Here is a 72,089-nt window from a genome sequence, read left to right as displayed (position 1 = left end):
AGAGACAGAGAGAGCGGGCGGCTAGAGGAAGAAAAGTATGTAAAAAAACAAATATGAGAGAGAGAGTATCAATTAATTATCTTAATTATACAGCCCTTGATAGAGAGAGAGATTTCATAATATATTATCCCATGCTGTCTTTCCCGGTACAAGACTTTGAGAGTGGACACATATTTGCAGGTTGGTGTAGCAGTGCTGGGAGGTGCCATAACACAGGGCACTCCTCACCTCAACAACAGTCTCTTCACCGACAAGTAATTCTTCACCAACAAGCTTTTCAGCAGCCTGGAGAAATAGGTAAGCTTTCTCTACTCATTTCCTGCCCTGCCTTCATTACCCCCGCCAGAAGCCCCCAAAGGGTGAACCCGTTATATTGAGCTGTAAAATGTTCAGCTCACTTAGTAACCCATTGTGTTGTAAAATGTTCACTACCTCCCCTTGCTTAGAGGGAAAGGCCTTTTAACCCAGTGGTGGTGGTAGCAGCGGGGATCATGTTTCCTAACCCGGTAGCAGCAGGGATCATGTTTCTTAATGGTCCCCCCAAGCGAGAAAAATGAGAAAAAATCACCCCTCACACAAACCATTTCATAATACATATCAAAGCATTTGTGATCAGTTTACACATCATCTATTTTGGGGGGTTTAAATCATGGCACAAATTTGGCCCGTTGCTGCTACACGGTAAAGCCACAAATTTGGCCCGTTGCTGCTACACGGTAAAGCCACAAATTTGGCCTGTCGCTGCTACACGGTAAAGCCACAAATTTGTCCCATTGCTGCTACACGGTAAAGCCACAAATTTGTTCCATTGCTGCTACACGGTAAAGCCACAAATTTGGCCCGTCGCTGCTACCGGGTAAGAAACATGATCCCCGCAGGGTTAAGCATAGGGTGCATGATATATGTTTGCCAAAGTGCTTACTACACACTGGATACATATTATGCATGCAAAATTGGTTTTGCTTTATAATATAGTTAGATTAATTTGATTTATTTATTCAGCCCTTGACAGAGAGGAAAGTAATATTTCTTATTGTACAAGGGATTTACCACAGACATGTCGCCAACCTGATTTTGTATAAGTTTAAACCCAGGAATATGTCACCTCAATCCTGGCATCAAAGTTCCTTAAGCCCCTAACTCACTCACCGGTGCTAATGCAGGAGTCAAGTCATCATTATACAGTAAATATTGGTGTGAAAAACACTCCTAATATTGGCCACATCATGTGTGGAAATACATATTAAAAGGAAGCCTAGCCAGCAGGGAGGGAGGAGGAGGCTCACTACATGGTTTGGTCTCAAAAGCTAACAGGCTATTTTTTCACCTTCAAGGGTAGATATATATTTTTCTACTTACTTTTTGCCTAATTTTACAGCCTTTGACAGAGAGGAAAGTAACATACATAAACTGATCACAAATGCTTTGATATATAATATGAAATGGTTTGTGTGAGGGGTGATTTTTTCTCATTTTTCTTGCTTGGAGGGACCATTAAGAAACATGACCCCTGCCACCACCGGGTTAAGTTAAAGTTTTCTAACGAAAGAATTGCTACATTACATTTGTAAGTCACTGACACAACAAAAACACTCACCACCATCACTTTGTTGATGCGTCATGGACAGCGATATTAGGTAGGGTTAGATACACGGGAGCCAAGGTTCAGAGGAGCTGCCTCGTGCAGACTCCTATGTTCTTATGTCACTGGACGAGGTGGAAGGATGCTTGGGTGCCATAGTAGGGGTCAAAATGCAGTGTGTGTATTCCAGAGAAACGTTCCACTCACAGTGCTGGCTAGCTTCAGACTGAGGAGAAAGACAGCGTCTCCGCCATAGCAGGGCACGATAACAGAAAACCTTATTCCCGATAACCGATAACTGATAATGAAAAACCTTAACAACACCCTGCGCCGTATCCGAGATCGCAGCGCGTGCCAAATTTCAAATGTCGCTATTGAATATAACAAGCTTTCAGCCATAAACTCAACATAATCATCATGTATTATATGAAAACATGCAGAATTAAATGGTGCACATAAAGAAACTCACTACGGCCAGGCCAAAACAACACCCCGCACCGTATCCGAGATCGCCACGCGCGCTAAATTTCAAATGTCGCTATTGAATATAACAAGCTTTCAGCCATAAACTCAACATAATCATCATGTATTATATATGAAAACATGCAGAATTACATGGTGCACATAAAGAAACTCACTACGGCCGGGCCAAAACAGCGCCCTCTGCTGTGTCCGAGATCGCCGCGCGCACTAAATTTCAAATGTCGCTATTGAATATAACAAGCTTTCAGCCATAAACTCAACATAATCATCATGTATTATATATGAAAACATGCAGAATTACATGGTGCACATAAAGAAACTCACTACGGCCGGGCCAAAACAACGCCCCGCACCGTATCCGAGATCGCCAATCGCGCTAAATTTCAAATGTCGCTATTGAATATAACAAGCTTTCAGCCATAAACTCAACATAATCATCATGTATTATATATGAAAACATGCAGAATTAAATGGTGCACATAAAGAAACTCACTACGGCCGGGCCAAAACAGCGCCCTGCGCCGTATCTGAGATCGCCACGCGCGCCAAATTTCAAATGTCGCTATTGAATATAACAAGCTTTCAGCCATAAACTCAGCATAATCATCATGTATTATATATGAAAACATGCAGAATTAAATGGTACACATAAAGAAACTCACTACGGCCGGGCCAAAACAACACCCCGCACCGTATCCGAGATCGCCATTCGCGCTAAATTTCAAATGTCGCTATTGAATATAACAAGGTTTCAGCCATAAACTCAACATAATCATCATGTATTATATGTGAAAACATGCAGAATTACATGGTGCACATAAAGAAATTCACTACGGCCGGGCCAAAAGAACACCTCGCACCGTATCCGAGATCGCCGCGCGCTCTAAATTTCAAATGTCGCTATTGAATATAACAAGCTTTCAGCCATAAACTCAGCATAATCATCATTTTTATATATGAAAACATGCAGAATTAAATGGTGCACATAAAGAAACTCACTACGGCCAGGCCAAAACAACACCCCGCACCGTATCCGAGATCGCCGCGTGTGCCAAATTTCAAATGTCGCTATTGAATATAACAAGCTTTCAGCCATAAACTCAACATAATCATCATGTATTATATATGAAAACATGCAGAATTAAATGGTGCACATAAAGAAACTCATTACGGCCGGGCCAAAACAGCGCCCCGCACCGTAGCCGGGATCGCAGCGCGCGCCAAATTTCAAATGTCGCTATTGAATATAACAAGTTTTCAGCCATAAACTCAACATAATCATCATGTATTATATATGAAAACATGCAGAATTACATGGTGCACATAAAGAAGTATAAAATAATTGATAATTTTGAGATGTAAGCATAAATATAGAGATAAAATAACTCGTATATTGGCTAAAGCAAGCCAGTATGCGCGTCCTGGGATATGGTACGGGGCACACAAGGACACAGTATACTCGTGTTGAAGGGGTTAAACCCATTACTACGTGTCCTTCCCGGTTCTCTTACCAACAAAACCCTATGAATATCCCCCTTATTACAGGCCCTTCCTTCCCTCTAAGTGTGAAATATGAGAAAAAAAATCATCACTCCCACAAACCATTTCATGATATATATATATATATATATATATATATATATATATATATATATATATATATATATATATATATATATATATATATATATATATATATATATATATATATATATATATATATATATATATATATATATATATATATATATATATATACACATCATCTCATTTGTCATCACATTATGCAGCATATATTTTGTGTGTGTGTGTGTGAGAGAGAGAGAGAGAGAGAGAGAGAGAGAGAGAGAGAGAGAGAGAGAGTTATGCTTTCACAGTTATTGAGAAAATTTCTAAAGCTGAGAAAGTAAAGAGATTATTTTTTAAGATGAAAGAAAAAGTGAGCAAGTATGGCACCAGAATTAAAGCTCTCTCTCTCTCTCTCTCTCTCTCTCTCTCTCTCTCTCTCTCTCTCTCTCTCTCTCTCTCTCTCTCTCTCTCTCTCTACCAATATCTATCTATATATTTTTTTACCTTGAAAATAATTTATTATCTCAAAAAATCCCAATTATTTTACAGCTGACTTATTTCCTTACCCTGTTTACAGAGGAAGAAGAGGAGGAAGAAGAAGAGAAGATGAAGAGGAAGAAGAGGAGGAGGAGGATAAGGACTTGGTGAGTGTTCAAATCAATTCTCTTTCCATTGCAAACTTCTTCCTTCCTTCCTTCCTTCCTTCCCTCTTGGCTCTTAGACCACTGAATAAAGAAAGGAGAGACAGAAGAGATGGTTAGATTATGATAATGCATTGCAACACCCAAACTCACATGTAATATTTAAGTCTTTTGTTGAGGTTTGGGGCATTTCCAGGGGTAGTTTTATGAGGCTGGTGGTGGTGTGACCCTTCCTCTGTGCTATGAAGCTAAAAAACACACATTTGACATGTTTTTTGTAGGAGTTTAGGGCATTTCCAGGGGTAGTTTTATGAGGCTGGTGGTGGTGTGACCCTTCCTCTGTGCTATGAAGCTAAAAAACACACATTTGACATTAGAGGGTAGCAGGACGCCTATCAGGTCAGGGCAAGAACAAACACATGTTATCTAATAGGAGTGGCCATACAGGACGCGGGTAGCAGGTAAGCTTGGAGGGAACCCGCTACCTGCGTCCTGTATGGCCACTCCTATTAGATAACGTGTTTGTTCTTGCCTCTGACCCACTAGGCGTCCCGCTACCCTCTACTGGGAACTCGCAGGGAGGGTTTAGCACCAGCGGCAAGTTACGCTAGTCCTCCCTGCAAGTATTTAGCAACCAAAGGGTTAATTTACAGTCCTTGATAGAGAGAGACTATAGAATATCTTATCCAGTGCTGTCTTTCCCAATACAAGACTTTGACAGTGGACACATATTTGCAGGGGGGCTTTGTGGTGCAGTGGTTAGCACACTCGGGTCACAACCGAGAGAGCCCGGGTTCGATTCCCAGGCGGAGTGGAAAAATTTGGGCGGCTTTTCCGATACCCTACATAGCCCCTGTCCACCCAGCAGTGTACCAGGTATTAATCAGGGGTTGTGTCCCGTCTCCTGGGGTCTGTTCCCTTCTATAATTCCTTCCCCCTCCTGTCTCTCTCCGGCATATGACCACAGATGTTGTGCTGCCCACAAAACCAAACTTTCCAAACTTAATAATTTGTGGGTTGTGTCATAACCTTGAAATAGTCATAGGTGGAGGGCATCATAGCTGAGGATCCCCTGTACAGTGCCTTGAATATGTAGCTTTCTGGATAATAGCAAAATTTGTCACTAAAGAAATAATCGCCTAAGCAGGGTTGGCAATGATTAAATCAAATTGATTTAATCAGATGATTAAATCTTTGATTTCTTTACTAAAAAATCATGATTGTTATTACCAAACAAAATCATGATTTTTTTTTTTTATTTGATTTTTTTTAGTAAAAGTATTCCATGAGTTAAATGGTGTGCTCCAAAGATGGTAAAGGAAAACAACGTATTCATTTGCAATGATTCATTTATTCTCTTCAAGGTATATACCACAAAACAACAAGAAGAATCCTACATTATTATAAATTTATAAGTAGGCTTTGACAATTGATATGAATTAATCCTTGAACTCACTATTTAAAGTTTTGAACTCTCGATATAAAGTTATTGTACTTGCTAAAGTCCTGCTCTTGCCTTTCCTCCAACACTGAGGGAATTTTAAAAAGATAGGTTAGTAAGCTTTGGTCTGCCAGCTGATCAGCTGCAGGAAAACCCTTTTTCAGGTTAACCCTTTGAATCTCACTTTGTATGTCTCTGGTAAAGCAAAGAAAGCAACAGGACTTAACAAGCATACACGTAGATGCCACTGAGCTGGTAATCTCACAAAGCAAACTGCCGAGGCACTGACTGTGACTGACCAACTGGTGGAAAATACATGTACTGAGTTTAGTGAGTTCTCTTGTGCTAATGTTGCCAACTGTTTCAGATATCAATATTCAACAGAAAGGACATATTTTATGAAATTAATGGAATATTGAGTTCCATATAGTTTTTTTGGGGGGGTGGCTTCGTGGTGCAGTGGTTGGCACTGCCTCAAAGTATAGGCCTGGCTGTATGTATAGAGTTATGAGGGGAGAGAGAGAGAGAGAGAGGGAGGGTAGAGGAAGAAAAGTATGTAAAAAAACAAATATGAGAGAGAGAGTATCAATTAATTATCTTAATTATACAGCCCTTGATAGAGAGAGAGATTTCATAATATATTATCCCATGCTGTCTTTCCCGGTACAAGACTTTGAGAGTGGACACATATTTGCAGGTTGGTGTAGCAGTGCTGGGAGGTGCCATAACACAGGGCACTCCTCACCTCAACAACAGTCTCTTCACCGACAAGTAATTCTTCACCAACAAGCTTTTCAGCAGCTTGGAGAAATAGGTAAGCTTTCTCTACTCACTTCCTGCCCTGCCTTCATTACCCCCGCCAGAAGCCCCCAAAGGGTGAACCCGTTATATTGAGCTGTAAAATGTTCAGCAGCTCACTTAGTAACCCAGTGTGTTGTAAAATGTTCACTACCTCCCCTTGCTTAGAGGGAAAGGCCTTTTAACCCAGTGGTGGTGGTGGTAGCAGCGGGGATCATGTTTCTTAACCCGGTAGCAGCAGGAATCATGTTTCAATGGTCCCCCCAAGCGAGAAAAATGAGAAAAAAATCATCCCTCACACAAACCATTTCATAATACATATCAAAGCATTTGTGATCAGTTTACACATCATCTATTTTGGGGGGTTTAAATCATGGCACAAATTTGGCCCGTTGCTGCTACACGGTAAAGCCACAAATTTGGCCCGTTGCTGCTACACGGTAAAGCCACAAATTTGTCCCGTTGCTGCTACACGGCAAAGCCACAAATTTGGCCCGTTGCTGCTACACGGTAAAGCCACAAATTTGGCCCGTCTCTGCTACCGGGTAAGAAACATGATCCCCGCAGGGTTAAGCATAGGGTGCATGATATATGTTTCCCAAAGTGCTTACTACACACTGGATACATATTATGCATGCAAGATTGGTTTTGCTTTATAATATAGTTAGATTAATTTGATTTATTTATTCAGCCCTTGACAGAGAGGAAAGTAATATTTCTTATTGTACAAGGGACTTACCACAGACATGTCGCCAACCTGATTTTGTATAAGTTTAAACCCAGGAATAAGTCACCTCCAATCCTGGCATCAAAGTTCCTTAAGCCCCTAACTCACTCACCTGTGCTAATGCAGGAGTCAAGTCATCATTATACAGTAAATATTGGTGTGAAAAAGACTCCTAATATTGGCCGCATCATGTGTGGAAATACATATTAAAAGGAAGCCTAGCCAGCAGGGAGGGAGGAGGAGCCTCACTACATGGTTTGGTCTCAAAAGCTAACAGGCTATATTTTCACCTGCAAGGGTAGATATATATTTTTCTGCTTACTTTTTGCCTTATTTTACAGCCTTTGACAGAGAGGAAAGTAACACACACAAACTGATCACAAATGCTTTGATATATAATATGAAATGGTTTGTGTGAGGGGTGATTTTTTCTCATTTTTCTTGCTGGGAGGGACCATTAAGAAACATGATCCCTGCCACCACCGGGTTAAGTTAAAGTTTTCTAAAGAAAGAATTGCTACATTACATTTGTAAGTCACTGACACAACAAAAACACTCACCACCATCACTTTGTTGATGCGTCATGGACAGCGATATTAGGTAGGGTTAGATACATGGGAGCCAAGGTTCAGAGGAGCTGCCTCGTGCAGACTCCTATGTTCTTATGTCACTGGACGAGGTGGAAGGATGCTTGGGTGCCATAGTAGGGGTCAAAATGCAGTGTGTGTATTCCAGAGAAACGTTCCACTCACAGTGCTGGCTAGCTTCAGACTGAGGAGAAAGACAGCGTCTCCGCCATAGCAGGGCACGATAACAGAAAACCTTATTCCCGATAACCGATAACTGATAATGAAAACCTTAACAACACCCTGCGCCGTATCCGAGATCGCCACGCGTGCTAAATTTCAAATGTCGCTATTGAATATAACAAGCTTTCAGCCATAAACTCAACATAATCATCATGTATTATATATGAAAACATGCAGAATTAAATGGTGCACATAAAGTAATTCACTACGGCCGGGCCAAAACAGTGCCCTGCGCCGTATCCGAGATCGCCACGCTCGCCAAATTTCAAATGTCGCTATTGAATATAACAAGCTTTCAGCCATAAACTCAGCATAATCATCATTTTTATATATGAAAACATGCAGAATTAAATGGTGCACATAAAGAAACTCACTACGGCCAGGCCAAAAGAACACCTCGCACCGTATCCGAGATCGCCGCGTGTGCCAAATTTCAAATGTCGCTATTGAATATAACAAACTTTCAGCCATAAACTCAACATAATCATCATGTATTATATATGAAAACATGCAGAATTACATGGTGCACATAAAGTAATTCACTACGGCCGGGCCAAAACAGCGCCCTCTGCTGTGTCCGAGATCGCCGCGCGCGATAAATTTCAAATGTCGCTATTGAATATAACAAGCTTTCAGCCATAAACTCAACATAATCATCATGTATTATATATGAAAACATGCAGAATTAAATGGTGCACATAAAGAAACTCACTCCGGCCGGGCCAAAACACCCCCCAGCCCCGTATCCGAGATCGCCCCGCTCGACAAATTTCAAATGTCGCTATTGAATATAACAAGCTTTCAGCCATAAACTCAGCATAATCATCATGTATTATATATGAAAACATGCAGAATTAAATGGTACACATAAAGAAACTCACTGCGGCCGGGCCAAAACAACGCCACGCACCGTATCCGAGATCGCCAATCGAGCTAAATTTCAAATGTCGCTATTGAATATAACAAGGTTTCAGCCATAAACTCAACATAATCATCATGTATTATATATGAAAACATGCAGAATTACATGGTGCACATAAAGTAATTCACTACGGCCGGGCCAAAACAGTGCCCTGCGCCGTATCCGAGATCGCCACGCCGCCAAATTTCAAATGTCGCTATTGAATATAACAAGCTTTCAGCCATAAACTCAGCATAATTATCATTTTTATATATGAAAACATGCAGAATTAAATGGTGCACATAAAGAAACTCACTACGGCCAGGCCAAAACAACACCTCGCACCGTATCCGAGATCGCCGCGTGTGCCAAATTTCAAATGTCGCTATTGAATATAACAAGGTTTCAGCCATAAACTCAACATAATCATCATGTATTATATATGAAAACATGCAGAATTACATGGTGCACATAAAGAAACTCACTACGGCCGGGCCAAAACAGCGCCCTCTGCTGTGTCCGAGATCGCGCGCCCTAAATTTCAAATGTCGCTATTGAATATAACAAGCTTTCAGCCATAAACTCAACATAATCATCATGTATTATATATGAAAACATGCAGAATTAAATGGTGCACATAAAGAAACTCACTACGGCCAGGCCAAAACAGCGCCCTGCGCCGTATCCGAGATCGCCACGCGCGCCAAATTTCAAATGTTGCTATTGAATATAACAAGCTTTCAGCCATAAACTCAGCATAATCATCATGTATTATATATGAAAACATGCAGAATTAAATGGTACACATAAAGAAACTCACTACGGCCGGGCCAAAACAACACCCCGCACCGTATCCGAGATCGCCATTTGCGCTAAATTTCAAATGTCGCTATTGAATATAACAAGGTTTCAGCCATAAACTCAACATAATCATCATGTATTATATATGAAAACATGCAGAATTACATGGTGCACATAAAGAAATTCACTACGGCCGGGCCAAAACAGTGCCCTGCGCCGTATCCGAGATCGCCACGCCGCCAAATTTCAAATGTCGCTATTGAATATAACAAGCTTTCAGCCATAAACTCAGCATAATCATCATTTTTATATATGAAAACATGCAGAATTAAATGGTGCACATAAAGAAACTCACTACGGGCCAAAACAACACCTCGCACCGTATCCGGGATCGCCACGCGTGCAAAATTTCAAATGTCGCTATCGAATATAACAAGCTTTCAGCCATAAACTCAACATAATCATCATGTATTATATATGAAAACATGCAGAATTACATGGTGCACATAAAGAAACTCACTACGGCCGGGCCAAAACAGCGCCCTCTGCTGTGTCCGAGATCGCCATTCGCTAAATTTCAAATGTCGCTATTGAATATAACAAGCTTTCAGCCATAAACTCAGCATAATCATCATTTTTATATATGAAAACATGCAGAATTAAATGGTGCACATAAAGAAACTCACTACGGCCAGGCCAAAACAACACCGCGCCGTATCCGTGATCGCCTCGTGTGCCAAATTTCAAATGTCGCTATCGAATATAACAAGCTTTCAGCCATAAACTCAACATAATCATCATGTATTATATATGAAAACATGCAGAATTACATGGTGCACATAAAGAAACTCACTACGGGGCCAAAACAGCGCCCTCTGCTGTGTCCGAGATCGCCGCTGGTGCTAAATTTCAAATGTCGCTATTGAATATAACAAGCTTTCAGCCATAAACTCAACATAATCATCATGTATTATATATGAAAACATGCAGAATTAAATGGTGCACATAAAGAAACTCACTACGGCCGGGCCAAAACAGCGCCCTCTGCTGTGTCCGAGATCGCAGCTCCACCTAAATTTCAAATGTCGCTATTGAATATAACAAGCTTTCAGCCATAAACTCAACATAATCATCATGTATTATATATGAAAACATGCAGAATTAAATGGTGCACATAAAGAAACTCACTACGGCCGGGCCAAAACAGCGCCCTGCGCCGTATCCGAGATCGCCACGCGCCAAATTTCAAATGTTGCTATTGAATATAACAAGCTTTCAGCCATAAACTCAGCATAATCATCATGTATTATATATGAAAACATGCAGAATTAAATGGTACACATAAAGAAACTCACTACGGCCGGGCCAAAACAACACCACGCACCGTATCCGAGATCGCCATTCGCGCTAAATTTCAAATGTCGCTATTGAATATAACAAGGTTTCAGCCATAAACTCAACATAATCATCATGTATTATATATGAAAACATGCAGAATTACATGGTGCACATAAAGAAATTCACTACCGGGCCAAAACAGTCCCCTGCGCCGTATCCGCGATAGAAACGCACTCCAAATTTCAAATGTCGCTATTGAATATAACAAGCTTTCAGCCATAAACTCAGCATAATCATCATTTTTATATATGAAAACATGCAGAATTAAATGGTGCACATAAAGAAACTCACTACGGCCAGGCCAAAACAACACCTCGCACCGTATCTGAGATCGCCGCGTGTGCCAAATTTCAAATGTCGCTATCGAATATAACAAGCTTTCAGCCATAAACTCAACATAATCATCATGTATTATATATGAAAACATGCAGAATTACATGGTGCACATAAAGAAACTCACTACGGCCGTGCCAAAACAGCGCCCTCTGCTGTGTCCGAGATTGCCGCGCTAAATTTCAAATGTCGCTATTGAATATAACAAGCTTTCAGCCATAAACTCAACATAATCATCATGTAAGTCTAGGTGAGTAGGGTAGTAGTAGCCTAGTATAGTAAAATCACTGAGAGCTGATGCCTACATATATATATATATATATATATATATATATATTTATATATGTAGTGGGTATTGGGTATATCACACACACACACACACACACACACACACACGTCAATATGGTCACTGGGCACAGCATGGTGAGCTCTCTTCCTCTCCTTGCCAGCCTCACTGGTTATTTGTTTTCCTGAGACAGATTTATTTACGATAATGACCATTTTTTAGTAAGTATTAAACTGTTTGCATGGAGAAAATAAGGAGAAAGAAAAGGTGTGAAATATGCACTTTAAATTTGGTATTGGCCAGCAGCCTCATCAGTGGCTGTCAGCCAGTGAGGAACAGGGAAAACTGACACGCTCTCCCTGTGGAAGGTGCTTCTCCTCAGCCAATCCATTTTAGTAGTACTGGGAATGAGGAGGCGCAACAGAGGTGAGCGGGGGAGGACAGGTCGACTGGTGTTCAGTAAAATTGTAAGATACGAATACCCTACGACGTGACGTGTTATATTAAGTGTTAGCAGTACTACATTGTAATTGCAGGAAGGTGGGTGGTGAGTTATGCGCATAGCTGGGCGTTATCGCGATACTTTATCGCTGATAACAAAATCGGGTTGTCGGCCATCCGCTGCTTATTTAAATATATATCGGTATCTTCGTTATTTTTGTAACCAAACTAGTGATAATCGCTACTTTTTTTCCGCCTCAGAAAAAGAAAAAAACGTTGTCTCCTCCCTACTCGCATGCGTGGCCCGGGTGCCCGGTATTTTATGAAAAAACTTGGGGGTATGAATTATCTTTGGCGAAGAGATTTCGTACTTAGATCATCAACATTAAAATACTAGGTTGTTTTTTTATGTTAGACTCAAAAATCAATACATCAAAGAGAAAAATCATTTAGCTTTGCCCCAAAATGATTATTCACTGCCTCAAATTTGATATTCCATATTCGTTTGTGAGCATGCCATGGTATTGAAGGCACCCGGTGTTGTGTTATTTGGTGTCCCATCGTCAAAAGCTGGCGCTTGTGTTAACAAACACTGGTCTCTCGTGAAGTGCGCATGTTCAGACCAGTAAGCATAGACCTGTACAGTATCACAAAGCTTTTTAACACATTAAGACCAGTTGCTGGAAGGCTGAATCAGACATACAGTACCACCATCCTCGCTGTTTCTAGAACGACACTCTGTACATATAAATACAACTCGTACAGAGTGTCGATCTAGAAACATCGGGGATGGTGGTAGTGGTACTATATGTCTGATTCAGCCTTCCAGCAACTCTAAATTACGGTTAAAAAGCTTTGTGAGACTGTTCAGGTCTACGCTTGCTGGTCTGAGCATGTGCAGTTCACGAGAGACCAGTGTTTGTCGGTGGGGACGCCAAATAACACAACACCGGTTCAGGCGTTTCTAGTATTACCGTCCATATGTACGTGTCAACGTGTGGTTTTCAGATTTTGTAAGTTTTTAAAAATACAGATAATGAAAATATGAATTCATCTATGTTTTTTATTTGAAATATCAATATAGTATCGTTTTCGCCTATCGGACTTATCACTAGCTAGTATCGGAATTGTGGATTAATATCGGGTATCGGTTATCGCCTGTATTTGTGTTTCCAGTTAACGAATATCGGTTATCACCGATAAGGTTTTCCATTATCAGTTATCGGTTATCGGGAATAAGGTTTTCTGTTATCGTGCCCTGCTATGGTAATGCGAGCCAGGGTGGGCACCTGCTGGAGGCTAGGTGGGCGCGGGGTGGATAGGTTTAGTAGGGTTGAGTAAACGTGAGAATTACAATAACATTAATCCTCATGATTCCCTGGTAGCACGTATATAATTTGTTTAATATTATTAGGTAGTATTAATGGTTTATATGGATCATGTGTCCCTCGTTCAGTAAAAATAGTAGTAGTTGCTAATAGGCGCACCTAACACAACCAAAATATGGGCTACACACTTGGCGCAGGGACTGTTTTGGGGCGTCATTGAAGGTAACGGGCTCAAGAGTGGCCTGTCCAGATATTTTGTTTTTTATTTATTGATGATCCACGAGACATCCTAGAGTTAAATCAAAGTATGTGGTTATCTTTGTATTCATTCCTACACACTCTGGTAATATCTCTGTGGGGTCTGATTCACTTATTAGAGTGAAATTCTATTGTGGAAAACAGCCACAAATTCGTGTCACTGGTGAAAATGAAACTGATAATTTAAATTTTGCCGCCATGAAATATATACAAATAGATAAATATGAGTGACTTCACCTGCTTGATGTTTACACAGTTAATTGACACCAAACTTGATTTGCAGACACCACCAAACGAAGAAGAGGAGGAGGAGGAGGAAGAAGAAGACGAGGAACACAGGAGGAGCCCATTGGTGAGTGTTAATTTATTTTTTTCTAAAATGGTTAACGAGCAATCAAGGAATTTTTATAATAAGGAGGGAAAGTATGATGTTTTTTTGTAGTTTTGTTAAGTTGTCGAGGGGGAGAAGGCCCCCATTAGATAGCTTACACTATAGCTGGTCTGTTTCATTAGGGGGGTCCATGGGCGCAAAGGGGGGATTATATACATCCATTTAGACTTTGTGGATCATTTTTAGTGGAGGTAATTCTCTCTCTCTCTCTCTCTCTCTCTCTCTCTCTCTCTCTCTCTCTCTCTCTCTCTCTCCATTATCTATCTTGGTCGCTTCCATTAAAATCTTTCTTATATTTTCTCCCTCCCAGCAACAGCTTTCTCCCTCTCTGTTCCGTCCTTCTTGGCTCGGGGGCTCTTAAACAAGGCGTCACAGTGCAGGGCGGCGTTAACATGAGCCCAATCAGAGTGGGATGGACGCAGGAGAGGTTTGAATTTAATCTGGGTTTTGATGACACAATATTAACTATATCCTGGGATTGGTATTATAAGACACTTTCGCTTCTCATGTCAACTATGTTCCGTATTTCTGAAGGTCAAAGAGGGGGCAATCGGGTTCTAATGAGTGTTTCTTCATGTTCAGGGTACAGAGGAAGGGTCAACCTATCACCTGGTCATAAAACTATACTCCTGGAAATGTCAAAGACTCCTTGGAAAGCCTTGCCAAATATGTGTTTCTTTAGGTTCAGGGTACAGAGCAAGGGTCAAACTACCACCTGGTCATAAAACTATACTCCTGGAAATGTCAAAGACTCCTAGGAAAGCCTTGCCAAATATGTGTTTCTTCATGTTCAGGGTACAGAGGAAGGGTTTTAACAGTTTTAACTACCTCTGAACAATGCTGACCGGGCTTTAAATCGCTTGATATAGTGATTCCAAGATCCTTTTCTTTACTTACTGCAGAAAGTTGTTGGCCATTCATTACGTACCGAACGCGATTGTTATTTTTTTCGATGTGCAACACTTTACATTTCTCAACGTTAAATTTCATTTGCCATTGATTGGCCCAACGTGCAAGTCGATCTATATCTGATTGTAAAGCTTCTTCGTCGAGTATCGCAGTTACTTTACTAGCAATTTTTGTGTCATCAGCAAATTTTGATACTTTGCAAGTGAGCCCATCATCGATATCATTAACATAGATTAAGCAGAGCATGGGGCCAAGCACTGATCCTTGAGGTACGCCGCTTTTGACATCGAGCCAGTTAGATGTAACACCGTTTAGAACTACTCTCTGTTTCCGCTCAGAGAGCCAGTCCGCAAGCCAATTGTGAATATTACCCGAGATACCGTGCGCCAGTAGTTTGCTGAGCAATCGTTGGTGGGGGACCTTATCAAATGCCTTTTGAAAATCCAGATATATGATATCTACTGATCTGCTTTCATCGAACACCTCAAAAATATAGTGAAAAAAATCAAGTAAGTTAGTCAAACACGAACGTTTACTACGAAAGCCATGTTGCGAATTATTTATTATATTATTTTCTTCGAAGAATTTCACCATATTGTCGCGAATGATAGTCTCCATTAACTTACAAACAATAGATGTCAGGCTAATTGGTCGATAGTTTCCTGGATGAGACTTGTCCCCCTTTTTGAAAATTGGTGTGACATTTGCAAGTTTCCAATCCGACGGAACTTTTCCAGCTGTTAAAGATTTATTGAATATGATGGAGCGCGGTTTACAAATTTGATGTTTGATTTCTTTTAAGACCCTAGGGGTAATTTTGTCCGGACCAGGAGCTTTGCTTACTTTAATCTTTTCAATTGTGCGTAAAATGTCACTTTCTACGATGAGCACGCCACTTAACATCTTTTCGGTCCTTCTAACCTCCGGCGGTTGAGGTGAGGGTTGAACTTCCACCAGGGTCATTAAACTACCCCTAGGAATGAAAGCCTTGTCAAATGTGTGATTCTCTTCATGGTACAGAGGGAAGCCTAAAACTTTTACAAAAGCCATATCAAATCTGTGTGTTTAGGTTCATGGGTTCCAGGGTCACAAAACTACCCTGGAAATGTCAGAGACTCCACTGAAAGCCTTGTCAAGTGTGTGTGCGTGTGTGGCAATGTTTAATGATATGAACCTGCCCCTTCCCCATACCCCAGATGAAGCAGGCAGTCTCCGAAGGGTGTTCCCGGTGCCCTGCGTTTGGTGATGAATTAATATTCCAAGGGCACTGTAGTCTAGGAAGCCCTGTTGAGTCACTCTATTCCCCGGGAAACTAATTACCACAGGAGATTTTGTGGCCTCCTTGTAGTCAGTGGGCGTAAAGACAACTCCCTCGTTCATTGTTTTCCCCTCTGTGTGGCCAAAGGTACAGTCTTAGGCCATGTAGCATTAAGCCCTGGAAAAGAATGACGTGCTCCCTGACGCAGCTTTCCTTAGGGCTCAGGATCTTGACAGCAGGGCCGTGGCACCCTCAGAGGTTAACTGGCATGGTGGCGGCACGTGCCATCTTGGTAATGGCACAGATAATTCTCCTCTGTACCACAAGAGAGCAAGATGGATGCTGGAATACGAGAGCAGATTATAATACCAAATAGAATATGTAGCAGGTAGAGTTACATAGCAAATTATAATACCAGGTAGAGTTAGATAGTAGATGAAGAAGATATGACCTAAATTTTAGTGTACAAGTCTACTTTTTGAGCCTGAAAAAATCCCTCCATAACTATGGGTCCACTTCTATGGCTAGGATAAAATGTCAGCCTCAACCACAAGTATTTCCAGCTAAAACTTGTGTGCGCTGAACTTACTTGACATATTAAAGCAAAGATTAATATATACGAATAATAATAACTGATAAAATGAATACTAATACTAATAAAAGTTCCGTCGAGTCCTACGAGTGTGTTTTACTATGCTATACGGCATGAAGCGGCAGTATCAGGGCACTATGGTATGGAGCTGTTACCACTAATGTCTTAGCCTGGGTATTCTGAATCCTGGGAAGCTGGTTCTGACTGCAGATTTTGTGACCTCCATCAGGCATATAGGTGACTCCCTCATTAGTTATTGTATGCTGCACTTGTGTGACCCCGGTGGTAGAGAGACACCCTCCTTCTGTACCATAAACCTAAGAAACACACATTTGACGAGGCTTTCATGAAGGTTTGCAGCATTTCCAGAGGTAGTTTGATGACCCTGCTGGTAGTGTGACCCTGCTTCTGTACCATGAACCTAAAAAACACACTTTTGAGAAGACTTTTGTGGGAGTTCTCACCATTTCCAGGGGTAGTTTTATGACACTGGTGGTAGAGAGACCCTTGTTCTGTACCATGAACCTGAGAAACACTCATTTGAGAAGACTTTTGTTGGAGTTCTCGGTATTTCCAGGGGTAGTTTGATGACACCAGTGGTAGTTTTATTGATGTAGTGGTCAGTTCTGGTCCCTGTACAGGTTCTGCAATAAAAGTCCTGTGCCTTATTCCTTCAGAGCCATTGGTAGTGTCACCTTGAGAGGTTTAACCCAGTGGTATCAGCGGGGATCATGTTTCTTAATGGTCCCTCCAAGCGAGAAAAATGAGAAAAAATCACCCCTCACACAAACCATTTCATAATATATATCAAAGCATTTGTGATCAGATTATGTATCATCTGTTTTGGGGGGTTTAAATCATGGCACAAATTTGGCCCGTCGCTGCTACACGGTAAAGCCACAAATTTGGCCCGTACAATAAGCCACAAATTTGGCCCGTCGCTGCTACACAATAAGCCACAAATTTGGCCCGTCACTGCTACACAATAAGCCACAAATTTGGCCCGTCGCTGCTACACGATAAGCAGTGGTTAGCACACTCGGCTCACAACCGAGAGAGCCCGGGTTCGATTCCCGGGTGGAGTGGAAAAAATTAGGCGGCTTTTCTGATACCCTACGCCCCTGTCCCCTGCACACTAAACAAAACTTTCCAAACTACGTGTTAGCCCTGTGTACCCAAGCTCAGTGAAGGAGAGAGGTGCCAGTGACTCAGGATCACAAGTGCACTGATGAGCCTTGACGAGATAATGCATTGCTCATATGCTGTGAATACATTGTTGACGTAAGCGTACTATAACAATTGATAATTCTTGAGCGTAAGGGTGCTTGTTCGTATGCAAGATGTCATTCTTGTGCTAACTAACTCAGCTCAGAGTCACTGACATTTGGTCCTCAATGCATTACAGAGATTATTGACAATTGTTATGAGACTGTGGTGGTGTGGATGCAATTATTTTGTCAGCCATTCCACTCAGGACATTGATCGCTATTCTGAGACGCTTCCGACTAAATGCCAAAAAAGAGGAAAATGTGTTCTCAGGAGTTTTTAGAGTTATGGGTACAGAAGCCTTGTCAGACTCCCACCAGGGTCAAAACACTAGCCGTGGAAAGGCCCACAACTCCTACCAAAGCCATGTTAAGTGTGTGTGTGTGTGTGTGTGCTTGGGTGCAGAAACCCTTGATAACATGTAGGGATGTATCGCTATGGGTGGTATCGGCACATTTTAAGAGAACTAATGTACTACTTTCTTTTTTCTTCCCTTCTATGGGGAACCAAGGAGTAGTGTTTTTTTTTATTAACATTTGATATTGCCTTTTAGCTGCTGGAATTATTGTATAAAAAAATTAATGCACAAGTATCGGTCAAATATTGGGGTATTGGTATCGGTAAAAATTTTGGTATTGGTACATCCTTAATAACATGGACCATTCTCAGGCAGTTTAAATGCTGGGGCTGACCTCATCCTTATTTAATTGAGTCAATGATAACTCTAGTAGGTGGTATAGAAGCATAATTACCGGTAAAAGTATACAGAATTATAATATCTGGCAAAATTAATACGTAAAGCACATACTGCACCATAGCTATACGATATATGACGATGATAGGTATCTATTTAGTAATGCTGTGATTACACTGTTAAAAATCTGCTGCAAGGCTTTGAGGCCTGTCACTAGTGGAGCCTGTGACCACATGTTGTCTGCAGACCCATTCATACGTTAGAGACAGACACACCAGTCGGCTGTGCTATTTGATGATGACTGAGGCCTTCACCGTCAAGGATAATGATGACTTTGTGGCGGTCTTGTGGGGTCTGCATTGCCACCAACTTGAGCATGACTTTGGCCAGTATAGTAAGACAGTTTTGCTTCTTACATCAGCTATTTCTAAGGGCCAAAGAGGGGATCAGTTGGGTTGCAATGAGTGTTTTTTGGGTTCATGCAACTGAAGAAGGGTTAGGCCAGCACCAGGGTTATAAAACTACCCCTGGAAATGCCCACAATTCCTAGGAAGGCCTTGCCAGATGTGTGTTTCTTCAGGGTCATGGTACAGAGGAAGGGTCACACTACCACCAGGGCCACAAAACTACCCCTGGAAATGCCCACAACTCCTAGGAAATCCTTGACAAATGTGTGTTTCTATAGGTTCATGGTACAGAGGAAAGGTCACACTACCACCAGGGCCACAAAACTGCTCCTGGAAATGTTCAAAACTCCTACGAAAACCTTGGCAAATCTGTGTTTTTAGGTTCATGATACAGAGGAAGGATCAAACTACTATCGAGGTCACAAATCTACCCCTGGAAATAAAGAAAAACCCATGAAAGGACAGAATTAGGATCAAACGACTTCAGTATAACCATTTCAAATAGTCTGTTTGGGTGTTGGACTCCCTCCCTCTCCTATGTTATCTATAGGTAATACATGAGAAGGAAAAATAAGTGTTGGGACTGTGCAAAGTATTACGAGTTAAACCCGAGAAGTTTTGGGTCCCTCCAAAGGTCGGTTTAGGGGCGGCGAAATGTCTTATAATGCGACCCTATGTATCATCTATTTTAGGGGGTTTATGTCATGGCAAAAATTTGGCCCGTCGCTGCTACACGGTAAAGCCATAAAATTAGCCCGTCACTGCTACACGGTTAATTGTATTTTGACGCTCTGACCTCACACGGCACGGCTAGTCTAGTCTCGCATTGGCTGGGCTCCTGCGTGAGGACTAAGCCTGTATTGCACCCAGCAGCACACACATGGCAAGGCTTTCGGAGGAGTCTGGGGCATTTCCAGGGGTAGTTTAATGACCCTTCTGGTAATGTGACTTCTGTACCATGAACAGAAGAAATGCACATTTGAGAAGGCTTTCGGATGAGTTTTGCGCATTTCCAGGGGTAGTTTAATGACCCTGGTGGTAGTGTGACCCTTCTTCTGTACCATGAACCTGAAAAACACACATTTGAGAAGGCTTTCGGAGGAGTTTGAGGCATTTCCAGGGGTAGTTTAATGACCCTGGTGGTAGTGTGACCATTCTTCTGAACCATGAACTTACCAAAACATTCAATAAGACCTAACTGACCTCATTTTTGGCCTTTGGAAATATCTGATGTTAAGGAGTGAGGCATCTAAGTATACCTACCTTAGTAACCTTTCTATAGCAGCTCCTAGGATGAAGATTCTGTACGTCAGTAAGGGAGGAAAATACATTCGTTGAAGGAGATTTTATACCGTAGGGAAGTGTCTGAAGGAGTGAGCTACTTAACCCATTGTGGAGGTTAGCTTGAAGCGGTGGAGGACTTCCTCTCTCCTGTTGAGTGCCTCATGGTGTGCCTGGTAATTAAGATTATATAAATGTTCTTGTCTATCATATAGTATTTTGTTCATCCTCTCTCTCTCTCTCTCTCTCTCTCTCTCTCTCTCTCTCTCTCTCTCTCTCTCTCTCTCAATCTCTCTCTCTCTCTCTCAATAAATCTCTCTCTCTCAATAAATCTCTCTCTCTCCTCAATAAATCTCCTCTCTCTCTCTCTCTCTCTCTCCTCTATAAATACTCTCCCTCCTCAATAAATCATCTCCCTTCTATATATATCTCTCTCTCTCTCTCTCTCTCTCTCTCTCTCTCTCTCTCTCTCTCTCTCTCTCTCTCTCTCTCTCTCTCTCTCTCTCAATAAATACTCTCTCTCTCAATAAATCTCTCTCCTCAATAAATCCTCTCTCTCTCTCTCTCAATAAATCTCTCTTCTCAATAAATCTCCTCTCTCTCCTCAATCAATCCTTTCTCTCAATAAATCTCTCTCTCTCAATAAATCTCTCTCTCTCTCTCTCTCTCTCTCTCTCTCTCTCTCTCTCTCTCTCTCTCTCTCTCTCTCTCCTCTCTCTCTCTCTCTCTCCTCAATAAATCTCCTCTCTCTCTCTCTCTCTCCTCAATAAATCTCCTCTCTCTCTCTCTCTCTCCTCAATAAATCTCCTCTCTCTCTCTCTCTCTCCTCAAAAAAACTCCTCTCTCTCTCTCTCTCTCCACAATCTCCTCTCTCTCAATAAATCTCTCTCTCCTCAATAAATCTCTCTCTCTCCTCAATAAATCCTCTCTCTCAAATCCTCTCTCAATAAATCCTCTCTCCTCAATAAATCCTCTCTCTCTCAATAAATCTCTCTCTCTCTCCTCAATAAATCCTCTCTCTCCTCAATAAATTCTCTCTCTCTCTCTCTCCTCAATTAATTTTCTCAATAAATCTCCTCTCTCTCCTCAATAAATCCTCTCTTCTCAATAAATCCCCCTCTCAATAAATCCTCTCTCCTCAATAAATTCTCTCTCTCTCTCTCTCTCTCTCTCTCTCTCTCTCTCTCTCTCTCTCTCTCTCTCTCTCTCACAATAAATCCTCTCTTCTCAATAAATCCCCTCTCTCTCTCTCCTCAATAAATCCTCTCTTCTCAATAAATCCCCTCCTCAATAAATCCTCTCTCTCTCTCCTCAATAAATCCTCTCCCTTCTCAATAAATCCTCTCTCTCTCTCTGCCTATCTTAGCTGGACGTCTTGTAGTTTATGTAAAATTTGCTTCGGCTGTCACAGATTTCACCTCTGTTCTCTTTCTGTGTGTGGTTCAGGCTTCTCTTGCTGACATATTTGTTTAATTTCATTTGGCGTTTTGGTAATTGTTTATACGTCTATGCTCTCATTACCACTCCTCTCTTCTGCTCTCTCTCCAAGCTCCTCCTCTCAACTTTTCCTTGTTTTCATTCTTCTTTTAACTCATTTTCTCCCTCATTTTGACTCATCTTTACTCAACTTCTTTTTACTCATCTCCTCTTTCCATTCCTCTTCTAATAGGTTTTGTTAAGAACTTTAAACATTTTACTTACTATTATATTGATATGTTATAGTATATCTATATATATATATATATATATATATATATATATATATATATATATATATATATATATATATATATATATATAGGGCATATATATATATATATATATATATATATATATATATATATATATATATATATATATATATATATATATATATATATATATATATATATATATATATATATATATATATATATATATATATATATATATATATATATATATATATATATATATATATATATATATATATATATATATATATATATTTATTTATATATATATATATTTATTTATATATATATATATTTATTTATATATATATATATTTATTTATATATATATATATATATATATATATATATATATATATTAACTTATTGCATGATATACTTATTGCATAGTATTGCAACATATGCAAAAAGTGAGCCATATAATTTTTCTAAAATAAATACAAAATTATTTTTTTGTCAATCATTTATTAAATAAATAGAGCACATTTCCTTCACTAAGAGGCTGATTATGCAGGAACTTGACATCTTGTTCTTTCTTCTTCCAGAGTGTGGGGTGTCCCGCAGGCAGGCAGACCGAGACGCCAGCCATTCAATTCTGCCGAGGGAAGGAAGTCGTGTTAGTCAACTCTGATGACTTGTACTTTTCTACCTGTTCTGTAAGCCAGTCACAGAAGATGTGAACTATATCTGTACTATGAAGTCTTATAAATAAAGTTAAAGGCTACACCTATGACTTTATCTTGCCCCAAACCCATTTAGCTAATATCCCCGGACACTTTTTTAGGTATAATTGACTTAAGTACATTTTTCAGGCTACTTTTCAAGATGTTTTTGAGCTGTAAGCTGATATATCTAATTGCTTTGATCTTTTTTAAAAGCTAATTCTATATATATTAAAGGGAGGAACTAATTTTCATACAGAAAAAAAAACTTATAATATAAAAAGAATTATATATGAATTGGAAACAAGATATAAGAGAAGACAACGAAGGGAACTAACAAGAGGAGAGATTGTATACATAAAGAGCTCAAAAGTCATTGAAAAAGCAATGGAAATTAAGAGACAATAATAACATATGAAATAAAAGACGTGGAAACAAGTACTCTAAAAGATGAGAACTCAAAGACAGAGGAAGACGAGACCTTAGATATACAACCAAGAAGAAAATCAGACATGAGATTATTACTATGACATAATACCTTAGACAAAGAGAAAGCAGATAACATATCACAGACTAAAATATTTGAGGCGTACGGCAGAGAAGTGAGGTGACATTAGGAATGGCGACCCTTGTGTAAATTGTACGCAATTAGTATCATAACATAGCAATTTAACTCTAATTTGCACTGGGAAAGACAGACTACCCCTCCAAGGATGAACGAGGGACGAATCAAAATGGAAGCTCAACTTTTATGGGGCAGACGGAGGGTCACTTTCCCTTGTAACGTACATCATGACGAGCAATATAACAATAATTATGTTCTAGTTAGCAAGGGGGGAAAGGAAGAACAAGATATAGTTACTTGCAAGGGAAAATAAACCTTGCATAGGATGAGCGGAGGGCTGGAAGTCTCGTAATCTGTTCTCAGTGTGTGAACGTACTCTAGTATACGTAAGAATAGGTCATCGTGCCTTAGGATTTCTCTGCCGTAAGCCTCGTTTATACGTTAAGAGATGAGGAGGAAGGGAAACAAGCAAATAATGGAACTATATATACGATACAGTGAAAAGGATTTACCGAGAAGGATGTACGTATGAGAGGAGGAGGATGAGAAGAGAGATTAAAAGTAAAGGGAAGTAAAACTGACGATGAGGATATATATAAATAAAACTAAATAAAGAAGGAATGATTAGAACTGAGAGAGAGAGAGAAAGGTACATCACAGAGGAGGAAAGTCTGGAATTTGAGGAAGACAAGGAGGAAGGAACGCCAGCCGTGGAGTCTACTGTCGTTAAGGAGCTGATTCAAGGTACGTCTCAAACTTTCCTTCCTAAGATCTATGAGGCAGACCCTTCCGCCCCTCACGTCAGCTACTTGCAAAGGTCAATAAGGAGATCAATCAAGTTCTCACGAGTCTTGTTTTAAGATTCATGGTAAGGAGAAAGTTAAAACTACCACCTGGGTCATCAAACTGCCCCTGGAAATTCTCACAACTCCTACAAAAGCCTGTCAAATGTGTGCGCTTGGAACAATATTTTTAAGAATGTGACTGTCAGATGCCAAAAAGGAGATCAATCGGGTTCTAATTGAGTGGTTTTGAAGGTTCATGGTACATAGGAAGGGTTAATCTATCACCAGGGTCATAAAACTACCCCTGGAAATGCCCAAACCTCCTACGGAAGCCTTAAATACAAGTCTCTCGGGATGGCTTTTTCAAGAATGTGAGCCTCGGACATTTCCGCTCCTCACATCAGCTACTTCCAAAGGCCGTAAAGGAGATGAATTGGGTTCTTTTGACTTGTTTTATAGGTTCATGGTAAAGAGGAAAGGTCTTGCTACAACCAGGGTCATAAAACTACCCCTGGAAATGCCCACAACTCCTATGAAAGCCCTGTCAGTTTACCTCACTCAGGCGACAAAATGTTTTTGAAAACGACACTAATACAACCAATACAACGTTTGAGGTTCTTGGTACAGTAGAAGGGTTAAACAACCAACACCAGGGTCATCAAACTACTACTACCCCTGGAAATGCCCACAACTCCTATGATGAAGGCCCTGTAAAAGGTGTGCGCTTGGGCAGGTGACATTATTTTTCAGTCCTCGCGGTTTCTGACGTAATATTGTAGTTTGCAAAAAATGATCAGATTTGACAAAAAATTACCAAATTGAGTGGATGGAGAGGTAGAGACATTAGCCACACCAAGCTAAGCACAACCTATGCAGCCCTCAGAACGAAGACCTATTGACAGCCTAACATCACTGCACTTCGTAACGCCAGAACACACACACCACATGACGTAGAGACACCAAGTTTGCGGCAGATTGAAGAGGAAGGATGGATAAACAAATGCTGGTATATTCAAAGCTGCCGGGTTAGGGAGAGCCGTGATACTGATAATGTTAAGTGAGCAATTTTCAGGAAGACGTCACATTACCGTACAGGGACAACCGATTGCATGGTACGTTCCCGCCTTTTAGGGATTAAGCTGGTAGTATTTTTAAACATAACCGCCTCAGTTCACCGCCTTGAAAATTCTCTCGTGGTAGGAGTTACAGGGCTTTCAATGGACTGTTTTGTGACCCTGGTGATAGTTTAACATGGTCTCGCATCTTCAACTGGAAAATTACCCATGAAAACCTGGTTCATCTTCTCTACGGCCCTGCAAAACTCATAATAGGGAACAGCTGGAAAGCCTGTCGTCATAGATCCTACAATGGTTTCATGGACTGACTGTTTCGTGACCCTGGTGATAGTTTTACATTCCCTCTGTACTATGAATGGGAAAATTACCAATAAATACCCAGATTATCTTCTCTGAGGCCTTGGGAATAGTCATTAAGGAGCGCTAAAAAGCCTCTCATAGTAAGTAGTTCCTGGGCTTTTAATGGACTGTGTTGTGACCCTGATGATAGCTATACACTCCCTCTGCACCATGAATGGGAAAATTACCCATGAAATCCCTATTTATCTTCTCTACGGCCCTACAAAAGTCATAATAGGAGCAGGGAAGCCTCTCGTCATAGATCCTACAGTGGTTTCAGGGACTGGTTTGTGACCCTGGTGATAGTTTTACACTCCCTCTGCACCATGAATGGTTAAACCACCCATGAAAACCTGGTTAGCCTTCTCTGTGGCTTTGGGAAACAGTCATAACAGCTTTTCAAACAAGCAAACTGCAGTGTCATGAAGTTCAAGAATACAGGCTTTATTCAGAAGGTCATTCCTGGTACAGTAAGCAGTATAATCTGACTTACAGTGAACTACAGACTCTGGAGATAGAGAGCAAAGATCCGCACTCGTAGCTCACCCAAACAGGTCCCAATGTTAGGTACCACATACCTGTAACCGCATATACGTAACAGCACACTTCCCTTCAGTACCAGGAGGCTGGGTCCCCACACGGTACAATAATATCATGTTTAAAGAGAAAGAAAGATGCTTGGCGTGAGAACTTTTGATATGATAGTATAGTAGCACCTGCAGGCAGGAAACACACATGGGCCAGGGAGAAGAAAGAAAGAAGCAAAAAGAACTTAGCTAGCAGATGCTTGGCGTGAGAACAGGCTAACTTTTGATAAGAACTATAGAGTGCTGGACATCAGGAAGTGAATCAAGGTACTTTGGACTCATGGAAGTACCCTCTTGGTGACTGAATGGAGTGGCGAGTGTGTGTAGGGTATGTCCAGGGGTAGTTATAAGACACTGGTGGTAGTTTGACCCTTCCTCTGTACCATGAACATAAAGACACACACATTTGCCGAAGCTTTTGTAGGAGTTTTGGGTATTTCCAGTAGTTTTATGGCCCTGGTGGTAGTGTGACCCTTCTTTTCTACCGTGAACCTAAAGAAACACACATTTGGCAAAGCTTTTGTAGGAGTTTTGGGTATTTCCAGGGGTAGTTTTAAGACACAGGTGGTAGTGTGACCCTTCCTCTGTACCATGAACATAAAGACACACACATTTGGCAAAGCTTTCGTAGGAGTTTTGGTCATCTCCAGGGGTAGTTTTATGGCCCTGGTGGTAGTGTGACCATTCTTCTGTACCGTGAACCTAGAGAAACACACATTTGACAAGGCTTTCAAGGGAGTTTAGGGGATTTCCAGGGGGTAGTTTTATGACACTGGTGGTAGTGTGACCCTTCCTCTGTACCATGAACCTAAAGAAACACACATTTGACAAGGCTTTCAAGAGAGTTTAGGGCATTTCCAGGGGTAGTTTTATGACCTGGTGGTAGTGTGACCCTTCCTCTGTACCGTGAACCTAGAGAAACACACATTTGACAAGGCTTTCAAGGGAGTTTAGGGGATTTCCAGGGGGTAGTTTTATGACACTGGTGGTAGTGTGACCCTTCCTCTGTACCATGAACCTAAAGAAACATATTTGGCAAGGCTTTCGTAGGAGTTTGGGGCATTTCCAGGGATAGTTTTAGGACACTTGTGGTAGTTTGATCATCCTTCTGTACCATGAACTTAAAGAAACACACATTTGACAAGGTTTTCGAGGGAGTTTTATGCATTTTCAGGGGGTAGTTTTATGATCCTGGTGGTAGTTTGACCCTTCCTCTGTACCCTGAACCTAAAGAAACGCACATTTGACAAGGCTTTCAAGGGAGTTTTGGGTATTTCCAGGAGTAGTTTTATGACCCTTGTGGTAGTTTGACCCTTCCTCTGTACCATGAACCTAAAAAAACACATTTGGCAAGGCTTTCGTAGGAGTTTGGGTATTTCCAGGGGTAGTTTTAAGACCCTGGTGGTAGTTTGACCATTCTTCTGTACCGTGAACCTAGAGAAACACACATTTGACAAGGCTTTCAAGGGAGTTTAGGGCATTTCCAGGGGGTAGTTTTATGACCCTGGTGGTAGTGTGACCCTTCCTCTGTACCGTGAACCTAGAGAAACATTTGACAAGGCTTTCAAGGGAGTTTAGGGCATTTCCAGGGGGTAGTTTTATGACCTGGTGGTAGTTTGACCCTTCCTCTGTACCATGAACCTAAAAAAACATATTTGGCAAGGCTTTCCTAGGAGTCTTTGACATTTCCAGGAGTATAGTTTTATGACCTGGTGGTAGTGTGACCCTTCCTCTGTACCATGAACCTAAAAAAACATATTTGGCAAGGCTTTCCTTGGAGTCTGACATTTCCAGGAGTATAGTTTTATGACCTGGTGGTAGTGTGACCCTTCCTCTGTACCCTGAACATGAAGAAACACATATTTGGCAAGGCTTTCCTAGGAGTCTTTGACATTTCCAGGAGTATAGTTTTATGACCTGGTGGTAGTGTGACCCTTCCTCTGTACCATGAACCTAAAGAAACATATTTGGCAAGGCTTTCGTAGGAGTTTGGGGCATTTCCAGGGGTAGTTTTATGACCCTGGTGGTAGTTTGACCCTTCCTCTGTACCCTGAACCTAAAGAAACACATATTTGGCTAGGCTTTCCTAGGAGTCTTTGACATTTCCAGGAGTATAGTTTTATGACCTGGTGGTAGTGTGACCCTTCCTCTGTACCATGAACAAGAAGAAACACTCATTAGAACCCGATTGCCCCCTCTTTGACCTTCAGAAATACGGTACATAGTTGACGTGAGACGTGAGAGGGAGAAAGCTGTTGCCGAGAGGGAGAAAATGTAAGAGGGATTTTAGTGGAAGCAACCAGGATTTTCAGCAGAAACAACTGGATTACAGGCACGGAAGATTAACCCGGTAGCAGCGACGGGCCAAATTTGTTGCTTTACCGTGTAGCAGCGACGGGCCAAATTTGTGGCTTTACCGTGTAGCAGCGACGGGCCAAATTCGTGGCTTTACCATGTAGCAGCGATGGGCCAAATTTGTGCCATAATATAAACCCCCCAAAATAGATGATACATAAACTGATCACAAATGCTTTGATATATATTATGAAATGGTTTGTGTGAGGGGTGATTTTTTCTCATTTTTCTCACGTAGAGGGACCATTGATAAACAGGGTCCCCGATGCTACAAGGTTAAGAACTGAGGATTTAAATGAAAATAATTGGAATTTTAGTTGAAACAACTCAGTTACAGCCACACAAGAATAAGAACTAAGAATTTTAATGAAAAAAATGGGATTTTTTGTGGACAATATCATGATTTTTGTGGAAACGATGGATTTTAGTGGAAAATGCAAGGATTTATGCAGAAACAGCTGGGATTTTAGTGAAAGGAGCAAGGATTTATGCAGAAACAGCTGGGATTTTAGTGGAAAGAGCAAGGATTTATGCAGAAACAGCTGGGATTTTAGTGAAAAGAGCAAGGATTTATGCAGAAACAGATGGGATTTTAGTGAAAAGGGCAAGGATTTATGCAGAAACAGCTGGGATTTTAGTGAAAAGAGCAAGGATTTATGCAGAAACAGATGGGATTTTAGTGAAAGGAGCAAGGATTTATGCAGAAACAGCTGGGATTTTAGTGAAAAGAGCAAGGATTTATGCAGAATTAACTGGGATTTTAGTGGAAAGGACGACAAAGAAAGGGAGAGGGAAGAGGTATTTTAGGGAAGAGAGGGGATGTTTTAGTAAGGGAGGAAGGGAAGAAGGGGAGAGAGATTTAAGCAGGGGAGAGAAGGGGGGGAGAGGTGTCAGCAAGGAGGGAGGGAGGGAGGGGGAAGGAGAACAGTATGGAGAGAAATATCAGCAGGGAGGAAAGGGGAGGGGAAAACAACAGTCTGGAGAGAGAGATTCCAGCAGGCGAGGAAGGGGGAAGAGATGTTTCAGCAGGAAGGGAGGGAGGGAGGGAGGATTGGGGAGAGGGATTTAAGCAGGGGAGGAGAGAGAAGAAAACTTGAGGGTAGGGTAGGGAAGGGAGGAGGGGGAGGCATTCCTGCGTCAACTGTAGGAATGTTTAAGGTTATTATATTGATGCACACACTTAACATCAGCCCACCAGAGGGGTTCAAACTTGCTGAGGGACTGTTCTAATGTCTCAAGGCAGGGGAGTGGGATTAAACAGTAGCCCAGTGTGAGGTTTTTGTTTATATATGACCCAGGAAACATTCAACAGCCACATCAAAGTACTGTATTTTAGCGACTTTTAACCCTGTAGCAGCGAGGATCACGATTTTTAACCCGTACAGTGTTTACTACATGCATATACATACCTCTTAGGGAAGTGTTTATTACGTATATATACACAAGCTCTTTTGAGGGCTTATGCGCCCTTTATTTTTGTTTGTGTATGTAACATTGTTCATTGACAATGAAGAGCAATAATTTGACAAGTCTTGGTAGTTTTAAATGGATGTTAAAGAGCCTTTCTGTACATTTGTCTGCATTCCAACAAAAATCATTATACAAGAAGGTAAGTTACTTTCTTCTAGGTAATTACTCCTCGATTCTATAATCAGTAAGGCATAAGGAATTGTAAATTGCGCTTCAGAGTAATTGGAAATGAAAACTGATAGTCGGAAGCATCACAGTATTATGTTGAAGTTGGAAAGTTTTGTTTAGTGGGCGCAACATCTGTGGTCATATGCTGGAGAGAGACAGAAGGGGAAGGAATTATAGAAGGCAACAGGGAAAGTTTTGTTTAGGTGGCACAACATCTGTGGTCATATGCCGGAGAGAGACAGAAGGGGAAGGAATTATAGAAGGGAACAGTTGGAAAGTTTGGTTTAGTGGGCGCAACATCTGTGGTCATATGCCGGAGAGAGACAGAAGGGGAAGGAATTATAGTAGGGAAGAGATGGAACGAATGGTTTAGTGGGCGCAACATCTGTGGTCATATGCCGGAGAGAGACAGAAAGGGAAGGAATTATAGGAGAAGGGAACAGTTGGAAAGTTTGGTTTAGTGGGCGCAACATCTGTGGTCATATGCCGGAGAGAGACAGAAGGGGAAGGAATTATAGGAGAAGGGAACAGTTGGAAAGTTTGGTTTAGTGGGCGCAACATCTGTGGTCATATGCCGAAGACAGAAGGGGAAGGAATTATAGGAGAAGGTAACAGTTGGATAGTTTGGTTTAGTGGGCGAATCATCTGTGGTCATATGCCGGAGAGATACAGAAGGGGAAGGAATTATAGGAGAAGGGAACAGTTGGAAAGTTTGGTTTAGGTGGCACATCTGTGGTCATATGCCGGAGAGAGACAGAAGGGGAAGGAATTATAGGAGAAGGGAACAGTTGGAAAGTTTGGTTTAGGTGGCACATCTGTGGTCATATGCTGGAGAGAGACAGAAGGGGAAGGAATTATAGAAGGGAACGGTTGGAAAGTTTGGTTTAGTGGGCGCAACATCTGTGGTCATATGCCGGAGAGAGACAGAAGGGGAAGGAATTATAGGAGAAGGGAACAGTTGGAAAGTTTGGTTTAGTGGGCGCAACATCTGTGGTCATATGCCGGAGACAGAAGGGGAAAGAATTACAGGAGAAGGGAACAGGGAAAGTTTTGTTTAGGTGGCGCAACATCTGTGGTCATATGCTGGAGAGAGACAGAAGGTGAAAGAATTATAGGAAAAGGGAACAGTTGGAAAGTTTTGTTTAGTGGGCGCAACATCTGTGGTCATATGCTGGAGAGAGACAGAAGGGGAAGGAATTATAGGAGAAGGGAACAGTTGGAAAGTTTGGTTTAGTGGGCACAACATCTGTGGTCATATGCCGGAGACAGAAGGGGAAAGAATTACAGGAGAAGGGAACAGGGAAAGTTTTGTTTAGTGGGCGCAACATCTGTGGTCATATGCCGGAGAGAGACAGAAGGGGAAGGAATTATAGGAGAAGGGAACAGTTGGAAAGTTTGGTTTAGGTGGCGCAACATCTGTGGTCATATGCCGGAGAGAGACAGAAGGGGAAGGAATTATAGGAGAAGGGAACAGTTGGAAAGTTTGGTTTAGGTGGCACAACATCTGTGGTCATATGCGGAAAGAATTACAGGAGAAGGGAACAGGGAAAGCTTTGTTTAGGTGGCGCAACATCTGTGGTCATATACGGAAAGAATTACAGGAGAAGGGAACAGGGAAAGCTTTGTTTAGGTGGCGCAACATCTGTGGTCATATACGGAAAGAATTACAGGAGAAGGGAACAGGGAAAGCTTTGTTTAGGTGGCGCAACATCTGTGGTCATATGCTGGAGAGAGACAGATGGGAAAGAATTACAGAAGGGAACAGGGAAAGTTTCTTTTAGTGGGCGCAACATCTGTGGTCATATGCTGGAGAGAGACAGAAGGGGAAAGAATTACAGAAGGGAACAGGGAAAGTTTCTTTTAGTGGGCGCAACATCTGTGGTCATATGCCGGAGAGAGACAGAAGGGGAAGGAATTACAGAAGGGAACAGGGAAAGTTTCTTTTAGTGGGCACAACATCTGTGGTCATATGCCGGAGAGAGACAGAAGGGGAAAGAATTACAGAAGGGAACAGGGAAAGTTTCTTCTAGTGGGCGCAACATCTGTGGTCATATGCCGGAGAGAGACAGAAGGGGAAGGAATTATAGAAGGCAACAGACCCCAGGAGACGGGACACGACCCCCGATTAATAACTGGTACACTGCTGGGTGGACAGGGGCGTAGGGTATCGGAAAAGCCGCGCAAATTTTTCCACTCCGCCCGGGAATCGAACCCGGGCTCTCTCAGTTGAGCCGAGTGTGCTAACCACTGCACCATGAAGCCCCCCAGTATTATGTTGAGCTTGAGAACTACGGTTGTAGTACAGACGGCCTTGAAGCGAGCAGTGCTGCCTGATCCAACCATTTTCTTGTATTTAAAATTACTGTTTATTTTTTAGTTTTTCTTGTGATGCAAAGAAGTACTTATACACATTACTCAAGCTATAGGGTAATGAGAAGTGTTTATAATGGAAAAAACATAGGCTCTAAAAAATTAAAATAAATTTCCCTTTCCTGGTATGACATAGTTAGCTTTGAGATGCAGAAAACTCTATCTATGACAAAAGACCACACTGTATGGGTTAATGGTCCCTCAAAGTGAGAAAAATGAGAAAAAATCACCCCTCACACAAACCATTTCATAATATATATCAAAGCATTTGTGATCAGATTATGTTTTATTTATTTTTGGGGGTTTATATCATGGCACAAATTTGGCCCGTCGCTGCTACACGGTGAAGCCACAAATTTGGCCCGTCGCTGCTACACGGTGAAGCCACAAATTTGGCCTGTCGCTGCTACACGGTGAAGCCACAAATTTGGCCCGTCGCTGCTACACGGTGAAGCCACAAATTTGGCCCGTCGCTGCTACTGGGTTAACATCAGCCCACCAGAGGGATTCAAACTTGCTGAGGGACTGTTCTAATGTCTCAAGCCAGGGGAGTGGGATTAAACAGTAGCCTAGTGTGAGGTTTTTGTTCATATACGACCCAGGAAACATTCTACAGTTACATCAAAGTATACCACATGGTATTCGTTATATGCGAGGGTTATGTTCTGCAAAAAGCTCGCATAATGTGAATTCACATATCGAACTTATCATCCCATTAATTATAGGGGGTTATGTTCCACGACCCGTTTTAGAACCCTCTAACTATTTATTTCGGCACCGTTTCAGAATAATAAAGCACTAAAGCAACAATAAAGCACATTGATTGCTTCCGGGGAGACACACCCAAAGTCTACGATACATGCTGATAATTAGGTACCAGGGGTGGGTTTCATCAAAGTTCCTAAGTCCTTGGAAGTGTGCTCAAGGAGTCCCAAGCGTGCGAGAAACCTTGGGCATGTTTCACGAAAGCTCCCAAGCCTTGGAACTCTGCCTATCTCGCTCGCCGCCTTGGGAGGCCGTGCGGGGTCTCCCAAGCGCTCCCAAGGAAGGTTCCAAGCGTCAGACTGTAAACATGGCAGCCCGTGAACAACCCCGCCAGCACCGACCAAGGAATTTTCGCCCGAGAAGGGACATCTTTAACCCTCTCGCGCACAGTAAGATACTAGAACATGCGCAAATAAAAATAGAGGAAAAATATATATAAACAATAGACACTCGTTTCAAGTCTCCGTATAGAGCATTGTAGACAATAAATCCTAAGTACCAACTCTTCCCCATTTGCTATCTCAAAATTTTGTGAGCCAACTTTTTTAGCCGAATATATGTTTTGAAGCGGAATTTAGTGAGGATTCTTATGGTATCCTCAAAATCTTCATACGCCTATTAGTTCCTGAGTTACACCAAGAAAACTGTATTTTTTCCTCTCCCGTCAGAGTAGGCTAACAACTAAAAATCGCTCCACGTTTCTCATTTACGTTCCTTAGAAACGTTGCCATATGTTACCTCTAAGAAACTTATCCCAACAAATGACACTCCAAATTTTACGCACTTTCACCGAAAATTTAATTTTTAATAATTTTTTTTACTTTTATGACGCGTTTCGCGTCATCGTGCGCCAGGACCTTTTACTTTGATGACGCAAAACGCGTCATCGTGCGCGAGAGGGTTAACGAGTACGATGACACCGAGTTCAAGAAGAGGTACAGGGTGGATCGTGCTGGCCTGTTGTTTGTCACTGACTTGGTGCGACACGTGATTGGCAACAGGACTGAGAGGAGCCGTGCGGTCACAGCGGAGCTGAAAGTGGCGTTGACTCTGCGATACCTCGCCACCGAGAAAATGCAGCAGTGCAGCGCAGATGACTTTGGAGTTTCCCGGGCCACAGTCAGCAGAATCATCACCCAGACCGTGGATGCTCTCGTGACACACGAGAATATGAGGCGGTTCATGGGGTTCCTTTTAAACCAGGGGGAGCAGCAGAGAATGAAGGCGGAGTTTGCCGAAATTGCTGGTTTTCCCGGTGTTGTGGGTGCTGTTGATGGCACCCACGTAAGAATAGTGGCCCCACATGAGCACGAAGAAGTGTACGTCAACCGCAAGAACTACCACAGCATCAATGTGCAAGTGTTATTTGATGCACAGTACAAGCTGCAGGCCATGGTGGCGAGGTGGCCAGGGTCTACTCACGACTCACTAAATGTTTGTTTACACCGTGGTGCCGTTGAAGATGCAGACGGAAAAAAATACGTGCACATATTCCTTACAATGAAGATACTATCGCTGTATTTCAACTAAATATCAATTGTTTATATTTATAATTCCATAATTATATATAAGAAGTGTAATTTAGGTTAATTGAAGACATATTAGACGTCAAAGCGACGCGGAAGATTGGCAACGCTGGTTACTCCCAAGACCGCCCCCACCCCTACTTGGAAGTGCTTGTGGCGCGGTGATGAAACACGCCCAAGAAATTCTCCCAACTGTGCGTGACGTCACCACGCTTGGGAGAGCACTATGATGAAACCCACCCCTGAGGATTAACTTTAGGATCAGAGAGAGGAAAAGGTTAATTATAGGCGAGGAAAATGCAGGAAAGCATTATCTGCACCCTCTAGTGTGTCACCATACCTCACCAGCACCAGCGCCGATATTCGCATATGAGCGAATTTTTCTCGCATAAAATGAATACAGGTAACTCTCGATTGACGCGAGTTTTGTTTATGAGTTTTTGAAATAACGCTGGGTCCAAAATCCAAATAAATGTTTAATTTACACATTTTCCTCACTTATACTTGATATTTTCTGGAGTGTCCACCAGATGTCTCACGCAACAGTATTCACGGCCACACAGCTGAGCTCAGTTCTTCCCGCGCGCCACTTGAACAACAATACAGTACCCACACTGCTCAACAACAACAACAACAACAGGCTGAGACTGAGTGCCTGAGTGGATATTTCGGTGATATGGATTTTCTCTCTCTCTCTCTCTCTCTCTCTCTCTCTCTCCACTGAATGAAGTGAATATTTATTTTCGATAAAACCTACCTCTTGTTTGATTTACATTGTTTTTGATTTACGTGACCTCTTCAAGGACACAATACTCGTGTCAATCGTGTTACCTGTACTTGGCTCATTAAGGTTAGTCGAATATAACTGAACTCGCATATATTGAATACCCGGTGTACTGTATTTTAACGACATTTAAGACGCACTTTTCCCCCATAAAAAATGCCCTATCCATGTGTCCTCCAGGGTGAATGTTGTAGGAGGTGGCCTTACACAGCTTTTCAATTCAGCCTCTTGTATGATATAACCTCTATGCTCACGTCTTACAGGTACAGCTAACACGATTGACGCGAGTATTGTGTCCTTGAAGAGGTCATTGCGTAAATCAAAAACAATGTAAATCAAACAAGAGGTAGTTTTTTTATCGAAAAATAAATATTCACTTCATTCAGTGGGGAGAGAGAGAGAGAGAGAGAGAGAGAGAGAGAGAGAGAGAGAGAGAGAGAGAGAGAGAATTACATAGAATTACATTATTACTTACATTAATTACATAGAATTGCCTTATTTTGATGTTTTTATCCACCTGCGAGAGAGAGAGAGAGAGAGAGAGAGAGAGAGAGAGAGAGAGAGAGAGAGAATATCCATATCACCGAGATATCCACTCAGGCACTCAGTCTCAGCCTCACTCGAGTGAGGAAGAAATGAGGGACACCATGAGCGACTGGCTAGTATTGGTACCGGTACTGAGCAGTCTGGTACTGGTACCGTACCATATAGCTGGTACCGTTAGTACCGATACCTGCCCACCCCTATTGTTGAGTAGCGTGGCAGCGTGGGTACTGTATTGTTGTTCAAGTGGCGCGCGGGAAGAACTGAGCTCAGCTGTGTGGCCGTGTGAGTCCAGTTGCGTGAGACATCTGGTGGACACTCCATAAAATATCACGTATAAGTGAAAAAAATGTGCAAATTAAACACTTATTTGTATTTTGGATATAAAGGACACACTTACATCGAGAAAGTTGGAAAGTTTTGTTTAGTGGGCAGCACAACATCTGTGGTCATATGCCGGAGAGAGACAGAAGGGGAAGGAATTATAGGAGAAGGGAACAGACCCCAGGAGACGGGACACAACCCCCCCCGATTAATACCTGGTAACCACTCACTGCTGGGTGAACAGGGGCGTAGGGTATCAGAAAAGCCGCTCAAATTTTTCCACTCCACCCAGGAATCGAACCCGGGCTCTCTCAGTTGCAAGCTGAGTGTGCTAACCACTGCACCACGAAGCCCACCCTTTATATCGAGAAATCCAGTAAGTACAATAGCGTCTGCCAGCCACCTCGCCCTCGTCCCTTTATCCCATCCTTGGGGTACTGTAGTCTGCCTCAGCCCACTGTTCAGCCTCGGCAGATTGGTGCCAACAGTCTGCTGGTGTTAACCCAGTAGCAGCGGGGAGCGGGGATCATGTTTCTTAATGGTCCCTCTAAGCGAGAAAAATGAGAAAAAATCACCCCTCAAACAAACCATTTCAAAATATATATATATATACCAAAGCATTTGTGATCAGTTTATGTATCATCTATTTTGGGAGGTTTATATCATGGCACAAATTTGGCCCGTCGCTGCTACACGGTAAAGCCACAAATTTGGCCCGTCACTGCTACACGGTAAAGCCACAAATTTGGCCCGTCACTGCTACACGGTAAAGCCACAAATTTGGCCCGTCACTGCTACACGGTAAAGCCACAAATTTGGCCCGTCACTGCTACACGGTAAAGCCACAAATTTGGCCCGTCGCTGCTACACGGTAAAGCCACAAATTTGGCCTGTCACTGCTACACGGTAAAGCCACAAATTTGGCCCGTCGCTGCTACACGGTAAAGCCACAAATTTGGCCCGTCGCTGCTACACGGTAAAGCCACAAATTTGGCCCGTCGTTACACGGTAAAGCCACAAATTTGGCCCGTCGCTGCTACACGGTAAAGCCACAAATTTGGCCTGTCGTTGCTACACGGTAAAGCCACAAATTTGGCCCGTCGCTGCTACACGGTAAAGCCACAAATTTGGCCCGTCGCTGCTACACGGTAAAGCCACAAATTTGGCCTGTCGCTGCTACACGGTAAAGCCACAAATTTGGCCCGTCGCTGCTACACGGTAAAGCCACAAATTTGGCCCGTCGCTGCTACACGGTAAAGCCACAAATTTGGCCCGTCGCTGCTACACGGTAAAGCCACAAATTTGGCCCGTCGCTGCTACACGGTAAAGCCACAAATTTGGCCCGTCGCTGCTACACGGTAAAGCCACAAATTTGGCCAGTCGCTGCTACACGGTAAAGCCACAAATTTGGCCTGTCGCTGCTACACGGTAAAGCCACAAATTTGGCCTGTCGCTGCTACACGGTAAAGCCACAAATTTGGCCCGTCACTGCTACACGGTAAAGCCACAAATTTGGCCCGTCGCTGCTACACGGTAAAGCCACAAATTTGGCCCGTCGCTGCTACACGGTAAAGCCACAAATTTGGCCCGTCGCTGCTACACGGTAAAGCCACAAATTTGGCCCGTCGCTGCTACCGGGTTAATGTCTCGTCTGCTACGTCCAAGCCTAAAAGGTTTGCTCACACTCTTACACCGTGAAAAATATCATTCCATAATCAGGGTGTCTTCCAAGAGGCAGCGTCTTACGGGCCGAACAATACAGCATGTGCGTGTTTACCTTTGAATTCACTCTGCTAACATTTCTGTGGTTTCTGACTCACATAATTAAGTGAAATTCTGGTGTAATAAGCTCTCACAAAATCTGTCACTAGTAAAATTGAATGAAATAATTGTCCCATGTAGCAGCGACGGGCCAAATTTGTGCCATGATATGAACCCCTCAAATTAGATGATACATAATCTGTTCACAAATGCTTTGATATGTATTATGAAATGGTTTGTGTGAGGGGTGATTTTTCCTCATCTTTCTCGCTTGGAGGGACCATTAACCCTTTCATTGCTAAGTGCTTGCAGCAGGCGTTAGGCGTATTTGCTGGTGGCGCTAAACGCTCGCTGCCAGCTCCAGCCGCACTCAAATCTCCCATGTATGAGAGTGTTCCAACACTAATGCTCACAACACAGGATTGCCAATTGAGTGTGTTCTTCACTAAATTTGGTGGAAAATCATGTCAGCTCAGCGTGGCAAATCTACGGACGAGTAACTGGTGGATGTTCTTGCCCAATATAGCGGGATTTTTGCATAGCTTCACCTGACTGATTCTTTGACCAAATAGTTGTAAATATTGCAGTTGGCAATGCTCCCTTGCCAGAGTCTGAAGGAAAAAATGTCCACAGTTCCCTCAATACGGCTGATCATCCCGCACGCGCCGACGTAAGTGTTAACATTCAACACTCCCTGAACATGCATGTACATTTGCAAGAGTGGCATACATAACCGACTCCTATAGATCTGGACCTCCTCTTTCCAATGGTGTTTTTGGTTTTTAGCTGTGATGAATAGTTTTTGAGATACAGAGGTTAAAAGGGACCCCCCACTGGCCTGCTAAATCATAGAAGGAAAGTCCATTTTGGGTGGAAAACTGTATATAAAAATGTGCTCCCAGTGATCCTACTTCAATGTTCTGTACTTGTTCTGCCAATGGTCATACAGTCTTCAACTTAACGTCAAAGGACAGTTAACTAACCCCTTCAACACCAGTATACTGCAACCTTGCGTGCCCCGTACCATATCCGAGGACGTGTATACTGGCTCGCTTTAGCCAATACACAAGTTATTCTATTTCTATATTTATGCTTACATCTCAAAACTATCAATCAAATTATGTTTCTTTATGTGCACCATTTAATTCTGCATGTTTTCATTTATAATACATGATGATTATGTTGAGTTTATGGCTGAAAACTTGTTATATTCAATAGCAACATTTCAAATTTGGTGCGCGCGGCGATCTCGGATACGGTGCGGGGCTCCGTTTTGGCCCGGCCGTAGTGAAGGGGTTAAGGGTATGTACTTTACAAGGATACTTCATTCAGTTAGGTAAGCTAAGTAGGAGTGAAGGTATGGAAGGCTGAAGTGAGGTATGTTTTTGCCTGCGCTCTAAGTGTTAAGGTTCACGGTACAGAGGAAGGGTCACTCTACCACCAGCCTCATAAAACTAGCCCTGGAAATAACTCCCAAAACTCCTAAGAAACCCTCAAATATGTGAACTTGAGTGAGGAGGTTCAATAATCTGGCCTTTTATCCTAACCTATCCAAGAGACAAGAAGGAAGGAAGGAGAGAGAGTATTATGGAAAGAATGATTCAACACTCACCAATGTCTTTCTGTCTGTCTGCTGGTCTTCAAAGTCATCCTCCTCTTCCTCTTCTTCTTCTTCTTCCTCCTCTTGTCTCTAGGAGTAAAGTAAGGAGATTAATAAAGTTGATAATTGATTTTTTGTGGTAAATTCTTTTCATGGTAAAAATATATAAATAGACAGATATTGGAGAGAGAGAGAGAGAGAGAGAGAGAGAGAGAGAGAGAGAGAGAGAGAGAGAGAGAGAGAGAGAGAGAAAGTGAGAGAGAGAGAGGAGAGAGACGAGAGAGAGGAGAGAGACGAGAGAGAGAGAGAGGAGAGCGGGGGGGGGGGGGGGACACCGTCCTGGGTTTTTTTTTAAACAATTTATCTAAACAGCAGATGAATTGTTTGAAAAAATCCTTTCCAACAATGCATACAGAAAAATACTGGTAGCTAAATTAGTGTAAATTCAAATGTAGTACAATACTTATTCAAACTTATTGTTTTCTGAAACTTACTGAGCAAATGCATATAACATACTGTACTGCACTAAGCCACAAATGGTTTAAACCAATAAAAAAAAGTGGTTTAAACCAACTATTAAAACCATTTTTTTTCTTTTGTGTGTATCTTTGTTAGTTTCATCAGTATTGTGGTTTTAACTATATGTAAGATTTTCATTATTTACAGCAGGGTTGGTGGGTTAAACCAGGGTGTCAAACTCAAAACCCTTCGATGGCCAATTCATACTCTGAAGTGCCGTCATGGGGTCAACAAGGGTAGAAAATACATTGACAAGATTGAAGCACCGTGATACCGCGGGCCATTTATGACTATCCCGCAGGCCATGAGCTTGACACCCCTGGTTTAAACCAAAAAAACATCAATAAAACCAGTGTTTTTTGTGAATCTTTTTTAGTTTCATCAGGTATTGTGGTTTTAATTATATGTGGTTTTATTATTTTTATTATGCAGTCATTTTACTAACACCAGGATGAAAACGTCAGTTGGTAAACTCAAATCTCTATTCAAATGCTGTAACTCAGAGTAACTGAAAACATAATTTTGGTACATTACATATATATATATATATATATATATATATATATATATATATATATATATATATATATATATATATATATATATATATATATATAAACTCAAATCTCTATTCAAATGCTGTAACTCAGAGTAACTGAAAACATAATTTTGGTACATTACATATATATATATATATATATATATATATATATATATATATATATATATATATATATCAACAAACCACTTGTGCCAGGAATCGAACCCGTACTTTCTGAATAGAAATCAAGGCGCATACCAACCATGCCACCTGATGAGCTAAAAGACTTCACGCCAGAGGTTGCATTTAAGCAGCCAACCTGACGCCCCCACCCTCTTACGAGGAATGAAAGGTAAAGAAGTCCCGCTCACGCTCGGGGCAGTCGGAAAGAATTTTAATCAATCCCAGACGACACAACACCGTGGTATATATATCAAGGAACTGTCTTTAACCGACAGAAAAACATCTCAACAAACCACTTGTGCCAGGAATCGAACCCGTACTTTCTGAATAGAAATCAAGGCGCATACCAACCATGCCACCTGATGAGCTATTGTGATTTCTATTCAGAAAGTACGGGTTCGATTCCAGGCACAAGTGGTAGGGATCATGTTTCTTAATGGTCCCTCCAAGCGAGAAAAATGAGAAAAAATCACCCCTCGCACAAATCATTTCATAATATATATCAAAGCATTTGTGATCAGATTATGTATCATCTATTTTGGGGGGGTTTATATCATGGCACAAATTTGGCCCGTCGCTGCTACGCGGTAAAGAGACAAATTTGGCCCGTCGCTGCTACACGATAAAGCCACAAATTTGGCCTGTCGCTTTTGCCTCACGAAGACAGGCTGAAGCAGTTAAATGTACACTTGCTAGAAATGCGAAGGTTGCGAGGAGACTTGATCGAAGTCTATAAATGGATGAAGGGCTTCTATAAAGGGGATGTCAATAAGATTTTGATAGTAAAAGAGCCGGGTAGGATGCGTAGCAATGGTTTTAAGTTGGACAAATCCAGATTTAACAAAGACATAGGCAAGAATTGGTTCACCAATAGAGTGGTGGACGAATGGAACAGGCTTGGGGGCCATGATGTGGGTGCCAATACCGTAGATACATTCAAGAAGAGGTTAGATAAAGCCATGGATAGTGAGGTAAGGTGGAGTGGAGTGTACAGGAGCTGCCTTGTATAGCCCAACCGGTCTCTTGCAGACTCCTTATGTTCTTATAAAGTCACTATAGTACATGGACTCTAACTTGAGCCCTGTGGTTTGGGCCGGGGAAGCCTCCATTCTTTACAGATCTAGCCATGACCTGCGATCTGTCTCACTGTTAGTCTGTACGTTATCTATTTGTGGAGTATACACATACTCATAATACGACTGCATGGTGTTATGAATGGCTTGGGATTACAGGGAAAGACAACGACTGAGTCACGCCCAAGGGCTCAAGTTAAAATCGATAGACTATAGTGAAGAAACTTGAAATAAATTTTTTGGACATTAACCCGGTAGCAGCGACGGGCCAAATTTGTGCCATGATATAAACCCCAAAAATAGACGATGCATAAACTGATCACAAATGCTTTGATATATATAATTAAGTGCTTTGTGTGAGGGGTGATTTTTTCTCATTTTTCTCGCTTAGAGGGGCCATTAACCCTTTCATTGCTAAACGCTTGCTGCGACCTCCACCCACACTCACATCTCGTGCGTATGAGTGTTCCAACATTAATTCTCACAACATAGGATTGCCAATTGAGTGGAAAATCATGTCAGCCCAGCGCGGCAAATCTACGGACGAGTAACTGGTGGATGTTCTTGCCCAATACAGCGGCATTTTTGCATAGCTTCACCTGACTGATTCTTTGACCAAATAGTTGTAAATATTGCAGTTGGCAATGCTCCCTTGCCAGAGTCTGAAGGAAAAAATGTCCACAGTTCCCTCAATATGGCTGGTCATCCCGCACGCACCGATGTAAGTGTTAACATTCAACACTCCCTGAACGTTCACAAGAGAGGCATACATAACTGACTCCTATAGATCTGGGCCTCCTCTTTCCAATGGTGTTTTTAGTTTTCAGCTGTGATGAATAGTTTTTGAGATACAGAGGCTAAAAGAGACCCCCAATTGGGCTGCCCAACTGCGCCTGAGGGGATAGTCGCGTCCACACTGCGCACAATGAAAGGGTTAAGAAACATGACCCCCACAGCTACTGGGTTAATATTTGTCAGGCCAGCGAGTCCTAACATTTGTTACACAGTTTTTCCCGCACACCACTTGCAGGAGAAATAAGAGAATATGAGAAGCAGAAGACAGTCGTAAGAGAAACAAGAGACAATTATAGCAGAAATAACACTTTTACCAATGCAAACCACTGCTCTTGAGTCCGGGTTGCTGGCCGGTCTTCAGGACAGCATGCTGTGGCCTCTCAGCTGGTAGTAGCCAAACCACATCATCATCATAGCGGCCAACAAGGAGCGTCACACTCAGCCTCCAGTGTTCCGCTGAAGAATATTCAAAATATAAAAATACATTACTCACTGTGTCACCCTAAACTATTTTATAAAAGACAATCTCAGCCATCCTAACCTGACCAAACTTTAATGAACCTAAGCTAGCCTTAGGCCACACAGGGAGCAAGAAAGTTAATACATTATAAGCAATGCCACACTGGCAGCGAGCTGCTTGGCGAGAAAGCGAGAAGGGTTGACAAATGATTTTTTTTGCGCGAGATCGCTCGGTCAGGAGTGACATCACAGACATGTACTATTTGTCGTATCTCAGCCATACATTAGATAGGCCATTTTGGTTGACACCGTTAAATGCAGCAGTGATTGCAGAACTTGAATATGTTTGTGAAAACTCATTAAAACAAAAACTAACTGACGAGTTGAAGTTAACGAATCACACTCTGTAATAACACATTCTACATGTAACTTGCAGCAGCACCAGCTATGAAATGCTATAAACAATTCCATCTTCAAGAGAAAAGCCTCCTGTATACAGAGTTTTTTTAAGGGGCTCTCACACATTCCCGGCCTCGGTCCCGATAGTCCTCGATAACTCCCGATAAGTCGATCAGGGCCTGACCGCCGACAAAATAGGCAATAATCCCGGGACCGGCAGCTTACCGCCGGTCTGCCTGCGGTAGACCGGCGGTAGACTGGCGACCATATACGATTTTCGATTTCTCCAACCGGCAACTGCAGCAGGTCAGTCAACGGTAGACTGCCAGCCTACCGGTGGCAGACCGCTGGTCTACCAGTGACAGACCTGCGGCACATCGACGACCAAACACTATCTTTGCATTTTTATATTTTAAAATTACCTCATAAACTGCTTCAAACCTAAATTCATTTGTGTGCATAAAACTCTCTCTCTCTCTCTCTCTCTCTCTCTCTCTCTCTCTCTCTCTCTCTCTCTCTTCTTCCTCCTTTCTTTCATCTCTTTCCATCCTCTCTCCCTTACTTCCTCACTCCCTCTTTCTTCCTCACTCACTCCCACCTGTTCCTCCTTCCATTCCTTTCCCTTCCTCTCTCTCTCTCTCTCTCTCTCTCTCTCTCTCTCTCTCTCTCTCTCTTTTCTCTCTTTCACCCACTCCTCTTCCTCCTTTATCTCATCTCCCTCTCTCTCTTCATTCCCTCGCTCCTACCTGTTCCTCCTCGTTTTCCTCCTTCCTCCCTTGCTAATCCCCAGATCATAAACAGGTGTTCACTCATGGCCTACCGCCAGTCTACCGCCGGTCTGCCGCGGGTGTCGGCGGTTGACTGCCGGTCGATTAGGACATTTTCAACACCGCCGGTCAACCGGGCACATCGCAGATATCTTTGAAAATTTTAAAGTTGACCGGCGGTGGTCAGCTGAGTCTACGGTCCTCAGGGTCGACCGGCGGTCTGCCGCCGACAATCCCCAATCTTACAGCCGGTCAACCGGCGACCGGCTTATCGGGAGTCATCGGGGATTATAGGAGAAGGGAACAAGACACAACCCCCGATTAATACCTGGTAGTAGTACCCATTCACTGCTGGGTGGACAGGGGCGTAGGGTATTGGAAAAGCCACCCAAATTTTTCCACTCCGCCCGGGAATCGAACCCGGGCTCTTTCGGTTGTGAGCCAAGTGTGCTAACCACTGCACCATGAAGCCCCCCAGGATGAATAGGGTGAATGCTCCACACTTATAAATAAAGGGTTAATACCTCACCCTTATCCTGACCTGGAAACAATGAAATCTGGCCTAACTTAATTCTAACCTAATCTGACAGGTGGTAAATGTCCAGAGTTGCCCATCTCACTGTGGTACTTCTCACCCTAGCCATGGGTTAGATCTCATAATTCTATGCATTTTGAATCCCATATATATGCCTCGCAAATTGACAGAATCGCTGCTAGCAATTTTTTAAAAGTTAATGAGTTTTTTGCAGCCGCCTCAGAGCATCACGGGGGAACTGGGATACTCTGTTCCCCGTCTCTTCTTACACTCACTTCTCACACTCCTCATGGGTTAGATCTCATTATTCTAAGCATTTTGAACCCCATTTATGTTCACCGCAAACTGTTAGAAACGCCGCCACCGATTTTTGAAAAGTTAGTGAGTTTTTGGCGGCCGGCTCGGGGCGTCGGTGCCACCATTACTTACTTTATGAAACATCACTAATGGAGGCAGAGTCGTCCTTTTCTCCCCTCCTCTGCCACACGGTCCCAACACCTATCTCTTCCTCTCATATCATATGTAAAGGTAACATATGAGAGGAAAAAATAGGTGTTGGGACTGTGGCAGAGCAGAGGGGAAAATCTGAACATGAACCTGCAACGGACTCGACAATTTGGTTGGACTATAGGTCTTCATATATCTTTTCTACAAACGCTTGGTTAGCGACGGTACGCTAGGTTAGCGATTAGCCCACTCGTGTGAGACCAGGTCTACCGCGTGGTTATTTTTTATTTTTTTAGAACATGCAGACCCACGAGCTATTTTGCGGTGGCACCGACACGACGGTTTACGGTGGGGGAACATATTTAAGCTAACCCAACCAAACTCTACGACCTAACAGCTAACGGGGGGGCTTTGACCCCTTCGCCCCCCCACATGTATATGCAACTTAGCTCTGCGGAGGTGTTTCTCGCTCTCACGCCCGGGGCCCACAACATCACGGCCCGCAAAAAAACACCAACCTTTCATAAATCACTAGCAGCGATTCTATCAATTTGTGAGGCATATATATGGGATTCAAAATGCATAGAATTAAGAGATCTAACGCATGGTTAGGGTGAGAGGTACCACAGTGAGATGGGCAACTCTGTGGACATTTACCGGTAAAAACCTAAAACTAACCTAACCTAACACTAACCTAACCTAACACTAACCTAACCTAACACTAACCTAACCTAAAACTAACCTAACCTAACGGCCTCCCTCCCTCCGTTATAAATGATTTCCGAGGGGTGTTTATGGGGATGAATTTACTCAGAATGCGGAGCTCTTTCTAATGGTCAGGGTAAGAAAAGCCATCTCTAGACTGGTGTACTCCTACAATAATACCCATTTACCATCTGACAAACATACATTTTTTTTTTACTATTCAGCTTAATGTTCACTGAGGAAATGGAGCCCAGAAAAGTTTACTCACCACCACGGCTCCTGCCAAGCAAATCACAACTTGGCCCCCGAAGGAGAGATAGGGTCCGGCCTGCCATCGGGTGTACTTCTGGAATAGCAATAAAAAAAGGTTACGTGTTGGAAATTTCCGTATAAAATGACCTCCCGTTGTCTTTTTTTTTTTAACCCGAGGGGCCAAATTTGTGGCTCTACCGTGTAGCAGCGATGGGCCATTTCTGACCTGCTGGACCTGGCCGCTAAATGCCCATTATTACGTACTTAAGACAGCTACGCCCCATTTGACCTCATGTAAGAGCTCAATGCATCTTATTCTCCATATCATAGGTCTTAAGTGTCGGTAATAAGGTCAGAAATAAGGTCAAACGGTCGCCTTTGTGAGCTCACCCCTAAACCTAATTCATTGTTTACGACATTCACGCCTCATCTGACCTCATATATCAGGTCAATCCCCCTTAATTCTTCACTCTGTGGAGGTCAAAGGGCTTACTGGGTATCGATGATAAAAGTTCACACGTTAAGCTGATGGCCGCCTCTTATCTTGCATAGATCACACATTTTCCGCCTTTTCCCCACATCACCGCTTGACCTCAAGAAGCATAGTGACCTTATATGTCATGACCTCAAGCCCCGTCTCGGTATACCCAGTAGTTTAAGAGAAAAAAAATATATATATAAATATTTCCCTCACCAAACCGCGCCGCCATCTTACACCGAGGCCCCGCGGTCAGCCCACATTTAAATCCCCTTTTGATCACGTTCATCACACTTCTCGCCGTTATCGCCCATGTCAGAACAAGCACAAGGCATTCCTCACCTCTTTGATCTCCATGGCGTCTTTACAGCGGCGGATAAGTCCCACGGAATCACATAAAACAGACATGACTCGTAATGGCGTCTAGACGGAGCAAATCCACAGGGAGGAAGAAAGGCCAGTCACGTGATCATAAGGGAATAACTTCGCCGCCAACTTCCACGAAATAGCTCTCACATGTTTACCTTCCCATTTTTTCCTTATTTCAGTGTCATTTCTATCGTTCTATGACCTTATTTTGTCTCCAATACACGGCACAAACATCAGAGAAACATTTGTTATCACTGGAAGGCTAAATAACAAATGAATAGGGTTCATTATTGACAGAATTATAGCAGACGTTATTTTCCCTCATTTCTTGCATCTATGGTCCGTGTGTCTGGTGTATTATTATCTTACAGGCAATATTAACCCTTATAAAGATCACGGGTGGACAAATAACATCAAAATAAGGCAAATCAATAAGTCTTTCTGGTGTGTGATGAGGTATCTTTTAAGGAGTTATTTCGCACGGAAAAACGACAGTAGTAGTAGTCGGTCGGGAGTTTTGCCTTTGTAACGGCACTCCCTGACGTGTCTACTGTCTGGGTCTATTGTTTTCCTTTTTCTTTCATTCTTTTTTCTCTTATTGTCCAAAACTTGTGTACTGTTGTTTTCGTTTGTTCGGTGTGTTCATTTTCAAATAAAAATGTTCCAATGTTGCAGCCTCGCGCACTTTCCTCTGCACAGGCCGGGCAAAGTGTCGCAGGTCTTCGTGTTCAGCTTCACACATGTCACACTTGGTTTCCTCTTGCCGGTGTCTGTTTCTGTCTTTTAGTTGCATGTTGTTTGTCCTGCATCTGAATAGCACTTCTGAGGCTTGGTTGTTGGTGTATGCCTCCTCTTGTCCTCCCAACTCCTGTCTCCATTTTCTATATATCTTAAGGCTCGCTTTCTCATTCATTTGCCTCTTCCACTCTCTTGTATCCAGCTCTCTCATTCTCTGCTTTATACTCTCCTTTGTCTCATTCCTCACACTCACACTCAGTCCCTCAGTTGCTCTCAGTTCATTCAACAAATCCTTCACCCACCTATATATATATACTCTGTCTCTTCTCTATCGTCTCCTCTCCCACCCTTCTCACCAAATCGTTTCCTTCCACAAGAACATACCTTAAGTGCTTCCACTGTCCCTCCCTTATCCTGTTTTTAACACTGGAGCTTCCTATCTCCCCCCTGAGTGCTGCTTCCTGTGCATACATTGGTGCCCTCAAAATCTTCCTGTACACCTCATTCTCTATCCCCTGCAACTTTTTCATATATGTCTTTGTGATGTTTATTATATTTACCCCGTACAGGATGGATGGCAGTGCAACATTTTTCCAATAAGTCTTTCCTATTAACATTCTTGAACAGCTCTTTTCAATTCCTTTGTATGTCATATTTGCTAGCCTTCTCGCTTTCCTGAACATTTCTTCCTTTTGCATTTGAAAACAGTTCCTCTTGTCATTGACTATTATTCCTAAATATTTAATTCTATCCCCAACACTAATGCCCCCTATATTTTCTGGTTTGTTTTCCATATTAAAAATGATACTATTGCTTTTCTGCTTATTTACTTCTAGTCCATATTCTTTAGCTATAGTCTCCATCTTCTCTATCCCCTGTAGTACTGCTTCCCCTACACTATTTGCCAAAAGCATGCCATCATCTGCAAAGAAGAGTGAGGTAATCCTGAACGCCTCATCTTTGTACCCACATTCTAGCTCCTCTAGCTCATGAATTATTTTAAAAGTGTAGCGTGGAAAATAGAGAAAAAAAAAATAATAAATTAAATAAATAAAGCTACATCCCTTGATTATGACAACCACTAGGGTAGTGAATGGTATGTGGTAGCGTGGTAGTTGTCGAGCGCTGGTCCCGGATGTTAAGGCCTCAGGACAAGTGAGCACTCGTTCCGAAGTTTGTGACCAGAAGGGCGTTACTTGCGTGGTTAATTATGGAGGGTGGGAGGATTTCCGTGGGAACCACTTTTTGAGACAGCATTAAGAAATTGGATGGTGATTATGTACTATGGAGGGGATGTGTGTATGGTTCAGTAATTTCCAATGAGCAGCAAAACAGGCTCCAAATGATAACACTCGGTAAGGTTAGATATAAATATGTATTTGGTTTACTTTAAAGGTTAGCGGAGTGCTAATAAAAAATATGAACAAAAATGAATGACCGACAGGCTGTAGGCCTCTAAACTAGCTAACTACCGGCACAAGGGGAGATTTGGGGAATACACAGAATGCTTAGCTCTGTAGTTGCTGGATGCGGAGGAGGAGGAGCTGCGTGAGTGTCTGGCTCGGCAGAGGACGTCCACGATGGGAATGGGCGATCCTGGTGATGGACAGACGGGCGCCGCTTGATGTAGAGATGGAGCGGCTCGGGTGGTGTGGAGAGGCGGGCGCCCTTTGATGTAGGGAGCAGCTTGGGGGCAGTGGTATTGGAGCCCCCAGGACAGTCGAGGGGCAGGTTACCCCGCCATACAAGTTCCCATCCTGTAGTCCGTCTCACCCCGCAGGCCGTGGGTGGTTTTTCGGGGGGGGCGGAGTGGAGAGGTGGACACCGCTCTCAACTCCAACTCCAACTCGCTGCCGTTCCTTGCTAGGGCTGCTGCTCGTCTCCTGCTAGCCCGCCTCACACAGTAGGCCGTGGGTGGTGTGTACGTTCTCCAAGCTTCTGGCTTGCTGCCGTGGTGCTCGTCTCCGGTCACCTCTCTCCCGCTTCTGGCCTTGCTGCCGTGGTGCTCGCCTCAAGTCTACCCAGCTTCTCGTCCTTCCTCCTCACTGACTCGTGGGTCTCCTTGTCCTCGCCTTCTCGCCTCTCCTCCTCGCTAAGCTCCTCCCCCTTCTTCACGTGACTCCCTCTCGGCATTACAATCAAACCCTACCTAACTAACTAGTTATTGGTTTCTTAGAGGGGTTCGAGGCTTCGAGATGAGGGATTTCAGTAACTCGTTCATATATCCGCTCATTCGCTCGCCGTGTTATCTTATAACCTTTTACGCACATATATTCCTCAGCTACCCATTCACTCTTTCACTCATTCACTCACTCACGCTCCCACTCGCTCACACTTACTCACTGTCACTCACCGACTTACTCACATTCTCTCATTCATTCATGCACTCTTACACTTACTCACTCTTGTTACTCACTGACTTACTCACATTCTCTCGTTCATTCACATTCGGACCGTTACAAAAGTAATCATCTTAAACAGTGTAGTTGAGGCAGTACATCCCTGTCTAATCCCACTGGTCACTTCTATTTCTGTCTCCTCCTCTTCTTTATCTATCTCTATCTTAGTTCTATCTCCTACATAAACTCCTGCTACACGGAACCCAAGTAACACGTCCGGCATAACAATAGTACTCCCTCTCAATCCAAGCATTTTTCTTGAACTCCCTCTTTTCTTCTTTTACCCTTAATTCCACCTCTATCAGGTTATGGTCTGAAAGGTCATATTCTTCCTTTTTTTCATCTAACTTCATTTTATGGAACCTATTGTACACCTTGTATGTCACCAATACATAGTCTATTACGCTCTGCTGTCCATCTCGGCTCCCTGTCACTTCTCCCTCACACCTCTCGTCATCATTTAACATAATCAATCCATATTTTCCCATCCATTGTATAATCACTTCCCCATTCCTGTTTACTTTTTGTGTTCCCTTGAACCCCACATGTCTATTAAAGTCACCCATTATCATCAAAGGCTCTGAATTTTCCTCTATTATTTTTTCTATTTCTTGTGTTATTTCCCTGTTTCTCTCTACACCACTAACACTAAAGTATACTAACACTAATCTAACCTCCCATTTTCCTATTTTTCCTATTGTGTGTAAAACATCCGTACATTTTGTTCCTATTTCACATAATGTTGTTCCTTTTCCTTTTCTGTAAATAGTCATGAGTCCTCCTCCCCTTCTGTCCTTTTCCTCTCTCATACTGTCTAAGACTTCAAAATTATCGCCAAAATTACCCTCCGTACATTTTTTCTGGGTTTCCGTTAAACAAACTATACTGTTGCCCTTGACTAATTCCTCCACTTCCTTCCCCTTATTTTAGTTAAGCCTGCACATTCAAAACTTTCACTGCTGCCAATACTTCCCCTCCCCTTTTCTTCCCCTCTCTCCCCATCTCATTCCCAACCTTGATTCTCAGCCTCCCTCACAACCCTGCCTCTCTTTATTATCCATTTGCCTCCCTCCCTTCTCTTCCCTTGTAGCTCTTCCCTTAACACTGCATCTTCCTCTCTCTCTTTCTTTGTTTTATCTCGGCAATACAGCATTTTTGGTCTGGTCTGGTCTGGAACCCTTCTTCTGCGTCCGTCTTGTGCTGCCGGCTGAGTACAACATGTCGGCGCCTATAAAACAAGAAATGCCAGACAACAGGATGGAGCCGGGAGGCCGAGGTGCTGCATTACTAGAGCGTCTTCCATTTAGCGTAACCCGTTTCTGGGTCGTGATCTGTAGAGTCCCTTGATAGATAGAGTCCCGACAGCCTAAGATTTGGACGCCATTATTGGCCCTGTTTTCGCCGCTAGTGCTAGTGTTTGAAAAGCGCGGCGAAAACACAGGGCCAATAATGGCGTCCAAATCTTAGGTTGTCGGGGCTCTATGAGGGACTCTACAGATCACGACCCAGAAACGGGTTACGCTAAATGGAAGACGCTATAGAAGAAGCCTAGATGCTTGTGGGAGCCACAAGATAAGCTGTACGAGAAGCTGATCGAGTCTGCGCAAAACAACTTTTGAGTGCTGACGCAGAGTGTCAGCAACATTACGAGAAATGTTTGTCTGATATCGAAGGAGGTAATTAAGGAACGATTATTTCCGTGTGTTATATAATCACAATGCCTGGGATGGCATGTTCCTCCCTTCTCCTTTGTTGTTAAACGCAACAATGAACAATCAATCAATTTATACTACTTAAGATAAAACTCGTTTACTTCAAGTATTTCTACAATATTAGGCTAATGGACCAAACTCATTGTGGTTTTGAGATATGGCAGTAGTAGCCTTTTGGGGTGTCCTTGCGTACGCCAGTCCTCGTCGACAGGCAGACTTGCTCGGCTAGATCGATTTCGATCGCCAATAGAGTCGGTCTGTCGGCACGTCCTGCCTCCAGCAATGGCCGGTGCTCCCCCGTGCAAGGAGGGAGCAATGTTTTCCCTCCTGACGGCCGCCGTCTTCGGACAAGGGCCCGTTGTGATACTAGGCGACAAATCTTTGAAGAAGTATCGGAGACGCCGTTGCAAAGACAAAGGCAAGAACATCATCATCATCATCATCAGGATCTACATGTAAACAATCAGGCCGCGTGTGACACCCTCAGCCCCACGCTGGCCAGGCGCGGCGCCCCACACACCAGAACACCTCCTGCCACGGCTACACTCCCCCACACCAGCCGCAAGGCAGCCCCAGCCAGGCTCCACACCCTCAGGTCAGCCTGTGACACCCTCAGGTCAGTGCCACGCAGCCTTCCCAGACTGGCCTGGACCTCACAGAAATGGCACTTTGAACCACGAGCCTCCCCCATTTTCCCACCACATCCATCACACATTCATCACACATTCATATCTCCCATCATAATAAGTTTCCTTTCTTTCTCAAAACTGTTCAAACATGCATTCACTTCCTCCCAAAAAGCTTCCCTTTCTCTCAGTCCTTTTTTACTCCTCACATTTACTGGTGCATAAATACACACCCATGCATACTTTTCTAAACCTACTTTTCCTTTCAGCCACACAATTCTTGATCCCTTCCAACCATAATCAGTCTCCACACTCTTTCAGACATCACAACACTTCCTGCCTCCATACTTCTCATCCATCCCCGTCCATACAACCCCCCAGGCACACCCTCCCCTGCCATCACTCACACCAGTTCCTCAACTATGTGTTTCAGTCACTCCCAACACATCCACTCTACCATTTACAAAATTTTCAATCATTACTTTCCTCTTTTCCTCACCACCTTAACCATTAATAGACACCAGTCTCATGCATTCCTTTCTCTTCGGCCGTCGCTCATGCCTCTAAAAAATCTTTTTTTTTTTAAATAATATATCCAACAGTAACATAGTGAGATTAATGTAGAATGCGCTTAGAAATTTATTGTTTGAAGAACTCGACAAATTTGCATTCCCTTGAGCAAGCATTATAGTGAAATCATGAATATTGATTGAGTCAAATTGTTGTGAAAAAAATGTGTGTGTGTGTGTGTGTGTGTGTATTTAGTTAGTTGTTGTATTTACCTTGTTGTAGTTTTACAGGGCTGGGCTTTACACTGGTGTGGTCCCATATCCGTATCTACATTTATTCAACTTTTCCTTAAAGCTTTGCACACTTCTCGCCAATACTACATCCTCACTTAGTCTGTTCCAAACCTCTATATTTCTTTGCGGGAAGCTATGTTTATTTATGTCTTTGTGTGTGTGTGTGTGTGTGTCATGCATGATGTATGTGCACCAGCTGGCTCTCAGTTTACAAAATGATCATTGTGTCTGGCTGAAGACATTTCCAGCACAACAGTTTCTTATATTATTATTTTAGATAAACATTTGTATATATTGAACAAAGCCACTTGAACAGCATAGTGGATGTAAGTGTATATGCAAAACTTATATGATGGTCATGCATCAAATCAGTTTCATAAAAATTGGCAAAATTAACGACACGTACAGTGTCTCGACTCAGCTTAAGCATGTCCGTAGTGTTCAGCGTCTCATGGAGGTCACTGATTCCCTGTCTCAAACAGGGGAATGCTCACATTTTTGGGATTGCTTCAAAGCTTGACGAGACACCTCTCCCAGGCTCCCTCCTTCACGCTGGACCACCCCTGGAGGAGGACTCCCTGGAGCCTGCCAAGGAGTACAGGGATGCTGACATCAATGAGGTGTGTGTGTGTGTGTGTGTGTGTGTGTATACTTGTTTATATTCCTGGTTGTGGTAAACAGGAAATGAGTTGCACTCACAGGGTTCTGTCTGTGTGTCTCACTCTGTCAAACTTGTCTTTACATTAATTTTAGGATTTGGACTGGTTTATTTTCCTGTCCAGGCCACCTCGCTGCATTAATATACAGAAATCTCTTTTTGTATATCCTTCAAGCACCTTTTTCCTGCCTTTTCTATCCATTGCTTTTATTTGCATTGAATTTGTTATTTCTATCTGGCTCCATTGACAAAGCCTGTCCCTGCAGCAGCTTACAGTCCTTCTCCTTCCCTCGGCACCACGGCAAACATGGTCACCCAGAGTTGTGCATACATCAGCACTGAGGCCTTCACAAGTCCCTTCAGGCTTTCCTAGACACACTCTACAACACATCAGTCACCTCTGAACACTGGTAACTCAACAAATTAAAGACACGTCTGCACATGTGTTGCTTCTCCGGGTGTGTGAGTTAGTGTGGTATCCATGTGTTGTCTTGTTTGCCCGATGTGATTGTTGGTGTTTGTGCATCAAGCTGTCATTTAGCATCATTAAAGAATCACTGTGACCTTTCCAGAGGTGTATTGTACCCATCATCGCCAGGCTTACGCTGAAGGGGCTACTCATCCACCCCACTGCTTAGGGGCACATCCTTAAACCTTCCCACGCCAAAGCTCACATACTTGACAAGGCTTTCGTAAGAGTTTTGGGCATTTCCAGGGGTAGTTTGATGACCCTTCTGGTAGTGTGACCCTTCTTCTGTACTGTGAACCTAGAAACACATATTTGACAAGGCTTTCGTAAGAGTTTTGGGCATTTCCAGGGGTAGTTTGATGACCCTTCTGGTAGTGTGACCCTTCTTCTGTACTGTGAACCTAGAAACACATATTTGACAAGGCTTTCGTAAGATTTTTGGGCATTTCCAGGGGTAGTTTGATGACCCTTCTGGTAGTGTGACCCTTCTTCTGTACTCTGAACCTAGAAACACATATTTGACAAGGCTTTCGTAAGAGTTTTGGGCATTTCCAGGGGTAGTTTGAATACCCTTCTGGTAGTGTGACCCTTCTTCTGTACTGTGAACCTAGAAACACATACTTGACAAGGCTTTAGTAGGAGTTTTGGTAATGTCCTGGGGTAGTTTGATGACCCTTCTGGTAGTGTGACCCTTCTTCTGTACTGTGAACCTAGAAACACATATTTGACAAGGCTTTCGTAAGAGTTTTGGGCATTTCCAGGGGTAGTTTGATGACCCTTCTGGTAGTGTGACCCTTCTTCTGTACTGTGAACCTAGAAACACATATTTGACAAGGCTTTCGTAAGAGTTTTGGGCATTTCCAGGAGTAGTTTGATGACCCTTCTGTACTGTGAACCTAGAAACACATATTTGACAAGGCTTTCGTAGGAGTTTTGGGCATTTCCAGGAGTAGTTTGATGACCCTTCTGTACTGTGAACCTAGAAACACATATTTGACAAGGCTTTTGTAGGAGTTTTGGGCATTTCCAGGGGTAGTTTGATGACCCTTCTGGTAGTGTGACCCTTCTTCTGTACTGTGAACCTAGAAACACATATTTGACAAGGCTTTCGTAGGAGTTTTGGGCATTTCAGGGTAGTTTGATGACCCTTCTGGTAGTGTGACCCTTCTTCTGTACTGTGAACCTAGAAACACATATTTGACAAGGCTTTCGTAGGAGTTTTGGGCATTTCCAGGGGTAGTTTGATGACCCTTCTGGTAGTGTGACCCTTCTTCTGTACTGTGAACCTAGAAACACATATTTGACAAGGCTTTCGTAGGAGTTTTGGGCATTTCCAGGGGTAGTTTGATGACCCTTCTGGTAGTGTGACCCTTCTTCTGTACTGTGAACCTAGAAACACATATTTGACAAGGCTTTCGTAAGAGTTTTGGGCATTTCAGGAGTAGTTTGATGACCCTTCTGGTAGTGTGACCCTTCTGTACTGTGAACCTAGAAACACATATTTGACAAGGCTTTGTAGGAGTTTTGGGCATTTCAGGGGTAGTTTGATGACCCTTCTGGTAGTGTGACCCTTCTTCTGTACTGTGAACCTAGAAACACATATTTGACAAGGCTTTCGTAGGAGTTTCGGGCATTTCAGGGTAGTTTGATGACCCTTCTGGTAGTGTGACCCTTCTTCTGTACTGTGAACCTAGAAACACATATTTGACAAGGCTTTCGTAGGAGTTTTGGGCATTTCAGGGTAGTTTGATGACCCTTCTGGTAGTGTGACCCTTCTTCTGTACTGTGAACCTAGAAACACATGTTTGACAAGGCTTTCGTAAGAGTTTTGGGCATTTCCAGGGATAGTTTGATGACCCTTCTGGTAGTGTGACCCATCTTCTGTACTGTGAACCTAGAAACACATATTTGCCAAGGCTTTTGTAAGAGTTTTGGGCATTTCAGGGGTAGTTTGATGACCCTTCTGGTAGTGTGACCCTTCTGTACTGTGAACCTAGAAACACATATTTGACAAGGCTTTCGTAAGAGTTTGGGCATTTCAGGGGTAGTTTGATGACCCTTCTGGTAGTGTGACCCTTCTTCTGTACTGTGAACCTAGAAACACATATTTGACAAGGCTTTCGTAAGAGTTTTGGGCATTTCAGGGGTAGTTTGATGACCCTTCTGGTAGTGTGACCCTTCTTCTGTACTGTGAACCTAGAAACACATATTTGACAAGGCTTTCGTAAGAGTTTTGGGCATTTCCAGGGTAGTTTGATGACCCTTCTGGTAGTGTGACCCTTCTTCTGTACTGTGAACCTAGAAACACATGTTTGACAAGGCTTTCGTAAGAGTTTTGGGCATTTCCAGGGATAGTTTGATGACCCTTCTGGTAGTGTGACCCATCTTCTGTACTGTGAACCTAGAAACACATATTTGCCAAGGCTTTGGTACGAGTTTTGGGCATTTCCAGTGGTAGTTTGATGACAATTATGGTAGTGTGACCCTTCTTCTGTACTCTGAACCTAGAAACACATATTTGACAAGGCTTTCTTAAGAGTTTTGGGCATTTCAGGGTAGTTTGATGACCCTTCTGGTAGTGTGACCCTTCTTCTGTACTGTGAACCTAGAAACACATATTTGACAAGGCTTTCGTAAGAGTTTTGGGCATTTCCAGGGGTAGTTTGATGACCCTTCTGGTAGTGTGACCCTTCTTCTGTACTGTGAACCTAGAAACACATATTTGCCAAGGCTTTCGTAAGAGTTTTGGGCATTTCCAGGGGTAGTTTGATGACCCTTCTGGTAGTGTGACCCTTCTTCTGTACTGTGAACCTAGAAACACATATTTGCCAAGGCTTTCGTAGGAGTTTTGGGCATTTCCAGGGGTAGTTTGATGACCCTTCTGGTAGTGTGACCCTTCTTCTGTACTGTGAACCTAGAAACACATATTTGACAAGGCTTTCGTAGGAGTTTTGGGCATTTCCAGGGGTAGTTTGATGACCCTTCTGGTAGTGTGACCCATCTTCTGTACTGTGAACCTAGAAACACATATTTGCCAAGGCTTTTGTAAGAGTTTTGGGCATTTCCAGGGGTAGTTTGATGACCCTTCTGGTACTGTGACCCTTCTTCTGTACTGTGAACCTAGAAACACATACTTGACAAGGCTTTCGTAGGAGTTTTGGGCATTTCCTGGGGTAGTTTGATGACCCTTCTGGTAGTGTGACCCTTCTTCTGTACTGTGAACCTAGAAACACATATTTGCCAAGGCTTTCGTAAGAGTTTTGGGCATTTCCAGGGGTAGTTTGATGACCCTTCTGGTAGTGTGACCCTTCTTCTGTACTGTGAACCTAGAAACACATATTTAACAAGGCTTTCGTAAGAGTTTTGGGCATTTCCAGGAGTAGTTTGATGACCCTTCTGGTAGTGTGACCCTTCTTCTGTACTGTGAACCTAGAAACACGCATTTGCCAAGGCTTTCGTAAGAGTTTTGGGCATTTCCAGGGGTAGTTTGATGACCCTTCTGGTAGTGTGACCCTTCTTCTGTACTGTGAACCTAGAAACACGCATTTGACAAGGCTTTCGTAAGAGTTTTGGGCATTTCCAGGGGTAGTTTGATGACCCTTCTGGTAGTGTGACCCTTCTTCTGTACTGTGAACCTAGAAAATCAGATTTGACAAGGCTTTTGTAAGAGTTTTGGGCATTTCCAGGGGTAGTTTGATGACCCTTCTGGTAGTGTGACCCTTCTTCTGTACTGTGAACCTAGAAACACATATTTGACAAGGCTTTCGTAAGAGTTTTGGGCATTTCCAGGGGTAGTTTGATGACCCTTCTGGTAGTGTGACCCTTCTTCTGTACTGTGAACCTAGAAACACATATTTGACAAGGCTTTCGTAAGAGTTTTGGGCATTTCAGGGTAGTTTGATGACCCTTCTGGTAGTGTGACCCTTCTTCTGTACTGTGAACCTAGAAACACATATTTGACAAGGCTTTCGTAAGAGTTTTGGGCATTTCCAGGGGTAGTTTGATGACCCTTCTGGTAGTGTGACCCTTCTTCTGTACTGTGAACCTAGAAACACATATTTAACAAGGCTTTCGTAAGAGTTTTGGGCATTTCCAGGAGTAGTTTGATGACCCTTCTGGTAGTGTGACCCTTCTTCTGTACTGTGAACCTAGAAACACATATTTTACAAGGCTTCGTAGAGTTTTGGGCATTTTTGATGACCCTTCTTCTGTACTGTGAACCTAGAAACACATATTTGACAAGGCTTTCGTAGGAGTTTTGGGCATTTCAGGGGTAGTTTGATGACCCTTCTGGTAGTGTGACCCTTCTTCTGTACTGTGAACCTAGAAACACATATTTGACAAGGCTTTCGTAAGAGTTTTGGGCATTTCAGGGGTAGTTTGATGACCCTTCTGGTAGTGTGACCCTTCTTCTGTACTATGAACCTAGAAACACATATTTGACAAGGCTTTCGTAAGAGTTTTGGGCATTTCAGGGGTAGTTTGATGACCCTTCTGGTAGTGTGACCCTTCTTCTGTACTGTGAACCTAGAAACACATATTTGACAAGGCTTTCGTAAGAGTTTTGGGCATTTCAGGGGTAGTTTGATGACCCTTCTGGTAGTGTGACCCTTCTTCTGTACTGTGAACCTAGAAACACATATTTGACAAGGCTTTCGTAAGAGTTTTGGGCATTTCAGGGGTAGTTTGATGACCCTTCTGGTAGTGTGACCCTTCTTCTGTACTGTGAACCTAGAAACACATATTTGACAAGGCTTTCGTAAGAGTTTTGGGCATTTCCAGGGTAGTTTGATGACCCTTCTGGTAGTGTGACCCTTCTTCTGTACTCTGAAACTATAAAAACATATTTGACAAGGCTTTCGTAAGAGTTTTGGGCATTTCAGGGGTAGTTTGATGACCCTTCTGGTAGTGTGACCTTCTTCTGTACTGTGAACCTAGAAACACATATTTGACAAGGCTTTCGTAAGAGTTTTGGGCATTTCCAGGGTAGTTTGATGACCCTTCTGGTAGTGTGACCTTCTTCTGTACTGTGAACCTAGAAACACATATTTGACAAGGCTTTCGTAAGAGTTTTGGGCATTTCAGGGTAGTTTGATGACCCTTCTAGTAGTGTGACCCTTCTTCTGTACTGTGAACCTAGAAACACAAATTTTACAAGGCTTTCGTAAGAGTTTTGGGCATTTCCAGGGTAGTTTGATGACCCTTCTGGTAGTGTGACCTTCTTCTGTACTGTGAACCTAGAAACACATATTTGACAAGGCTTTCGTAAGAGTTTTGGGCATTTCAGGGGTAGTTTGATGACCCTTCTGGTAGTGTGACCTTCTTCTGTACTGTGAACCTAGAAACACATATTTGACAAGGCTTTCGTAAGAGTTTTGGGCATTTCCAGGGTAGTTTGATGACCCTTCTGGTAGTGTGACCCTTCTTCTGTACTGTGAACCTAGAAACACATATTTGACAAGGCTTTCGTAAGAGTTTTGGGCATTTCAGGGGTAGTTTGATGACCCTTCTGGTAGTGTGACCCTTCTTCTGTACTGTGAACCTAGAAACACATATTTGACAAGGCTTTCGTAAGAGTTTTGGGCATTTCAGGGTAGTTTGATGACCCTTCTGGTAGTGTGACCCTTCTTCTGTACTGTGAACCTAGAAACACATATTTGACAAGGCTTTCGTAAGAGTTTTGGGCATTTCAGGGGTAGTTTGATGACCCTTCTGGTAGTGTGACCCTTCTTCTGTACTGTGAACCTAGAAACACATATTTGACAAGGCTTTCGTAAGAGTTTTGGGCATTTCAGGGGTAGTTTGATGACCCTTCTGGTAGTGTGACCCTTCTTCTGTACTGTGAACCTAGAAACACATATTTGACAAGGCTTTCGTAAGAGTTTTGGGCATTTCAGGGTAGTTTGATGACCCTTCTGGTAGTGTGACCCTTCTTCTGTACTGTGAACCTAGAAACACATATTTGACAAGGCTTTCGTAAGAGTTTTGGGCATTTCCAGGGTAGTTTGATGACCCTTCTGGTAGTGTGACCCTTCTTCTGTACTGTGAACCTAGAAACACATATTTGACAAGGCTTTCGTAAGAGTTTTGGGCATTTCAGGGTAGTTTGATGACCCTTCTGGTAGTGTGACCCTTCTTCTGTACTGTGAACCTAGAAACACATATTTGACAAGGCTTTCGTAAGAGTTTTGGGCATTTCAGGGTAGTTTGATGACCCTTCTGGTAGTGTGACCCTTCTTCTGTACTGTGAACCTAGAAACACATATTTGACAAGGCTTTCGTAAGAGTTTTGGGCATTTCCAGGGTAGTTTGATGACCCTTCTGGTAGTGTGACCCTTCTTCTGTACTGTGAACCTAGAAACACATATTTGACAAGGCTTTCGTAAGAGTTTTGGGCATTTCAGGGTAGTTTGATGACCCTTCTGGTAGTGTGACCCTTCTTCTGTACTGTGAACCTAGAAACACATATTTGCTGAGGCTTTCGTAAGAGTTTTGGGCATTTCAGGGGTAGTTTGATGACCCTTCTGGTAGTGTGACCCTTCTTCTGTACTGTGAACCTAGAAACACATATTTGACAAGGCTTTCGTAAGAGTTTTGGGCATTTCAGGGTAGTTTGATGACCCTTCTGGTAGTGTGACCCTTCTTCTGTACTGTGAACCTAGAAACACATATTGACAAGGCTTTCGTAAGAGTTTTGGGCATTTCAGGGTAGTTTGATGACCCTTCTGGTAGTGTGACCCTTCTTCTGTACTGTGAACCTAGAAACACATATTTGACAAGGCTTTCGTAAGAGTTTTGGGCATTTCAGGGGTAGTTTGATGACCCTTCTGGTAGTGTGACCCTTCTTCTGTACTGTGAACCTAGAAACACATATTTGACAAGGCTTTCGTAAGAGTTTTGGGCATTTCCAGGAGTAGTTTGATGACCCTTCTGGTAGTGTGACCCATCTTCTGTACTGTGAACCTAGAAACACATAATTGACAAGGCTTTCGTAAGAGTTTTGGGCATTTCCAGGTGTAGTTTGATGACCCTTCTGGTAGTGTGACCCTTTTTCTGTACTGTGAACCTAGAAACACATATTTAACAAGGCTTTCGTAAGAGTTTTGGGCATTTCAGGGGTAGTTTGATGACCCTTCTGGTAGTTTGACCCATCTTCTGTACAGTGAACCTAGAAACACATATTTTACAAGGCTTTAGTAAGAGTTTTGGGCATTTCAGGGTAGTTTGATGACCCTTCTGGTAGTGTGACCCTTCTTCTGTACTGTGAACCTAGAAACACATATTTGACAAGGCTTTCGTAAGAGTTTTGGGCATTTCCAGGGGTAGTTTGATGACCCTTCTGGTAGTGTGACCCATCTTCTGTACTGTGAACTTAGAAACACATATTTGCCAAGGCTTTCGTAAGAGTTTTGGGCATTTCCAGGGGTAGTTTGATGACCCTTCTGGTAGTGTGACCCATCTTCTGTACTGTGAACCTAGAAACACATATTTGACAAGGCTTTCGTACGAGTTTTGGGCATTTCAGGGGTAGTTTGATGACCCTTCTGGTAGTGTGACCCTTCTTCTGTACTGTGAACCTAGAAACACATATTTGACAAGGCTTTCGTAAGAGTTTTGGGCATTTCCAGGGGTAGTTTGATGACCCTTCTGGTAGTGTGACCCTTCTGTACTGTGAACTTAGAAACACATATTTAACAAGGCTTTCGTAAGAGTTTGGGCATTTCCAGGGGTAGTTTGATGACCCTTCTGGTAGTGTGACCCTTCTTCTGTACCGTGAACCTAGAAACACATATTTGACAAGGCTTTTGTAAAAGTTTTGGGCATTTCCAGGGGTAGTTTCATGACCCTTCTGGTAGTGTGACCCATCTTCTGTACTGTGAACCTAGAAACACATATTTGACAAGGCTTTCGTAAGAGTTTTGGGCATTTCCAGGGGTAGTTTGATGACCCTTCTGGTAGTGTGACCCTTCTTCTGTACTGTGAACCTAGAAACACATATTTGACAAGGCTTTCGTAAGAGTTTTGGGCATTTCCAGGGGTAGTTTGATGACCCTTCTGGTAGTGTGACCCTTCTTCTGTACTGTGAACCTAGAAACACATATTTGACAAGGCTTTCGTAGGAGTTTTGGGCATTTCCAGGGGTAGTTTGATGACCCTTCTGTACTGTGAACCTAGAAACACATATTTGACAAGGCTTTCGTAGGAGTTTTGGGCATTTCCAGGGGTAGTTTGATGACCCTTCTGGTAGTGTGACCCATCTTCTGTACTGTGAACCTAGAAACACATATTTGACAAGGCTTTCGTAAGAGTTTTGGGCATTTCCAGGGGTAGTTTGATGACCCTTCTGGTAGTGTGACCCTTCTTCTGTACTGTGAACCTAGAAACACGCATTTGACAAGGCTTTCGTAAGAGTTTTGGGCATTTCCAGGGGTAGTTTGATGACCCTTCTGGTAGTGTGACCCTTCTTCTGTACTGTGAACCTAGAAACACATATTTAACAAGGCTTTCGTAAGAGTTTTGGGCCTTTCAAGGGGGAGTTTGATGACCCGGCTGGTAGTGTGACCATCTTCTGTACTGTGAACCTAGAAACACATATTTGACAAGGCTTTCGTAAGAGTTTTGGGCATTTCAGGGGTAGTTTCATGACCCTTCTGGTAGTGTGACCCTTCTTCTGTACTGTGAACCTAGAAACACGCATTTGACAAGGCTTTCGTAAGAGTTTTGGGCATTTCCAGGAGTAGTTTGATGACCCTTCTGGTAGTGTGACCCATCTTCTGTACTGTGAACCTAGAAACACATATTTGACAAGGCTTTCGTAAGAGTTTTGGGCATTTCCAGGGGTAGTTTGATGACCCTTCTGGTAGTGTGACCCTTCTTCTGTACTGTGAACCTAGAAACACATATTTGACAAGGCTTTCGTAAGAGTTTTGGGCATTTCCAGGGGTAGTTTGATGACCCTTCTGGTAGTGTGACCCTTCTTCTGTACTGTGAACCTAGAAACACATATTTGACAAGGCTTTCGTAAGAGTTTTGGGCATTTCAAGGTGTAGTTTGATGACCCTTCTGGTAGTGTGACCCTTCTTCTGTACTGTGAACCTAGAAACACTAATTTATCAAGGCTTTCGTAAGAGTTTTGGGCATTTCATGGTGTAGTTTGATGACCCTTCTGGTAGTGTGACCCTTCTTCTGTACTGTGAACCTAGAAACACATATTTAACAAGGCTTTCGTAAGAGTTTTGGGCATTTCCAGGGGTAGTTTCATGACCCTTCTGGTAGTGTGACCCATCTTCTGTACTGTGAACCTAGAAACACATATTTAACAAGGCTTTCGTAAGAGTTTTGGGCATTTCCAGGAGTAGTTTGATGACCCTTCTGGTAGTGTGACCCTTCTTCTGTACTGTGAACCTAGAAACACATATTTGACAAGGCTTTCGTAAGAGTTTTGGGCATTTCCAGGGGTAGTTTGATGACCCTTCTGGTAGTGTGACCCTTCTTCTGTACTGTGAACCTAGAAACACATATTTGACAAGGCTTTTGTAAGAGTTTTGGGCATTTCCAGGGGTAGTTTCATGACCCTTCTGGTAGTGTGACCCTTCTGTACTGTGAACCTAGAAACACATATTTGACAAGGCTTTCGTAAGAGTTTTGGGCATTTCCAGGGGTAGTTTGATGACCCTTCTGGTAGTGTGACCCTTCTTCTGTACTGTGAACCTAGAAACACATATTTGACAAGGCTTTCGTAAGAGTTTTGGGCATTTCCAGGGGTAGTTTGATGACCCTTCTGGTAGTGTGACCCTTCTTCTGTACTGTGAACCTAGAAACACATATTTAACAAGGCTTTCGTAAGAGTTTTGGGCATTTCCAGGGGTAGTTTCATGACCCTTCTGGTAGTGTGACCCATCTTCTGTACTGTGAACCTAGAAACACATATTTAACAAGGCTTTCGTAAGAGTTTTGGGCATTTCCAGGGGTAGTTTGATGACCCTTCTGGTAGTGTGACCCTTCTTCTGTACTGTGAACCTAGAAACACGCATTTGACAAGGCTTTCGTAAGAGTTTTGGGCATTTCCAGGGGTAGTTTGATGACCCTTCTGGTAGTGTGACCCTTCTTCTGTACTGTGAACCTAGAAACACATATTTCACAAGGCTTTCGTAAGAGTTTTGGGCATTTCCAGGGGTAGTTTGATGACCCTTCTGGTAGTGTGACCCTTCTTCTGTACTGTGAACCTAGAAACACATATTTAACAAGGCTTTCGTAAGAGTTTTGGGCATTTCCAGGGGTAGTTTGATGACCCTTCTGGTAGTGTGACCCTTCTTCTGTACTGTGAACCTAGAAACACTTATTTTACAAGGCTTTCGTAAGAGTTTTGGGCATTTCCATGGGTAGTTTGATGACCCTTCTGGTAGTGTGACCCTTCTGTACTGTGAACTTAGAAACACATATTTAACAAGGCTTTCGTAAGAGTTTTGGGCATTTCAGGGTAGTTTGATGACCCTTCTGGTAGTGTGACCCATCTTCTGTACTGTGAACCTAGAAACACATATTTGACAAGGCTTTCGTAAGAGTTTTGGGCATTTGCAGGGGTAGTTTGATGACCCTTCTGGTAGTGTGACCCTTCTTCTGTACTGTGAACCTAGAAACACATATTTGACAAGGCTTTCGTAAGAGTTTTGGGCATTTCAGGGTAGTTTGATGACCCTTCTGGTAGTGTGACCCTTCTTCTGTACTGTGAACCTAGAAACACATATTTGACAAGGCTTTCGTAAGAGTTTTGGGCATTTCAGGGTAGTTTGATGACCCTTCTGGTAGTGTGACCCTTCTTCTGTACTGTGAACCTAGAAACACATATTTGACAAGGCTTTCGTAAGAGTTTTGGGCATTTCAGGGGTAGTTTGATGACCCTTCTGGTAGTGTGACCCTTCTTCTGTACTGTGAACCTAGAAACACATATTTGACAAGGCTTTCGTAAGAGTTTTGGGCATTTCAGGGGTAGTTTGATGACCCTTCTGGTAGTGTGACCCTTCTTCTGTACTGTGAACCTAGAAAAACATATTTGACAAGGCTTTCGTAAGAGTTTTGGGCATTTCAGGGTAGTTTGATGACCCTTCTGGTAGTGTGACCCTTCTTCTGTACTGTGAACCTAGAAACACATATTTGACAAGGCTTTCGTAAGAGTTTTGGGCATTTCCAGGGGTAGTTTGATGACCCTTCTGGTAGTGTGACCCTTCTTCTGTACTGTGAACCTAGAAACACATATTTGACAAGGCTTTCGTAAGAGTTTTGGGCATTTCTAGGGGTAGTTTGATGACCCTTCTGGTAGTGTGACCCATCTTCTGTACTGTGAACCTAGAAACACATATTTGACAAGGCTTTCGTAAGAGTTTTGGGCATTTCCAGGGGTAGTTTGATGACCCTTCTGGTAGTGTGACCCTTCTTCTGTACTGTGAACCTAGAAACACATATTTGACAAGGCTTTCGTAAGAGTTTTGGGCATTTCCAGGGGTAGTTTGATGACCCTTCTGGTAGTGTGACCCTTCTGTACTGTGAACCTAGAAACACATATTTGACAAGGCTTTCGTAAGAGTTTTGGGCATTTCCAGGGGTAGTTTGATGACCCTTCTGGTAGTGTGACCCATCTTCTGTACTGTGAACCTAGAAACACGCATTTGACAAGGCTTTCGTAAGAGTTTTGGGCATTTCAGGGTAGTTTGATGACCCTTCTGGTAGTGTGACCCTTCTTCTGTACTGTGAACCTAGAAACACATATTGACAAGGCTTTCGTAAGAGTTTTGGGCATTTCCAGGGTAGTTTGATGACCCTTCTGGTAGTGTGACCCTTCTTCTGTACTGTGAACCTAGAAACACATATTTAACAAGGCTTTCGTAAGAGTTTTGGGCATTTCAGGGTAGTTTGATGACCCTTCTGGTAGTGTGACCCTTCTTCTGTACTGTGAACCTAGAAACACCAATTTGACAAGGCTTTCGTAAGAGTTTTGGGCATTTCAGGGGTAGTATGATGACCCTTCTGGTCGTGTGACCCATCTTCTGTACTGTGAACTTAGAAACACATATTTGCCAAGGCTTTCGTAAGAGTTTTGGGCATTTCAGGGTAGTTTGATGACCCTTCTGGTAGTGTGACCCATCTTCTGTACTGTGAACCTAGAAACACATATTTTACAAGGCTTTCGTAAGAGTTTTGGGCATTTCAGGGGTAGTTTGATGACCCTTCTGGTAGTGTGACCCTTCTTCTGTACTGTGAACCTAGAAACACATATTTTAGAAGGCTTTAGTAAGAGTTTTGGGCATTTCAGGGGTAGTTTGATGACCCTTCTGGTAGTGTGACCCTTCTTCTGTACTGTGAACCTAGAAACACATATTTGACAAGGCTTTCGTAAGAGTTTTGGGCATTTCCAGGGTAGTTTGATGACCCTTCTGGTAGTGTGACCCTTCTTCTGTACTGTGAACCTAGAAACACATATTTGACAAGGCTTTCGTAAGAGTTTTGGGCATTTCAGGGTAGTTTCATGACCCTTCTGGTAGTGTGACCCATCTTCTGTACTGTGAACCTAGAAACACATATTTAACAAGGCTTTCGTAAGAGTTTTGGGCATTTCCAGGGGTAGTTTGATGACCCTTCTGGTAGTGTGACCCTTCTTCTGTACTGTGAACCTAGAAACACATATTTAACAAGGCTTTCGTAAGAGTTTTGGGCATTTCCAGGGGTAGTTTGATGACCCTTCTGGTAGTGTGACCCTTCTTCTGTACTGTGAACCTAGAAACACATATTTAACAAGGCTTTCGTAAGAGTTTTGGGCATTTCCAGGGGTAGTTTGATGACCCTTCTGGTAGTGTGACCCTTCTTCTGTACTGTGAACCTAGAAACACATATATGACAAGGCTTTTGTAAGAGTTTTGGGCATTTCCAGGGGTAGTTTCATGACCCTTCTGGTAGTGTGACCCATCTTCTGTACTGTGAACCTAGAAACACATATTTGACAAGGCTTTCGTAAGAGTTTTGGGCATTTCCAGGGGTAGTTTCATGACCCTTCTGGTAGTGTGACCCTTCTTCTGTACTGTGAACCTAGAAACACATATTTAACAAGGCTTTCGTAAGAGTTTTGGGCATTTCCAGGGGTAGTTTGATGACCCTTCTGGTAGTGTGACCCATCTTCTGTACTGTGAACCTAGAAACACAAATTTGACAAGGCTTTAGTAGTTTTGGGCATTTCCATGGGTAGTTTGATGACCCTTCTGGTAGTGTGACCCTTCTGTACTGTGAACCTAGAAACACATATTTAACAAGGCTTTCGTAAGAGTTTTGGGCATTTCCAGGGGTAGTTTCATGACCCTTCTGGTAGTGTGACCCATCTTCTGTACTGTGAACCTAGAAACACGCATTTGACAAGGCTTTCGTAAGAGTTTTGGGCATTTCCAGGGGTAGTTTGATGACCCTTCTGGTAGTGTGACCCTTCTTCTGTACTGTGAACCTAGAAACACATATTTAACAAGGCTTTCGTAAGAGTTTTGGGCATTTCCAGGGGTAGTTTCATGACCCTTCTGGTAGTGTGACCCATCTTCTGTACTGTGAACCTAGAAACACATATTTAACAAGGCTTTCGTAAGAGTTTTGGGCATTTCCAGGGGTAGTTTGATGACCCTTCTGGTAGTGTGACCCTTCTTCTGTACTGTGAACCTAGAAACACATATTTAACAAGGCTTTCGTAAGAGTTTTGGGCATTTCCAGGGGTAGTTTGATGACCCTTCTGGTAGTGTGACCCATCTTCTGTACTGTGAACCTAGAAACACGCATTTGACAAGGCTTTCGTAAGAGTTTTGGGCATTTCCAGGGGTAGTTTGATGACCCTTCTGGTAGTGTGACCCTTCTTCTGTACTGTGAACCTAGAAACACATATTTAACAAGGCTTTCGTAAGAGTTTTGGGCATTTCCAGGAGTAGTTTGATGACCCTTCTGGTAGTGTGACCCATCTTCTGTACTGTGAACCTAGAAACACGCATTTGACAAGGCTTTCGTAAGAGTTTTGGGCATTTCCAGGGGTAGTTTGATGACCCTTCTGGTAGTGTGACCCTTCTTCTGTACTGTGAACCTAGAAACACATATTTAACAAGGCTTTCGTAAGAGTTTTGGGCATTTCCAGGGGTAGTTTGATGACCCTTCTGGTAGTGTGACCCATCTTCTGTACTGTGAACCTAGAAACACATATTTAACAAGGCTTTCGTAAGAGTTTTGGGCATTTCCAGGGGTAGTTTGATGACCCTTCTGGTAGTGTGACCCTTCTTCTGTACTGTGAACCTAGAAACACATATTTGACAAGGCTTTCGTAAGAGTTTTGGGCATTTCCAGGGGTAGTTTGATGACCCTTCTGGTAGTGTGACCTTTCTGTACTGTGAACCTAGAAACACATATTTGACAAGGCTTTCGTAAGAGTTTTGGGCATTTCAGGGTAGTTTGATGACCCTTCTGGTAGTGTGACCCTTCTTCTGTACTGTGAACCTAGAAACACATATTTGACAAGGCTTTGTAAGAGTTTTGGGCATTTCAGGGTAGTTTGATGACCCTTCTGGTAGTGTGACCCTTCTTCTGTACTGTGAACCTAGAAACACATATTTGACAAGGCTTTTGTAAGAGTTTTGGGCATTTCCAGGGGTAGTTTCATGACCCTTCTGGTAGTGTGACCCATCTTCTGTACTGTGAACCTAGAAACACATATTAGAACAAGGCTTTCGTAAGAGTTTTGGGCATTTCCAGGGTAGTTTGATGACCCTTCTGGTAGTGTGACCTTCTTCTGTACTGTGAACCTAGAAACACATATTTCACACGGCTTTTGTAAGAGTAACTTTGGGCATTTCCAGGGTAGTTTGATGACCCTTCTGGTAGTGTGACCCTTCTTCTGTACTGTGAACCTAGAAACACATATTTGATCAAGTTACCTGTACAGATCTTTTCTTTTTTCTTTTTAATATTTTGGTTGTTCTTTTTTTAACATTTTTTGCTGTATCTGTCTATCTATCTGTCTATCTCTATTATGGGTGAATAGATTATTATATGTATCTCATGTATTGGTTTATTTCCTTCCTTTCCTCCCTTGATGGTCCCTCCCTCCCTCCTTCCTTCCCTTCTCTTCCCTCCATTCTGCCTCACTTCCTTCCCTCCCTTGATGGTCCCTCCCTCCCTCCTTCCCTTCCCTTCTCTTCCCTCCATTCCCTCCCTTCCTTCCCTCCCTCCCTCCTTCCTTCCCTTCTCTTCCCTCCATTCTGCCTCACTTCCTTCCCTCCCTCCTGGTCCTTCCTCCTCTTCCCTCCATTCTGCCTCACCTCCTTACCTCCCTTGATGGTCCTTCCTCCCTCCTTCCTTCCTTCTCTTACCTCCATTCTGCCTCTCTTCCTTCCCTCCCTCCTTCCTTCCCTTCTCTTCCCTCCATTCTGCCTCACTTCCTTCCCTCCCTCCTTCCTTCCCTTCTCTTCCCTCCATTCTGCCTCACTTCCTTCCCTCCCTCCTTCCTTCCCTTCTCTTCCCTCCATTCTGCCTCACTTCCTTCCACCCACCTTCCTTCCTCCTTCCTTCTCTTCCCTCATTCTGCCTCACTTCCTTCCTCCTCCTTCCTTCCCTTCTCTTCCTCCATTCTGCCTCACTTCCTTCTTCCCTTCTCTTCCTCCATTCTCTCACTTCCTTCCCTCCCTCCTTCCTTCCTTCTCTTCCCCTCATTCTGCCTCACTTCCTTCCTCCTTGATGGTCCCTCCTTCCTTCCTTCTCTTCCTCCATTCTGCCTCACTTCCCTTCCATCCATTCTGCCTCACTTCCTTCCCTCCCTCCTTCCTTCCCTTCTCTTCCCTCCATTCTGCCTCACTTCCTTCCCTCCCTCCTTCCTTCCTTCCCTTCCCCTCCATTCTACCTCCTTCCTTCCTTCCTTCTCTTCCTCCATTCTGCCTCCTTCCTTCCTCCTCCTTCCTTCCCTTCTCTTCCCTCCATTCTGCCTCACTTCCTTCCTCCTCCTTCCTTCCTTCTCTTCCCTCCATTCTGCCTCACTTCCTTCCCTCCCTCCTTCCTTCCCTTCTCTTCCCTCCATTCTGCCTCACTTCCTTCCCTCCCTTCTCTTCCCTCATTCTGCCTCACTTCCTTCCCTCCTCCTCCTCCCTCCTTCCCTTCCTTCTCTTCCCTCCATTCTGCCTGACTTCCTTCCCCTCCCTCCTTCCTTCCTTCACTTATCTTACCTTCATTCTGCCTCACTTCCTTCCCTCCCTCCTTCCTTCCCTTCTCTTCCTCCATTCTGCCTCACTTCCTTCCTCCTTCCTTCCTTCCCTTCTCTTCCCTCCATTCTACCTCACATCCCTCCCTCCTTCCTTCCTTCCCTTCTCTTCCCTCCATTCTACCTCACTTCCTTCCCTCCTCTCCTTCCTTCCTTCCCTTCTCTTCCTCCATTCTGCCTCACTTCCTTCCCTCCTCCTTCCTTCCCTTCTCTTCCCTCCATTCTGCCTCACTTCCTTCCCTCCCTCCTTCCTTCCTCCTTCCTTCCTTCCCTTCTCTTCCTCCATTCTGCCTCACTTCCTTCCTCCCTCCTCTCCTTCCTTCCTTCTCTTCCCTCCATTCTGCCTCACTTCCTTCCCTCCTCCTTCCTTCCTTCTCTTCCCTCCATTCTGCCTCCTTCCCTCCTCCTTCCTTCCTTCCTTCTCTTCCTCATTCTGCCTCACTTCCTTCCCTCCCTCCTTCCTTCCCTTCTCTTCCTCCATTCTGCCTCACTTCCTTCCCTCCTCCTTCCTTCCTTCTCTTCCTCCATTCTGCCTCACTTCCTTCCTCCCTCCTTCCTTCCCTCCTTCTCTTCCCTCCATTCTGCCTCACTTCCTTCCTCCTCCTTCCTTCCTTCTCTTCCTCCATTCTGCCTCACTTCCTTCCCTCCTCCTCTTCCCTTCTCTTCCCTCCATTCTACTCCTTCCCTTCTCTTCCTCCATTCTGCCTCCTTCCTTCCTCCTCCTTCCTTCCCTTCTCTTCCCATTCTGCCTCCTTCCTTCCTCTTCCTTCTTCACTTCCTTCCTCCTCCTTCCTTCCCTTCTCTTCCCTCCATTCTGCCTCTTCCTTCCTCCTTCCCTTCTCTTCCCTCATTCTGCCTCCTTCCTTCCCCTCCTCCTTCCTTCCCTTCTCT

General features: G+C 43.0%; 3 long non-coding RNA genes across 25 annotated transcripts; 1 reads left to right on the top strand and 2 right to left on the bottom strand.

The window, feature by feature from the left end:
* Nucleotides 1-29,778: 29,778 nt before the first annotated feature.
* LOC126994003 (uncharacterized) lies at nt 29,779-32,465 on the top strand. Of its 5 annotated transcripts, none has more exons than XR_007748700.1 (4): nt 29,779-31,055; nt 31,223-31,434; nt 31,693-31,826; nt 32,365-32,465. It is a non-coding gene; the product is annotated as an uncharacterized LOC126994003 (long non-coding RNA). The 5 variants fall into 5 exon arrangements; XR_007748698.1 differs by lacking the exon at nt 32,365-32,465 and adding an exon at nt 32,199-32,354; XR_007748697.1 differs by lacking the exons at nt 29,779-31,055; nt 32,365-32,465 and adding exons at nt 31,060-31,140; nt 32,199-32,354.
* An 8,770-nt stretch (nt 32,466-41,235) lies between these two features.
* On the bottom strand, nt 41,236-47,621 carry LOC126994004 (uncharacterized). The gene is made up of 3 exons (XR_007748702.1): nt 47,503-47,621; nt 46,699-46,776; nt 41,236-43,574 (listed from the first exon to the last, which is right to left on the bottom strand). It is a non-coding gene; the product is annotated as an uncharacterized LOC126994004 (long non-coding RNA).
* Nucleotides 47,622-56,076: 8,455 nt separating this feature from the next.
* Nucleotides 56,077-69,321, bottom strand: LOC126994005 (uncharacterized). Of its 19 annotated transcripts, XR_007748705.1 has the most exons (7): nt 69,142-69,321; nt 68,936-69,038; nt 68,730-68,832; nt 68,215-68,523; nt 67,500-67,808; nt 65,058-65,263; nt 56,077-56,323 (listed from the first exon to the last, which is right to left on the bottom strand). It is a non-coding gene; the product is annotated as an uncharacterized LOC126994005 (long non-coding RNA). The 19 variants fall into 19 exon arrangements; XR_007748709.1 differs by lacking the exons at nt 56,077-56,323; nt 68,730-68,832; nt 68,936-69,038; nt 69,142-69,321 and adding exons at nt 58,087-58,260; nt 64,852-65,057; nt 68,524-68,705 and having other exon boundaries at nt 65,161-65,263; nt 68,215-68,420; XR_007748710.1 differs by lacking the exons at nt 56,077-56,323; nt 68,730-68,832; nt 68,936-69,038; nt 69,142-69,321 and adding exons at nt 58,871-58,979; nt 64,852-65,057; nt 68,524-68,705 and having other exon boundaries at nt 65,161-65,263; nt 68,215-68,420.
* Between the last annotated feature and the right edge of the window lie 2,768 nt (nt 69,322-72,089).

Source organism: Eriocheir sinensis, unplaced genomic scaffold (assembly GCF_024679095.1).
Source record: "Eriocheir sinensis breed Jianghai 21 unplaced genomic scaffold, ASM2467909v1 Scaffold702, whole genome shotgun sequence".
Lineage (NCBI taxonomy): Eukaryota > Metazoa > Arthropoda > Malacostraca > Decapoda > Varunidae > Eriocheir > Eriocheir sinensis.
The sequence above is the reverse complement of the archived record's forward strand: the minus strand, read 5'-3'. Positions and strand labels throughout refer to the sequence as shown.